This window comes from Tamandua tetradactyla, chromosome X (genome assembly GCF_023851605.1).
Source record: "Tamandua tetradactyla isolate mTamTet1 chromosome X, mTamTet1.pri, whole genome shotgun sequence".
In the NCBI taxonomy this organism is placed as follows: Eukaryota; Metazoa; Chordata; class Mammalia; order Pilosa; family Myrmecophagidae; genus Tamandua; species Tamandua tetradactyla.
Window position 1 is genome coordinate 918,599 of NC_135353.1, and position 54,537 is coordinate 973,135.

At 37.5% G+C, this 54,537-nt stretch overlaps 1 protein-coding gene across 1 annotated transcript; it reads right to left on the bottom strand.

Moving 5' to 3' along the window:
* Positions 1-5,265: 5,265 nt before the first annotated feature.
* LOC143671064 (uncharacterized) lies at positions 5,266-42,920 on the bottom strand. Its single transcript, XM_077146009.1, has 17 exons — positions 42,834-42,920; positions 41,400-41,853; positions 39,646-39,788; positions 37,764-37,839; positions 36,126-36,228; positions 35,880-35,973; positions 35,649-35,760; positions 34,638-34,744; positions 33,745-33,786; positions 29,819-29,898; positions 28,882-28,958; positions 17,812-17,895; positions 17,312-17,342; positions 13,138-13,264; positions 9,324-9,380; positions 8,483-8,581; positions 5,266-5,376 (listed from the first exon to the last, which is right to left on the bottom strand). The coding sequence occupies exons 1-17, from the start codon at positions 42,918-42,920 to the stop codon at positions 5,362-5,364; spliced, it is 1,788 nt and encodes a 595-aa protein (XP_077002124.1). The 3' UTR covers positions 5,266-5,361.
* Positions 42,921-54,537: the final 11,617 nt, after the last annotated feature.

A 54,537-nucleotide genomic window follows, 5' to 3' on the forward strand; every position in this document is an offset into this window, starting at 1 on the left:
AATAAAATAAAAAGACAACCTACAGGATGGGAGAAAACATTACAAACCATATGTTTTAGTTTTCTCAGGTGCTCAGGAAAATTCCATGCAATGGGTTGGCTTAAACAATGGGAAATTATTAGCTCATAGCTTTGAAGCTGAGAAAGCCCAAATCAAGGTGTTATCAAGGCGCTGCTTTTTCCCTATAGACTGGTCTTCTAGAGCAAGCTGCCAGTGATCCCTGGTAAGCTTCTGTGTCACATGGCAATGCACATACTGGCTTCTCCATTCTCTTCTGGGTTCCACTGAATTTCAGCTCTTGCTTCCCCTGACTATCTCTCTATTTGTCTGAATTTCATTCTTCTTATAGAGGACCCCATTAATAGGATTAAGATCCATCCTGATTAGAATGGGCCACATCTTAAACGAAGTAACCTCATCAAATGGTCCGACTTAAAATGTGTTCACACCCACAGGAATGGGTTAAGTTTAGAACATGTTTTTTTTCCTGGGGTATATACAGCTTCAAACCACCACACTCCACTTTCTGGACTCCAAAAAGACATGCTCTTTCTAAATGCAAAATATACTAATTCCGTCACAACATCCCAAAAGCCTTAACATTATTTCAGAAACAATGTGAAGTACAAAGTCTCATCACAATTGTTTATGGGTGTGGTCTGTCCTAGGGCAGAATTCCCCGTCTGTGGATCCCTGAAATCTAGAAAATAAGTTATTTGCTTCCAATATGCAATGGAGGGACAAGTGTAAGATAGATATTCCCATTCCAATAGGGAGAAATTGGAAAGAAAACAGGAGTCATGGGTCCCAAATAATTTCAAAACTCGGCAAGGTAGACTCAATTACATTTCAAGGTATGAGTTTTCTATAGATCAATGTTTTATCCTCTGGTCCTGATGAAGCAGTGGCCCCACCTTTCCAAGTGCTCATACAGCAGTCATGTGCTCCCTGAACAACTGAGTGAAGGCTCCACAATCTCCAAGAATCAGGATGGCATCCAGACTCTCCACGAATGTCAAGACACAGCCCCCCACCTCTCTGAGCATTGGGATGAATGCTAGGCTTTCTGCAAATGCTGGGCACAGGCCCCACCATATCTGAACATGGGGTGGCAGCACCCTCCCTGAACAACAGGGTGGAAGGCCTGCCCCCTCTCAGAGCCGGGACAGATGGCTTGTTCCCTCCAAATGCACAGGTGAACTGGCCCTTTCCACATACATAGTTGAGCCCACTCTCTTGACCCAAGACCTCTCTGGAGCAGGCCTAGGCTTCCATGGTTCTTCCCTTGAAGTCATTCTTCCTTCAGTTTATACCTTCTATGTCCCTTTACGTCTCTAAGTCCAGGCTGACAGTGGTTTAGCTCAATCAAATCTCATTAAAAAAAAAACTTCATTTTGCATGCAGCTCAAGGGGTCCAAACCATCAGACAATAGAACTTTCAACAGATCTTTCCTGGGTAACTGTATTACCAATCCTGGCTTCTAATGAAATAGATGACTAGATCAGTGTTCAGTTAAAACCTCACATGGAGCCCTATTCTCCAGGAGAAAGCCATCCTACAGATAATGTTGCATTCACAACCACCCTTCCTTGAAAGTATCATGTGGACACTTTCTCCCCTATTCTCCAGGGACTCATTTTTCATTAGCTCAGAAAGGTCACTGATAAGAGGTGCTTCTAGTCTAGTCTCAGAGTTCACCATCTGGACAGGTTCAGTGTTGGTTAGCTGATGGCTGGGGGTAAGTGGCCGTACTGAGTCAAGCACACAGCACACAGTCATGAAGAAACGACTCAGGAGACAACCCTCAAAGGTGAATGGAAGGCATCTGCTTTATTGAGGAAGTGCACAGGCTTATATAGGCTGAGAGCATGCAGGGACACATGTCGGACTGGGATTGGTCACCGTTGTTGCTAGGATGGAGGGCAGATTTACGTGTCGGGCTGGGATTGGTCACCATTGTTGCTAGGGTGGAGGGCAGATTTAAGGTTAGCGCTTTTGGTGCGAGGTTTAGCACTCTTGGCGCGAGCCACTGCTAGTTCCGGGAAGAAAGCCGGTCGCAGGCTAGGCCATTTTGTGTTGCCCTGCATCAACCACAGTAGCCATGTTGGCAAGAAATTATGACATCTCCATCACTCAGAACTTTCAAAACCATCAATTTCTGGTTTCTTTGTGCATAAGAGTTCAGTTTTCAGCTTATCTTTTCCCTCCTATATTTTGTAATAAGCTGCAAAAAAAAAAAAATAAGCTGTACTTTCCACAGTTAGCTTGGAAATTGCCTCAGCTAAAATATCCAAGTTCATCAGTTTCAAGTTCTGCCTTCCATCCAAGATCAGAACTCAATTTTGCCGAGTTCTCTGCCACTTTAAAACAAGGATCACCTTTCTGCTAGTTTCCAATAACACATTAATCATTTCTTTCTAAGGCATCACTGGAAGTACCTTTAATGTCCGTATTTCTACCAAAATTTTGTTCATGATGAATTATGTATTCTCTAAGATGATACAACTTTCTCTACAACTCTCACTCATTTCTGAGCTCTCACAATTCTTCTGGCATCTACCCATTATCCAATTCCAAAGCCATCTCCACATTTTTAATATATGCAGTAGCAGCACCTCACTGTCCTAGTACCAAAATCTATTTTAGTTTCCTTGGCTGCTCAGAGTAAAGACCATGCAATGGGTTGGCTGAAACAATGGGGATTTATTAGCTCATGGTTTTGAGGCTGAGAAAGTCCAAATCAAGGTGTCAACACGGGTATGCTTCATCCAAAAGACTGGTGTTCTGGGGCTGGCTGTTGATCCTGGTCTCCTTTGTCACATGGCAATGCACATTGCAGCCTCTCCTGGCCTCTCTCTTCAATTCCAGGTTCTTGCTTCCCCTGGCTTCCTATCTGTCTGAATTTCATCCTGCTTATAAAGGCCTATAGTGATAGGATTAAGACCCATCCTGTTTGAGGTGGACTACACCTTAACTGAAGTAACCTAATCAAAAGTTCCTGTTTGTAATGGGTTCACACCCAGAAGAATGGATTAAGTTTAAGAACATGTCTTTCTGGGGTACATACAGCTCCAAACTACCATACCATATATCTGATAAGAGTTGAATATCCAGAAAATGTAAAGAATGTTTACAATGCAACAAGAAAAAAAAGTAATGACAAAGTGGACAAAGGACTTGAATAGACATTTCTCCAAAGACGATCTACAAATGGACAATAAACACATTTGCTCAGAATCATTAGCCATTAGGGAAATGCAAATTAAAACTACAATGAGATACCACTTCACACCCATAAGGATGGATATTATTTTTTTTAAAAAAATGAAAACAAGTGTTGGAGAGGATGTAGAGAAATTCGAACAATAGTGTATTGTTGCTGGAAATGTGAAATGGTGTAGCCATCGTGGAAAGCAATATGACATTTCTTCAAAAAGTTAAATATTGAATTACTATTTTACCCATCAATCCCACTTAGGTATTTACTCAGAGAGTGAAAACAAGGTCACTGATACTGATACTTGCACACAAATTCATAGCAGTATTATTCATGATAGCTAAAAGCTGGAAACAACTCAAGTGTCCATCAACAAATGAATGGATAGACAAAGTGTGAAAATATAGTAAAAATACACAATGGAATGCTGTTTGACCATAAGAAAAAATTAAATTATGAAACATGCTGCAATATGGAAGAACCCTGAAAACATCATGCTTAACGAAATAAGAACAACATACACAGGCAAAAATTGTATGATACCATTTATAAGAGATGACTAGAGATAGCAAATGTGCAGATAGAAAACAGATTAGAAGTTACTGGGGGGGGATGGAGGGGGGAGGAGAAGTATTTGTTCATAAAAATAATATATACATATATACATAGTTCATTATGTTTAAGAAATGGAAACCACAGCAAAAACAGTCAAACTATTCAGATTGAATATGCTAGAAAATGTGAGGCATGCACACATACTTAAATATGACTATTACACTAAAATAATCTTGAACATGTAGAAGCCTGAGTTACATATCTTTATCTCGACTCCACATGATACTTTCAAGGAAGGGTGGTTGTGAATGCAACATTATCTGTAGGATGGCTTTCCGCTCTTCCTTTCTTTTTCTTCTAATTTTATGGAATCTGTGCTAAACAGATATTTCTCTTTCCTTGGACCAGTTATAATCAGTACTAACTTTGTGCACTTTGCTTAATAGACTTATACTTTCCATTTCATTATTTTTACTCTCCCATGGAATGTTCTCTATGTATGATGTTCTCAAAGTCAAAGGTAACAACAGCACATGTACCATTTAGATCAAATTTTGCCACATGGAAATCTGATTTCAATTAAATATGAAAAAAGTTTATTTGTGGAAAATAAATGTTTTTAATTTAGGTGTCAGCATTCCTGAATTATAAACAGAGATGGCTGGTAAATATCTGTTCTGTAATCACTCAGCAACTCTACAGATATGTCTGCAGTAATAGCTTCTATCTTCAGACTTATCTATCATAATCTAAGTTAATATTTGTGTTAATATTTTTACTATTAAATTGTTCTAATATGTAGAACAAATAGTGCTTGAATTTAAAGAACAGCTTATAATGCATATTTTTAAATAGCTTCTATAAATCCAGACATTTTCATGCATTTTCCCAGATTCTTCTTGCACACACACTGTGCATTTCTTTAAACAAAATCCATCTTCACATGATGTGTTGCAGGCTCCAAGAACCCTGAAATCCAAGATTTTAAAGGATAGGCTTTGGACTACTTGAGATAAACTTGGTAGTGTCTAATTTAAAGAGAATAGCATGGGAAGCAATGCATGATGGTTGAAAAATAGAAATATAAACAACAGTTTATCACCAGCATATCCCTACTAAATGAACTTTTAAAAGATGGACATCAGGAAGAGGGAAATTATCTCAATGCAAGAGGTAATCATGAAAAAAGAATTTGTAAATACGTAGATAAATCTAAACAAAACCTGCTACTATAAATATTAATACTTAAGTTTTATAGAAAGGGGACAGAACTAAGATATTAGACCACCATAGTATTCAAGTTCGGTGTGGTGCCCTCGGAGTTAAAGTGTTCTGAGGTTCTTGGGTCATTTGGGGGGGGTTAAGATATTAACTTGAGTTTTTTATAATTTTGCAGGGCAGAATCTCAAGGATAACTATTGAAACAATAAAAATAGAGTTTATAACCTCCAAAACAATGAACTGAAGAATCTCAAGAGTATTGAATTTCAAAGTGAATGTTTATTATACTTGGAAGATATGAATGATTCAGTTCAGGCTGTAGAGAGCTTTTTTTTTTTCATCTCTGACTCATTTTGCTTTGGCAACTCTACATGGACTGCATCTGTGTGAGAGAAAGATAGATAAATCCTTAATCATTTGTATGTATTTTTCTTTATCATTATCAAATAAATTACTAAAATTTTTATGCAAAACTTTCAATTTTATTGAGACTTGTTTTATGGCCTAACGTTTAGTCCGTGCGCATTTGGTAAGGATGTGTATTGTGTTGTTGTTGGGTTGAGTGTTGTATAGCTGTCTGTTGATCTAGTTGGTTTATAGTGCTCAAACCTTCTTTTTCCTAGCTAATCTTCTGCCGAGTTGTTCTATTATTTAAAGTGAAGTATTCAAGTCTCCAACTATTATTGTTGATTGTTTCTCCCTCCATTTCTGTCAGGTTTTGCTTCATGCATTTTGGGGCTCCATTGTTATTTACATATATATATATATATATGTGTGTGTGTGTGTGTGTGTGTGTGTGTGTGTGTGTGTGTTTTAGATATTTTCCTGAAGAACTGACCCTTTTATTATAGAATGACCGCCTTTATCTCCAGTGTCATTTTTGTTTTAAAGGCTGTCTGTTATTAATACAGAAAACTCCAGCTCTTTTGTTGTTGCTATTGTATGTATCCATCCTTTTACTTTCAACCTCTTTATGTCTTTGAATATAGTGTCTCCAAAGATGGTTTATATTTGGGTCATGGTTTTTTTTTTTTGTATGCTGTATGGTGGGGGTCAAATTTCATTCTTTTTCCACGTGACTATCCTGTTATTGCAGCACCATTTGTTGAATTATTTAAGGGGGTAGGGGAAGTGCACAGGCTGGGAATCAAACCTGGGTTCCTGCATGGCAGGTGAGAATTCTGCCGCTGAACTACCCTTGCACCCCTGGATCATGGTTTTTATCCCGTCTTACAATCTCTGCTTTTGATTGGATTGTTCAATTTGTTCACATTTAATGTTATTATTGATAACGTTAGTATTGATATAGTTGGATTTTCACTTGCCATTTTGTTTTTGTTTTCTATATGTGTTATACATTTTTTGTTCCTATTTCTACATTACTTCCTTCTTTTGTGTTAAATAGGTATTTTCTAGTGCAATATTTTCATTCCCTTATTGTTTCTTTTACTCTTTATTTTGATTTATTGTCTTAGTGGTTGCCCTGAGGATTACAATTAACATCTTAATTTATAATAATCTAGTTTGGATTAATACCAACCTAATTCCAATTGTATAAAACATTTTTGCTCCTATATACCCCTTCCCCCCACTTTGTGTTTATTGTCACAAATTATATCTTAATACATGTGTGCTCATCAACATAGCTTTAAAATTATTGTTTTATGCTATTTTCTTTTAAATTAGGAGAGAAAAGAGTTAAGTGAAGTCTTACAAGAAAAGGAGGGAGCAGCAAGGTAAAATGAAGTGTCTGTTCTTTTTAAAATAAGATAAATACATGCACATAGTAAATATAAATAAACAGAATCAAATACCACAAGAATGTAAAAAGTGAAATGTAAACGTCTGCCCCACCCAGCACTTCCCAAGAGATAACTATTATTAATATTTTTGTCACAACTTTAAATTTGATATGCAAATAACTCAAATAGAAAATTTTAAAAACATGAACTTTGTATACGTTTCCAAGTAAAGGGCAAGAAATCATGCAGAAATTACTGTTGTTCTAACAAAGGGAATAATTAAGGGTGCAAAGTTCCAGAGGGAGAGGTTGGGAATAACTGCCTTGATCAGGAGGAGAAATGCCTATTTCTCTGTTACCTCAGGGAGGAGCATACAGATGCAGAAGCAGACACTTGGAACTAGAGTTAGGGAATATGAGGCTCTCTGATATATTTTCATGTTCACAACCTCCACCCCACTTGCTATCACTAGATAATTTTGCCCCTCAATTGATCCCATTTTCCTCTCTAACTATTCCATTATTCTCCCTTTCTTCTAAGTCAGCATTATTTTAGTATTTGTTCTATATTAGTTGTCTTCATTCCTTACTACCCATTCACACCTCAACCTACTCTTTTCTCTCTTGATTCCCCCTGGTGGCTCCGTGTCAATCTCTTTTATGATAGCCTTTTATAATTTTAGCATTCTGTCTTTGGTCATCTTTTCTCATTATATTTTAGCAATTTCAACTACTCCCGTGGCTTAAATTACCAATTATATATCCATGACTCAAACACTATCTCTGGATCCAGATTTCTAAGTTCTAGACCCAGATAGCCACTGCCTACTGACTATCTCTACAAGAACTCTTTCACAGGTCCCTTAACTTTATAAACTGAACTCATCTCTTCTCTGAAAAGTGGATCATTTTCTTACATTTCCTTTCTTAGTAAATGACCCCATTATGCTCCCAGCTAGAAACCCTTGAATCATCCTTGACTCCTTCTTCTGCATCCCTATTAATCCTACCAATTTTACTGCTAACTTCCTAACTCCAATCTGTCACCTTCTTTCCATCCCAATGACCATTACTTTAGGTCTGGTATTCATCATCTAGATGGACTATTTTAACTATACCCCAGTTGGCGAACCTCCATATTCTTCCCACCCTGCCTCTAATTCTTTCTCAAAAAAGCAACTACTTAAAATCCTTCATGAGTTTCCCCAAGTTCTACAGAATAAATCTTGGCTTATCTCTTATACCTCTTCCCTTTGGATCCCATCCCTCAAACCGTGTGTTCTAGCCAAAGTGAACTATCTTCATTTCCCTAAATGTATCATGCTCTGTCTTGTCTCTGGGCTTTCCACATGGGGCTGCCCCTTCTGTCTGGAACAGCCTTTCCCCACTCCTTTAATTCGGATATCTTTTTTTAAATGTTAGCATTCAATTTAGGTATCACTTCTCTGAGAAGTTGTCCCTAAAACCTCCAGGCTGGTTTATCTGCCTCTCCAACACTGATTACAGTTGAGTTTGTTGAAGGAATGAATGAATAAAAGAATTACTGAATAAGTAGTCCAGTTAAGGTTAAATAACATAAGTTTGTATGGGACCAAGACTGCACAGATCTGTGGCTTTTTACAATACTGAAAAATGTAAGAATTCATTTTTTCTACTATAAGAGCTGAAAAGTGCATAAACGATGCACGTATTGTAAAAGTTCATTCTAACACTGGCTCTGCCTCCAGCAACAACAGCTCAAGTATACCTGATGTCCTGCGGATGGAGTAGAAGGATCATTAGGTCCAGTAGTAGAGTCTGACTGGTTATTAACCATCGGTTGTGGTGCACCCATTGGAGTTGGAACCTATGAATTTGAATGCAAAAGAAAACGGGAAGTGAGAACTTAATTAGTATTTAATTGCTTTCCTAATACAATAATACCAAATAGGCCCTTTAGAGAAATATTACATTTAATGAATGTCAACTAAAAGTAATACTAAATGCCAAATAAAAGAAAAAAGAGAAAAACAGATCTTCAAGAGATCTGCTAGGGACAAAGTGTGAAGAGGGAAAGACAAAAAATAGTTCCTGAAAAGCACGGGGTGAGTTAATCAAAAAGTAAGGCATAGAAAGGACTCTAGGAGAAAGAGAACTCCTATATATTTATTAAAGCCAATAATCCTCAAGGGAAGGAAGGGAAATCTGCAACCAAGGGACACTCTAAATATATAATAGTATGTATTCATCTTTGATGAAATAACTCAGTACAAGTGTGTAATTTGATAATGCCATTTAATGATTAAGTGTGAAGTTACAGGTAGGAATTTTCTGGGTGAAAGGAGTGAGGAATAGGCAGGCACACCAGGTCAAGGGGGTGGGTGGAGCTAGACAGGCATTCTTAGCCATCTCTCTAGTTTGTATCATCTTTCCAGTGATCTAACGAGCTTAGATTTTAAAATATATTCAAAAGGTGCAAGGAAAGGGCAAGGATGGATTATTATCCTCTATTTGACATTTCTATATCATTTTTTTCCTGTTACTGCAAACCATGCGGGATTTGAACCATTATTTCCCACTCTTAATGTCTTAAGAGGAGCTCATCTTACCATTCTGTTCATAGGCATTTGCTGCGAACTCACTGGATAGTCCACTGGAGGTGGTACCTTGAAAAAAAGTGTCATTATATAATACATTTTCTACTAATATTTAATAAGAAATATTACAAGGCACATAAAAATTCCTGTATATATGTGAAAAAATTCATAGGACACTATTTATATCCAGGACACTGATCTTCCTTTGAATATGGAAGATTTAGGTTTAAGGGCTTCAAGGACTTCCAATTATTGATATACTATTTTGGAAGCCAAACAAGAGTTCACAGTAGTTCAAATTCCCTGAGTAGTGGGGACCTGCTTAGACAACATTTTACACCTGAGAGAAATGGCAACTTAGCTAAGAAAAAGCTATGACTCTTTTTTATATTGAGTAAATAAAATAACACTAACAGACAGACAGAATGAAACAAAAATTTCAACCACAATGTCATGACCTCCAATAAATAAAATCATCTTCCTTTCTCAGTATTCAATTCCAGTCTTTGGTTATGACATATTTCAGATATGTGAGATAATGTAGAAAATGAATATAATTTGTCTTTCATCACAGCAGATGAAAAGCAAAGTAATATATTTAGTGCAATCAGCATATCATCAAATTGTTCCTGACTCTCAACCCAGATGTAGTCCACTTGCCCATACCAGTCATCACTTTAATCTCTGACTTAGCATTTTTGTCCTTTACTAGGTGAGAGACAGTGGTCTCTGACCTTGGACGTGCCCAGAATGCTAGTGATCAGTCAGAATGACTTGAATAAAGAAGCAATCATCTCAGGATTAGTATCTATTCTGGCTGCTGGTACCTATGCTTACTACCAGACACTTGCCATTTAGTGCAAACACCTCCAAAAATCAGAGTTAGTGCCCAAAAGAAAGCCAGAAGCATCAACATCACTTGGAGCCCTTAGAAGACTATGGAAAGTGAATAGTAGCAGGCAGATCATGGAAGAATGCCAGGATTCTAAGTATCACTGAAGCAGTAGCGAGTTTACCATTTTTTTTCTCCTCTACTATCTGCCCCCTAGCTTGAATTCAAAGCAGCCTGAAATCTGTAAGTGAGGAATATCATGCAGATGAGTGAAAAAGTGAACTCCTGAAGTACACAGAGAGTATCCCAGTGTTTTTCTTCTCTCCTCCTCCTCCATTATCTCACACACACCAAGCTCCAGACAACCCTGAAGCAGTGGCTATGAGGGTAGCAAAAGCAGCCAACAAGGGAAAACTGTAAGAGTTAAATATCTGAGAGAGGAACTTTCCTCTCCATTAGTTGGAGTTGTGGTTTTAAGAGGGCAGGATAAACAGTTCTTAAAATTATTACTCTCTCTCTGTCTCCTCTCACCACCTGGGACCTGAACTTGATGCAATCACAGATGTTTCTGGCCAGAGGACAGAGAATTGGAACCTCTTGAAACCAGAAAATGCCAGAGAGAGAGAGAGAGAAGAGAGGGGGACATTCAGGAAAGCTATTTATGAATTCCCAACCTGTGCAATATGTGGGTTACTGTAGTCTCAGAAGAAGAAGAGAAAGGATGCAGTGCTGAACAAATATTTGAAAACATAATGGTGGAAAACTTCCCAAGTTTCGCCTTTTTTTTTTTTTTTTGCATGGGCGGGCACCGGGAATCTAACCCAGGTCTCAGGCATGGCATGCAAGAAGCCTGCCACTGAACCACCATGGCCCCGGGTTAAAACTTTTGGATGAATCCCAACGGAACTCAAAGCCATGCCAAATACATCATAATCAAATTTCTGAAAATGAAAGGCAAAGAAAATGTCTTGAAAGCAGTCCTAGATAAATGATGCAATACCTATAGGGAAACAATGACTCAAACGACTGGGGTTTTTCATGGGAAGTCATGGAGGCCAGAATGAGGTGGCATACTTTTCAAGTGTTGAGAGACAAGAACGCTTAATCCCAAATTAGAAAATTTGCTTCAGGTACAAAGGTAAAATAAAGGCAATTTCAAATGAAGGAAAAATAAGAGAATTTGTAATCAGATTTGCTAATGCCAAAACTGCTAATGTAAGTTATTTTCAGAGGGAAACTCAGAATATCAGGAATAAAGGAAGAACAACAGAAATGCTAAATATCTGGGTAAATATAATATAGCCTACTCTACTCTTGAATTCTATGAAACATGTTTGATAGCAAAATGTGAAAGACTGTCTGATGGGGTTTTTCAATGCATGCATATGAAATTTATAGCCTCCCTATAGCCTTTCTAGCTTCTTAGTCTTTTGTGTCCTCCACTTCCTAAGCATCCAATTTCCTCAAATTCCCTCTGTTCTCAAATCTGTTGCAGCAGCACAGCCATACCTTTCCTCATGATGTTTCAAAACTACTTCTTTCTTCTTCTGAAATCCTATCAAATTCTCATTTCTAAAGTGCATTTCAACAGGATATTAGGAAAATAAAGTCCATATATACTCAACAGTTAAAACACAGTTTGTTGTATCAGTGGATCAAAGAAGTTTTTAAAAACTCATAGAAAAATGGCACCAGTCTACAACCCATTCTTTTAAATCCTTGGGGCCAGATGTGTTTTGAAATTCAGAATGTTCTGTATTTTAGAAAGACAATTTAGAAACTATACATAAAAGATACTATAAAACAAAAAGATACTATACTATATAAGACCTCAGGAGGACTGGAACAGACTACTATATTCAAACACATTAATACTTCTGCAGCAAAATACAAATATGATTATGCATGAATATTTGAACTTAGTGGGATAAATAACAACTACAGTCTCTTTGGAGTTCAGGTAATGTTTTACAGCCAAACATGTAATGGAAATATAACCAAAAAAAAAAAAACAAAACCCTGTTTTCCAGAGCTTTTTGGATTTTGGGATTTTAAAATTGCAGATTAATTAGTTGGGGACCTATATTTTAACTTTCAATCTATTAGCAAGACCTATCATATTTATCTGCAGATCTCTCAAAACTCTCCATTTCCACTGCCAGCACTCTAGACCAGGTTACTCTAGATGTTCTGCTGGGACAACTTCGATAGATTTCTCACTTCCTCATTTCCTGTCTTATTTACCTACTAGCCATCTTCTACACTCTACCAGACTAATGTTTCAAAAGTGAAAATATGATTATGTTATAGCATTGGCTCCCTATTGCCTATAGCAGAATACCAAACACCTATACGTGTTCCTGCAAAGAGATGGTCTTTTTTAACCCTTCTTGCTGCATCTACCTCATACACTATGCCACAATCATTTTAAACTACTTACGACTCCCTGAATACCCCACAGAGTTTCCCATCATTGCTTACACTCTTCCCTGCTTGGAATGCCCTTGCCCCATTTATCAACCAGTGATAGTCAATTCACCTCATATCCTTTTATGTCAGGTTCAGTTCCTTTATGAAATTAACCAATACATTCTTTATTCCATCTTATCACTTCTAATATTTAATGCCTTTATTTGATGACATGCCTGTCTTTACAGATCCTTGGGAGCAGAGCTTAGTTCCTATTTAATTCTGTATCTTTATCATTCAGCACAGTGCCTGATACATAATAGGTGTTCAATAAATGTGGAGCAAAATGGTGGAAGTGTAGATTCTGTGGTGGGAATAGAACTATAGGTCTATAGAAGTCCTAAATTCGAATTCTCACATTTTAATGTATGAAAAACTTAGTGTAATGTGTTACTACAAATGTTAGTGCAACACACTAAAAATGATGAAAAAGAAAAGTTTTTGCTCTAACTACTTCCTTAATACAAGTATCTATGTTATGTGTATAAATTAAAAACTAAATGAATAATACAGTACAAATGTTACCATGCAGGGAACAGGAGGAATTGAATTGGGATTCCAGATGGCTGATGTGCAGGTGCAGTTATTCAACTGCCAGTTCATTCCATTAGTAATTTCCATCTCTGAGGGTTGAATCCACTTCATGCTACATCTAAAATGGGATTTGTAAATCAACCAATTTTTGGTAGAATGAGAAATCTACCATTTAAACATCTAGTCAGCTATGGCCTTTGTGGCACTGTTTATACTTATGAACAGGTAAGAGATAATAGGTAGGCATCACAAAACAACGCTAGAAAAAAGACCATTGATATTTCTGATATGGGATTAAGTTATTATCACTACCAAATTAAATGTTTCAGTTTAGTTTTTCAACATTTTTATGTGAAATATAATATATATATATATATATATATAAGCAATAAATTTCGAAGTACATCATAACAAGTAGTTGCAGAACAGATTTCAGAGTTTGATATGGATTACAATTCTACCATTGTAGGTTTTTATTTCTAGCTGCTCTAAGGTACTGGAGACTAAAAGATACCACTTTAATGATTCAGCAATCATATTCCTTTGTTAAACCCGACCTTCTCTGTATAACTCCACCATCAGCTTTGCTCTTTCTCCCTCTCTTTAGGGGTATTTGAGCTATGCCCATTCTAACTTTTTCATGTTGAAAAGGGCTGTCAATAATATGGGACAGAGGGATGGAAGTGGTCAATGTTCTTGGAGAGGCTGGCCTCTCTTGGTTTCAGGACTTATCAGGTCCAGAAGCCCATCTGGAGGTTCTAGGTTTCTGGAAAGTAAACTTAGTGTATGCAACTTTGGTTGGATCTCGGACAGAGCCCTGGGTGTTCTTTACGGTTAATAGGAATGATATCCATTGGGGTTTGGCAAACTGTGGGAATTAGCAATATCTAGCTGAAGCATACATAAGAGTAGCCTCCAGAATAGCCTCTCAACTGTATTTGAACTCTCTTAACCACTGATACCATATTGTGTTACATTTCTTTCCCCCCTTTTGGTTAGGAAGGTGTTTTTGAGCCCATGGTGCCAGGGCCAGGCTCATTTCTGAAAGTCCTGTCCCATGTTGCCGGAAAACCTTCACCCCCAGGTGTCATGTCCCACAAAGAGGGGAGGGCAATGATTTCACTTGCAGAGTTGGGCTTAGACAGAGAGAGGCCACATCTGAGCAACAAAAGAGATCCTCTGGAAGCAACCCTTAGGCATAACTATAGGTAGGCTTAGCTTCTCTGCTACATAAACGAGCTTCACAAGAGCAAGCGTCAAGATCAAGGGCTTGGCCTATTGATTTGGGTGTTCCTAATCAGGGGTTTCCCCAGTGGTAAAGTTTAGCAATTACATATTTTTTCTCTAGTCATTCAAGGGACTTTGCCAATACTTTTTAATTATCTGCCCAACATACTCTGGGATGTGTCTGTGTTTTACATTAAGCTATACAGAATTACAGTTCTCATTCCCATTCTGAGCTCTGGCTGTTTGGGTTGTTTAAATGAGTTATCCAGGCAGGTTAAGTCAGATTATGTGCTACAGAAAATTTAGGGACAAAATAAACCTCTCTTCCTTTGATTTCATACAGTAGATGAAGTTCTAAAATATAGACAATACCATCCTTTACCCTGCATTCTGATATACCTTAGTCCTTAGATAATCTCAACTTTAAACTCCCCACTTTCAAAGTAAGAGAATGCATACAAACAATTCAGCAGAAGTTTTCCATAAATAAAGTAACTTGAATGAATACATTTTTTTCTCAACTATTTTAATAGTTTATTAAGGAAAAAAAGAACTAGTACACCCCATGGTGGTGGGTAAGAGTATGCAGATTTGTCAAAAGGGCACTTGGGTAAGAGGCAGAAATCTCGAATTCTGAGCCCCACCAGCTGTGTATTAGTTGTACAACCTTGATTAAGTAACAACCTCATTCCTTATTTGTAAAATGTGGATGCACACTGCTTCAGTTATTTCATAGAATTAGGGTTATGAAGAGAATAAATAATGCTAGAGAACACCCTCTAAGAGCTTACTAAGCAAAGGTGCATGATAGGTAAATTTTCTGAGATTTAAGGGATCTGAAAATGTCTGTTTCTCTCTGGCACTTGGTTGGGAGTTTGTTTAAGTAGTGAATTCTAGATTGCAAATAATTTTCACCAAGAATTTTTAACAGGATGATGTACTTCTAGCTTTCAGTGTTATTGTTTAGAGGTCCAATGCTACAATTATTCCAGATCCACTGTTTTTGCTTTTGTTTTCCTCAATTCTTGACATTTTCACCTTCTCTAATGAAACCTCTACAATACTAGAATGTTTTCAAAGTTCAGTTCTGGACCTACGATTATTCTCTTTATTTTTAAACTAGATGAGTTCATTAGATTTTATGATTTCCTGAGTAATATGTCTACCCGCCTCTTGGATGTCTAATACATATATCAAACATAGCATATTAAAAAGGAACTCTTGATTCAATTTACCTACTCAGGCTATTTATTCTCCAATCTTTCCCATCTCAATTCATCCCCCAATCTTTCACCATCCATGTAGTAACTCAAGCCAAAAACCTAAGCATCATCCTTTGCTCCTTCTTTCCCCCTTACCTCTAACAGCAAGTGCTATTAACACTAACTCCAAAACACATCCCATATCCATCCACCTCTCACTGCTACCATCCCAGATGGGGTGTTCCATGTGGCATACTCCGAGAGAAAAAAAGCAGTACATACAAGTAGTAGATTCTTAAAAATATATTCCTAGATTTTATTTGTAAAGATTTTATTTAGAATTCTAACATCTATAATGAATGAATCAGATTGACCTACAGTTTCCCTTCTTTGTTCTATCTTCATCAGGCTTTGACATTAAAGTTATGTCATGTCCTATACTGAATTGGAGATCTTCCTTTTATTTCTATGGCCTGGAATTACGACTACCTATCCTTTAAGGGTTACATAAAACACTTTTCTTTTCAGATTTTCAGACATGTCATTGCCAGACAATTGCACAGTGATTTCATCTAAGTCATCTTAATCTCTCCTATATCAGTGTTTATATCAACACTCTTATTCCTAATTCTTTATATGTTTTTGCATTCTCTCTTTTCTGCTTAATCAAAGAAGTTTATTTTATTGGACTTTATGAGGGAACAACTTCTGGATTTATTTGAAATTTTATTAATTTAAGCTTTTATCTTTAAAAACTTTATCTTCCTTATATCTCTTGGATTATTTTGTTATATTCTGTCTATTTTCTTAAAACAAAAGCTAAATTCTTTATAAAAATTATTTCTTTTCTTTATCAATGATGTCATTTAAGGCTTACACATCTTCTCTTGAGTTTAGCTTTCACAGTACCCTATTGGCTTTGGTATGAAGTTCTCTTTTCTCATCACTTTTAAATAGTTAATAACTTTTCCTTTTGCACTCCTCTTTGGCAAAAGGATTATTAATTTGGGGGAACTAGGACAAATGTACAACACGATTATAAGGAGTTAATAAGAGGGATATATGGGAAAATGTACCTATTGCAAATTATGGGCTACAGTTAACAGTAATACTTTAATACTTTGCTCAACAGTAACAAATGTACCAGACCAATACTATGGGTCAATAATATGGGGCAATAAGGAGTATAGGAGTATTAGGGTTTGCTTTTTTATTTTTACTTCTATTTGCCTGTTATATGTTTTGGCTGAAATTTAATGGTTAACTCACTGATGTATCATAACATTGGTTATTTTATGACGTTCAGGAGTTCCAACTTGTAGTTCTATGGTCTTTGCTTAATAAAAATACAATGTAAACATTTCTCATTTAACATAGTCTATTTCATTACGTAAGAAAAGAACCAAGAATACAAAGAACTGTGAGGAATGCCAATATTTAATACATGCTCAGAAAAATACTAAACCATAAGGGATAATTAGAGGAGAACCATGTAATACAGTATAATTTAACCAACAACTTTACCTAGAAAAGTTGAAATAATATATAACAATTCAATTTTTGTTAAGTTGAATTAAGCCACTTCAATTAAGTAAAACAATCCACATATTACAGTTTCATAATAAATGATTCCTATATCTAATTTCAAAACAATTATTTTCTAGTTGTTCCTCTTATGAGGCCTTTCCTCTAACATGTATTTATTGACTGTTTTATTTTAAATAATAAAAACTTACTTGTTGACTGGGTTTTCTCCAAAGTTAAGATCTGTTTCATAAAACAAACACAAATGTCACATTATTTTTATATAAATGCATTTTCTTAAAATTCTTGTGAAAAACCTTGTTCTGATGCTCCTTTTATCTACAGTATGGACAGATGAGTAAAAAATATAGATTAAAAATAAACAATAAGGGGAACAAATGTAAAAATAAATTGGGTAGAGGGAAATACTACTGGTCAATGAGAGGGAGGGGTAAGGGGTATGGTATGTATGAATTTTTTCTTTTTTCTTTTTATTTCTTTTTCTGGACTGATGTAAATGTTCTGAGAAATGATCATGGTGATGAATATACAACTATGTGATGATATTGTGAGCCACTGACTGCACATCAAGTATGAAATGCTCATATGTTACATATGTTCATGTTGTATGTTGACTGGTTTTATTAATAAAATTTTTTTAAAATTCAAGTGAAAATATATTTAAAATATGTATTTAAATATAGATGCTTACCTTGTACATAATTAACAAGTGAGCCATCCAGGTTATTTGCTATGATTGTTCCACCTTGCTGTCCAGCTCCAACATGTTTGTGAGCTTATGAAGGGATTGTTGGTTGTAATATATCATGAGGAGAAAATAATCTGAAAATGTGAGGCAGAATGAGATGAAACTCTGAACCAAATTTATATCAATATAGTAATGACATATATGTATCTTTCCATTAGAAACTAACAAGACCTCAAGTTATTAGATGAATGAACATAAATAAAGTCATTTCAATTATCCACTATTTTTTTTTTTTTTGGCATGGGCAGGCTCCAGGAATCGAACCCAGGTCTCTGGCATGGCAGGCAAGAATTCTGCCATGGAGTCACTGTCGCACTGTACCAATTATCCATTAAATTTTAATTGACTACTTATCATGTGCCAGATACTACTACACTAGAGACCAAAGATACAGAAGTGAGCAGAAAAGATAAAAATCCCTGCCTTCATGGTGTTCAAATGAAACCAATGAATAGATGTGCAGATATACGATTCTGGAGTTCAGGAGGAATGGTTATAGCTGGTAATAATAATTTTGCAATACTCACCATGTGAAATGTACTTAAAGATGAAAAAATGATTAAGTATGGACAAAGAAGAGAAAAACTACCAACCAAGAATTCTATACTGGGCAAAACTGTCCTTCAATAATGAAGAGTTTAAAATATTTTCAGACAAACAGATCCTGAGTTTGTGAATGGGAGACCTGCTCTACAAGAAATACTGAAGGGAGCACTAGAGGCAGATAGGAAAAGACAGGAGAGAGAGGTCTGGAGAAGAGTGTACAAAGGAAGACTCAGTAAAGGTGCGGAATAAAGTCATGACACATGCAACAATGTGGATGAAACTTAAGGATATTATGCTGAGTGAAATTAGCCAGAACGAAAAAGACAAATACTGTATGGTCTCACTAATATGAAATAGCATTAATGAGTGAACTTTGAGAGTTGAAGTTAAGAACACAGGTTACCAGGAGACAGAAAGAGGGTAGAGATTGGGAATTTGATGTTGAAGGACTTCAGAATGTTCAACAGGATTGACTGCAAAGATCCAGAAATGGACAGCATAATACTGTGTGATGGTAGCACAATATTGTAACTACACTGAATAATGCTGAGTGCGAACATGGTGAACGAGGAGGGCTGGAGGCATGTATGACACCAGAAGGAAAGATAGAGGATAAAGACTGGGACTGTAAAACTTAGTGAAACCTAGAGTGGACAATGACGGTGATTAGATGTACAAATATAAGGACGTTTTTATATGAGGGAGAACAAATGAATACCAATAGTGCAAAGTGTTGAAAATGGGATGGTATATGGAAAAAAATACAATCAATGCAAACTAGGGTCTATAGCTATCAGTTACATTGTAATATACTTCTATTAAATGTTATCAAAGGCAATATACCAAAGCCAAATATATCAAAGGGGATATAAAGAAGGGGTATGGGATTTTGGGGGTGGTGTTGTTTCTACTTTTTATTTTATTTTCTTCATTTTTTTTTCCTCCTCTTCTTCATGGAAGAAATGGAAATGTCCTCATATAGATTGTGGTGGTAAATGCTTAACTATGTGATTATACGTGGAACCAGTGATTTTTTTTTACTTAGGATTAATTGTATGGTGTGTAAATAAAACTTTAAAAATAAACAGAAAGATACAAGTGCTGGAGAAAGTGTAGAGAGATGTACCTATTCACTGTTGGTAGGGAAGCAGAATGGTGCAGCCGCTCTGGAGGGGAATGTGGTGGCTCCATAGGAGGTTACGTACAGGACTGCCATATGATCCTGCAACCCCCTTATTAAGTATATATTAGGAAGAACTGAAAGCAGGGACACAATGCACATTTGCACATTGGTGTTTATGGTGGCAGTGTTCTCGATTTGCAATGGATGGAGGTGACCTAAGGGTACATCAACTGATGAACAGAAGGGAAACTGTGGTGTATACATACAATGGAATATTGCAGGGCTGCAAGAAGAAATGAAGTTGTGAGTCATGCAACCAGGTGAATGAACTTGAAAACAGTTTGTTGAGTGAAATAAGCTAGAAATGAAAAGACAAATATTATTATGCCTCACTAATGCGGACTAACTACAATGTGCAAACTGAGAATTGAATTAAAGAGCACAGATTATCAAGGGAAGGCTTACTGTAAAGGTTCCTAGACTGTAAGCTCTTAGAGTAGTCACATCTCTTCCTGAATTGTAAAGGTTATTTCTGAATGCTGAGATGCTGAGTTCTTTACGTATAACCTGGTCATTCCCTGGAACTTCAGGTATCTGTGTGACACCTGAGATTCAGAGCAGGAGTTCTGCAGCTATGAAAGTCAGCAGTACCCCATACAACAACTGTTAAAGACACTGAAAAAAGTGATCAGACTTCAATTAAAGACATAAATGAAGCTGATCTGTTTAGGACTAAGGTAAATCAGAATGCAGGGTAAAGGATTATACTCAGTATATTTTAAAACTTCAATTTCTGTGTGAAACTAAAGGAAGAGATGTTTATTTGATGCAAAATTTATATTTTCTGTAACACATTATTTAATTTAACTGGTATGGCCAGTTTATTCGAACACCATAATCACATGGAGTCTTGAAATTGTAAAGAAATACATGAGGGTGAAATAAAAAGTACTAAAGCAAGGACCACTTTAGCTGCTTTTGAAACTTGAGTGTGAGGCCAGTGAAAACATGCCGGGGTAAGACAATATACTAGTTTAACTCCTATATCAGTTATTGGAGTTAAGTTGAGGTTTTTGTTGTTGCTGTTGTTGTTTTGCTGCCAGCACCTCTTATTTTTCCTAGAATCTAGATATAATAACTTTATTTACTAAATTATTGATATAGACATAATACACAAAAGTTTTCTATTTGCAACCCATAGCCTTTATTACAGACGTTTTTCTTAGGAGGCTTATAGACATTGCAAATTACCCTCTGCTTTTCCATACTAACCAAGGTTGCAACCAACAAACCAGTGTATTTGTACTTCAAACAGCTTACGTCATGATCCCTCCCCTTAGAGGTCAAAACAGAACAATTTTTTTGTCCTAACCAACTTTACCCCAAACTATCAAATTGCAGCAGATGAAACACCAGAAATAGGGTAAGAGTCTTCTGCCTAAGCAATTCAAGGTTGATCTTTCAAAAGAAGACACAGGTTTCTTATTAAACTTTGTTTTTCATTCGTTTTGTTTTTGTGACCCACCATGTGCTCTATCCATGAGCACTTGAAACAAATGCATATCCTACTGTTTTAGGGTGCAGTGTTCCGTATATGTCTTTAAGATCTAGTTCATTCATCATATTATTCACATTCTCTGCTTCCTTATTAATGCTGTTTCTAGGCATTCTATCTGTTGATAAGAGTGGTGTTGATGTCTCGCACTAGTATTGTAGATGTGTCTATTTCTCCCTTCAGTTTTGTGTTTGCCTCATGTATTTTGGGGCACCATGGTTAAGTGCATAAGAACTTATGGTTATTTCTTCTTGGTGGATTGCCCCTTTTATTTATATATAGTGTCATTCTTTGTCTCTAGTATCAGACTTGCATTTAATGTCCAATTGTGTGATTAGTATAGCTACCTCAGCACTTTTAGGTTACTGTTTACATGAAATGTGTTTTTCTAACTTCTCACTTTTTTAACTTTTTTATTGTATAATATAACACTTATACAAAGCAAGGAAAGAAAAAAGCAATAGTTTTCAAAGCACTCTTCAACAAGTAATTAGAGGACAGATTCCAGAGTTTGTCATGGGCTACCACACAATTCTCTCAGATTTTTCCTTTTACTTGCTCCAGAACACTGGAAGCTAGAAGGAATAAAAACTTTTTTTCTAGCATCACAATCTAGTTTTAAAATTTTTTGTGAAAAATTGCATATATACAAAAAAGCAATAAATTTCAAAGCACAGCACAACAATTAGTTGTAGAACAGATTTCAGAGTTTGGTATGGATTACAATTCTACCATTCTAGGTTTTTACTTCTAGCTGCTCTAAGGTACTGGAGACTAAAAGATACCACTTTAATGATTCAGCAATCATGTTAAACCCAACCTTCTCTGTATAACTCCACCATCACCTTTGATCTTTCTCCCTCTCTTTAGGGGTATTTGGGCTATGCAACCTTTTCATGTTGGAAGGGGCTGTCGATAATATGTGACAGGGGGATGGAACTAGTTGATGTTCTGGAAAGGCTCGGTGCCCTGCATTTCAGGACCTATCTGGTCCAGGGATCTATCTGGAGGTTGTAGGTTTCAGGAAAGTTCTGAGCCAGTTCTTCCACAAATGAGTCAGACCTGGATGGCAGGTATATTGGGTAATGTTTGTTTAGCTTTCTGAGCTTTCAGGAAAGAATTGGTGATCTTGCCAGCTCCAGCAGCCTTCTTATCCACTGCCTTGATGACACCCACAGCAACTGTCTGTCTCATATCATGAACAGAAAAACGACCCAGAGGAGGAGAGTGAGAGAAGCTCTCAACATACGTGGGCTTGCCAGGAACCATGTTGTCATAGTTAGGTTCAGGTGTCAACTTAGCCAGGTGAAGGTGCTTAGTTCTGTTGCTATGGACATGAGCCAATGGCACGTGAACCTCATCTGTTGCTAATGACATCTGCAGTCGGCTAGGAGGTGTGCTTGCTGCAATGAATGATGTTTGACTTAATTGGCTGGTGCTTAAATGAGAGACTCAACGTAGCACAGCCCAAGCAGCTCATCATACCTCATCTCGGCACTTGCAGCTCAGCCCAGACCTTTAGAGATGCAGAAAGGAATCACCACGGGGAAAGTTGTTGGAACCCAGAGGCCTGGAAGGAAGACCAACAGAGATTGCCCTGAGCCTTCCCGTGTAAGAGAGAACCTCAGCTGAAAGTTAGCTGCCTTTTCTCTGAAGAACTAATGAAATAAATCCCCTTTTATTAAAAGTCAATGCATCTCTAGTGTGTTGCATTCCAGCAGCTAGCAAACTAGAACACACATCAACGATGGCAGCATCACCAGATTTCAGGAATTCGGGGCAAGCTTCCAGCTTCTTGCCAGAAAGGCGATCAGTCTTCTCCTTCAGCTCAACAAACTTGCAAGCAATGTGAGCTGTGTGACAATCAAGCACAGGTGCATGGCCAACCGTGATTTGGCCTGGGTGGTTCAGGATCATCACACGAGCAGTGACACCAGCTGCTTCCATTGGTGGGTCCTTTTTGCTGTCACCAGCCACACTGCCATGACAAATCTTTTACAGACACGTTCTCAACATTGAAGCCCATATTGTCCCCAGGAAGAGCTTCACTCAAAGCTTCATTGTGCATTTCAACAGACTTGGCTTCAGCTGTCATGGTGACTGGAGCAAAGGTGACCACCATGCCTGATTCAAAGACACCATTCTCCGCAGCACACAGGCACAGTGCCAATACCACCACCAAACTGTAGACATCCTGAAGAGGCAGACACAAGGGTTTGTCAGCTGGATTAGTAGGTGGCAGGATGCAATCCAGAACTTCAAGCAGCATGGTTCCACTGGCATTGCCATTCTTACAAGTGACTTTCCTTGAACCAGGGCATACTGGCACTTGGCTCTGGCATGTTGTCACCAGAAATTGGCACAAATGCGACTGTGTCAGGCTTGTAGCCAATTTTCTTAATGTAGGTGCTGACTTCCTTAAGGATTTCCTCATATCTCTTCTGACTGCAAGGTGGTTCAGTGGAATCCATTTTGTTTACACCAACTATTAGTTGTCTCACACCCAGTGTGTAAGCCAGAAGGGCATACTTGTGGGTCCACCCATTCTTAGATATACCAGCTTCAAATTCACCAACACCAGCAGCAACAAGCAGGAGAGCACTGTCAGCCTTGGATGTGCCTGTACTCATGCTTTAATAAAGTCTCTGTGTCCTGGGGCATCAGCGATGGTCACATAACACTTGCTGGTCTCACATTTCCACAGAGAGATATCAATGGTGATGCCACACTCACGTTCAGATTTTAGTTCATCCAAGACCCACGCACACTTGAAGGACCCCTTTCCCATCTCAGCAGCTTTCTTCTCAAATTCTTCAATGGTTCTTTTGTTGATTTCACCACATTTGTCAATTAGATAGATCACCAGGCATTGGCAGACTTGCCGGAATCTACATGTCCAATATTGGCAATGTTGACATGAGTCTTTTCCTTTCCCATTTTGGCTTAAGATATAGTGATGGTTTTCATGACACCTGTGTTCTGGCAGCAAGCCCACTGCAAAAAAGCTAAACTGAGGTATTTTAACAAGCAACATAAAACAGCTTGAATTAGGATTTTTCAGAGAGTAATTTGGCCATTGGCTATACTGAGATACAAACCCATTTTTAGCTTTGGTTGGCCACCCTGTTTCCAAGAAAGGCCTCTACAGAGTGAAAGTTGGCTAAACTTTGCAAAGTAATTTTTGTTGTAAAAAAGGCATAACTTCACAGAAAGTTCGAGTTATACTACCCAAAAGAAGTGTTTGTTTTTTTTTCTTTTCCTCTAATCCTTTAGAGATTGTTAACCTGATGCACCAGCCTTCCCAAATACTTGGGTCCTTCTTATATCCACAGAACAACACCCACAATCAGGAATTAGCATTGCTTCATTTCTGCTGTCTACTACCCTGATTCACTTATGTATCCTCAATTGATTCCCGCCCCCCCCCCCAATTCACTGGAGAACTGAGGAAGAATCAGCGAAAAAGACTGTCACAGACTGATTTGGTAAAATGGAAAAATTTGGGAAGGCAAAAACCTGTTTGACATGGAGTCGAGAAAGATGATATTAAAAAGAATGAACAGAGACAATTCTTTTGGGTTTGGCTGTAAGGGAAGGAGAGAAAGGGAACAATAGGTTCAGAGAGAAGTAAGCTCAAGAAAAGATTTAGTTTGTCTTTCAGAAAGGATAAATAACCACAAGTTTGTATGCTGATAGAAACGATTCGCAGAGAAGATCTGTCCAATGTTTTTTAAAACAAGTTTATCTTGACTAGGGCATAATAAGGAAATCTTCTAATTTAAAATACAGTATTCTTTATTATTTTTATTCTGCATGATCTGAAAAGCTTAGCTAAATAATATGTTTGTTTTTCCTCAGTGTATGTGTCTTAACCTTTGTATGAGCCTTTTCCTTCTTCCTGGAACTTTTCTCTTCCTGCCTTTGTACCTGCCTCCAAGGCTCTCCCTATACCAGTCCCCTTTTTCATTATTACTGATCATTATTATCACTATCTGAATATCTCTGCTGAATGTCTGTCTCCCTGGCTCTCACTGCTGTATCTTTAATGCCCAGACAGTACCAGAGGCACTCAATAAGTCAATCAATATTTGCTGGATGAAGAAACAAAATATAGTATCACAAAGAAATACATAAAATATATATTCAAAAACCATTTTCAGCAATATTTCTGAACATAATGACCTAAACACAAAATCTAATAGCTAACATTTATAGTAACTAGTCAACTACAATGAATTTTAACTGATTTTAAATAAAATATCATTTTCACCATAAGTTTTCAACATTCCAGGGTATTTACACCCAATACATTTATTTTTCAATGATTATTAGAGAGCTAAAATAGAATTTTTCCAAAAATTCACTCTTACGTGTATTTCTAATAAGACAATATTATATAATCAAGTTTCAAAATATCTTAGACTTTCGTAAAATGGCATTAATTCAACTGAATCTCCAAATAAATAATTTAAGAGTCTACTGTATTCCAATTCTAGGAGCTGGAACGCAAATGATCAAAAACAAATTCTCTGCTTCTTAGTGCTTACAAAAGGAGAAGTACAGGATGCTATGCAAATATATCAAAGAACTTTAACTTAATCTAGGGAATCAAGAAACACTCCTCTGTGCTAGTTAAACTGAGACTTGTGGATTGGGGCTGGGGAAGGAAGACAAAGAGTATTCCAGACTGGAGTATTAGAAAGATCTTGGGGAATGTTCTGAGTAAGTGAAACAACACTAGTATGCCAGAGTTGGCAAAAGTGATACAAAATAAGGCTTTGGGTTTTTATTTTCAGATGATGGGTAGTTACTGTAAGGTTTTGATCAAGGGAATTCCAGATTATATTTGAATTTCAAAGACAATTACTTCAGTTGTAATATGGATATTGGATTATAGATGGACAAGAATGGATGGGCCAAGTCAGAGAAGTGTGGGATGAACATAAGGGAAAGGAGAGATAAAGAGGTGTAAATTTTCAGTAAGAAAGAAGAGCAGAAGTAGCAGAACAAAAATAGCAGTAGATATTGTTGACCGGAGTCTGTTCTAAGAACTCTATGCATATAAACTTATTTAATCCTGACAAAAACCTTTATGAGGATAAGGAAGCTGAGGCATAGAGAAGTTTAAGTGATCTGTCCCAAGTCACACTATGCATGAGTTGTAGAGTAAAATCTGAACCCAAGCATTCTAGCTCCATGGTCAGCACCATTTTTTTTAAATTTTTAAATAAAAAAAAATACATATGACAAGAAACACAAACATTCTTACCATATGATCATGCCGTTCTACATATATAATCAGCAATTCACAATATCATCACATAGTTGCATATTCATCATCATGATCTTTTCTTAGAACATTTGCATCAATTCAGAAAAAGAAATAAAAAGAAAACAGAAAAAAATTCATACATACCATACCCCGCTCCCCCTTATTGATCACCAGCATTTCAATCTAAATTTGTTTTAACATTTGTTCCCCCTATTATTCATCTTCATTCCATATGTTTTACTCATCTGTTGATAAGGTAGATGAAAGGAACATCAGACACAAGGTTTTCACAATCACAGTCACATTGTGAATGCTGTATCATTATACAATCATCTTCAAGAAACATGGCCACTGGTACACAGCTCTACATTTTAAGGCATTTCCCTTCAGCCTCTCCATTACATCTTGGATAACAAGGTGATATCTATTTAATGCATAAGAATAACCTCCAGGATAATGTCTAGACTCTGTTTGGAATCTCTCAGCCACTGACACTTGGTCTCATTTCTCTCTTCCCCCTTTTGGTTGAGAAGGTTTTCTCAATCCCTTGATGCTGAGTCTCAGTTCATTCTAGGATTTCTGTCCCACGTTGCCAGGAAGGTCCACACCCCTGGGAGTCATGTCCCACGTAGACAGGGGGAGGGTGGTGAGTTTGCTTGTTGTGTTGGCTGGAGAGAGAGGCCGCATCTGAGCAACAAACGAGGTTCTCTTGGGGGTGACTCTTAGGCCTAATTTTAAGTAGGCTTGACATATCCTTTGTGGGGTTAAGTTTCATATGAACAAACCCCAAGATTGGGGGCTCAGCCTATTCCTTTGGTTGTCTGCACTGCTTGTGAGAACATCAAGAATTCAACTTGGGGAAGTTGAATTTTCCCCCTTTCTCATCATTCCCCAAAGGGGACTTTGCAAATGCTTTTTTATTCACTGTTCAAATCACTCTGGGATTTATTGGGGCATCACTCTGGCCAAACCAACAAAATCCCATGCCCTATTCAAGGTTCCATGTACTTATGGTGTTCAATTAAGCTGTCTACATAAGTTATATTAGGAAATGCACTAGTCAAAATATAAATTTTGTACCAAATAAACATTTTTTGCTTTAGTCTCACACATAAGTTAAATGTGGTCATCATTCTTAAGCATAGTGACTTAGGAGAAAAAGTGATTTTAGCTAGCCACAAGATTTTTCAATAGAATTGGTTCAAACAAAGTGGATGCAAATCAGACTTGCTCTGCAGCTTGTCTCCTAATCACTACACTTAACTGTCAGGTAAGCACTAATGAGTCCCAAATCTCAAGGGCTCAGAATAATGACAACAGTTATTCTTTTGGAAAAGAAGCGAATGTATAGTTTATACTATGCATCTCATTTTACTCAAAGGACTTCTATTTGTCATAATTTTGGCCAAACTCACCCGTTGAGAATGCAGAAGGTATGTCCATTAAAAAAATACATAGAAAAGAAAAAGAAAAAATATATATATTTAAAATAAATGCAGTTAATTCTTTAAGTTAAATTCAGAACAAATTTAAAGACATGTACATATAAACCTTATGATAATACAGCTCATTATTACATGGATTTGTGTATAGAGTACAGAATTAAATAACATCATTGAACCCATTAAAAAAAGAACGTGGTCACCCGTGAGCATTTGTGGCTGATAAAGGTTTACTAGCCAGCTCTCTAGGAAAAAAATCAAAAGAGGCCTGGTTTGTGGTGTTTAGCCAATTCTATTGTGTCAGTGCTCTCACCATAGCCAATTTCAAGCTACAATCTAGCCAGCTCACAAAATTCCTGAAAATTTAATAATTGGGTCTTGTAAACTGGTATGGGCTCTAGCACACTACTAAGCCATGAGGTAAACTAACCTTAAGGAATTACAAAGGACTTCCACCTTATGCATTACAAGGTATCACACTGTAGGTATGTGCATAGGTGTGTATGTATGTATGTCTGTATGTATGGGGAATGAATTTCTTTGTAAAACCTATATTTTAAAAGATAATAATTTTCAGGTACAAAATTCAAAAGTTTCAAAATGGTATGAAGTTTAAACTCCCAACTATCCTTGTCCATGAAGCACCAAGTTCTTGATGGCAGATCATTTTACTCATTTTTTTATATACCCTTCCAGAAGTAATTTACAGGAAATGATAGATACATTTTTTCTTTTCTTTATTTTTTTAAAAAAACTATGGCAGTAGAATCTCATACTTTTTTCTACCTTGTTCGTTTTCATTTTAACATTACATTCCGGCAATTGCTCCATTTCAGTACATAAAAACCAGCCCCTCATTGATAATCATTTTGCTATGACAACATTGCACTGGACAACCTCATTCACACATCATTTCACAACTGTGAACAGATATGCTGGACAAATTCCTAGAAATGAAATTGCTGGTCAAAGATTCTGCTTCAGGAAGTGGCAGCAGACATAGAAGGTGGTTAAGCAGCAGCAGAATTCTGTCCTCAATTATTACTGACATAAGCGTGTAACTGAGTCATATTACCTGAAAGCCAAGATCTGCTTGCTGAAGCTTTCACAACTGCAGTATGTGGGATGGAAGGAATCCACGCATGCTGGATACTTAGGAGATAGCAAGAAAGATGAGGCAGACCAGAGAATACATAGAATCACATCTATCCTATACAGCTGAAGCTACACCTCTCTAATTCCTCCATCCATCTAGCTACCCATCCATATGACTATATGCTAACTATATACTTACTTGTGATATTATTAAAAAATGGTCAGTGGACTTGTCTAATAGAGGGTGATAACACGATTCAACTACAATCAACATGACTTTTAAAATGGAATGAATGAACAGTGCATGACTCTTGTACAAATTTTGAATCCAGAAAAACACAAAAAGAAAATTGAAATCACCCATTGTTATTCTACTCAGAAATAGGCAAGGCAACATGAACATTTTGATTGTATATCCATTATTCAATTTGTATGTATATGCATACCCTTAGGACATGTATGTGTGTGTAGTGTGTGTGTGTGTGTGTGTATGTATACACGAGACAGAGAGATGGAATATTATTATGCAAAGTTTTCTGAATGAACAGCCTTCCATGCCATGAAATAATATTCTACAACAGTTATTCTCCACTAGCAGAGTCCCTAGGGGAAGAAATGAAATTCTTCAGAGGGAGATAGTCCCATCATCGACCTGTGACCTTGAGAATCACTAAGTATAATAAAAAAATGTTTCTTTGGGAACTATAGTTCCTTATGAAGAGTATGAAATCTCACAAAAGTTGAAAAACTCTGTTCCATATCATCATGGAAATAGTATGATTTGGAATACTAAATAGTATTCCATTATATGCAAACTCCATAATTTATTTGGTCAATCTCTTATTATTGAACATTTCGGATGAGGGAAAGTATTTAGAATGAAACAAAATTAACTTACAAAACATTTATTAGCTTACCTGTAAGGAGGTAAAAAGTCATTTTTCTCTTCTAAAGAAGCTAAATGCTGTTTAAGTGCTTCGAGTAAACCGTGGGGTGCCTAAAATAAAATTATTATGAAAGGCTTACTTTCTGATAGCTTTTAGTAAATTCATCTCCTAAATTAAAAAGGGATTTTAAAGAAAAAATCAAGATATCTCTGTAGCAAATATTGGCAGTTTGACCATTAAAGTCAAATAACTGCTACACGCAAATTTATTATTTAAAGTAGCATCTTGGTATTAAACCAGATTTTCAAGCTATGCATTTAGATGCATTTTAAAGGTAACAAAAAGAAAAGCCTCTTAAAATAATCAAAGGAATGCTATAATAATTATCCCCTGAGGAGAAGACTTTGGGCTTGAAATCGTTCATGATTTGTGATTCCTTCAAGAGTCACCACAGGGTGGACCACGGTGGCTCAGCAGGCAAGAACACTTACCTGCCATGCCATAGGACCCGGGTTCGATTCCCGGTGCCTGCCCATGTAAAATAAATAAATAAATAAAAAGAGAGTCACCAGAACACTGGATACATTAAAGTAAAACATTAAGCCTAGAGGAGAAGAGAAGCCAGGGGAGACAGACATAGAGATAAAGAAAAAGAGGGCAGAGAATCTCATTCATATTAACAAATTTGTAATACCAGACACATAAAGACAAACCCAAGTGCCCTCTGTTGCAGAGGTTACAACAAGGGAGAATGGCAGTGAATTATTTAAAATTTTTATCTTATAAACTAGAAACACTACAATATTCCATGGTTTGGAAAATGCAGTGATTTAAGTTCCATGTCTCACATAAAGCTGATTTATTCACCCATAATGGATTCCAGGGATAAATATTTATTTTTTAAGTTAAAAAGCAAATGATGTATTGCTATATGGCATTGTCAACATACTTTGGCTCAGCTTATGAATGCCTGACTGTATAAAGAAAATGAATACAGCACTGATCCCTCCATGGTAAAGTCACAAAAGGTATGAGATGTTCTTGTGGGCTAGAGAAGGAAATGATTATGAGGGAATATTCTCAGGATGACTTACTATGACTTGGAAAAAAAAGGAAATATTCATGATTCTGAAACTAGTTTGACTTCAAAAATGAAGCATGAGGTTTCACTTGAATAGGTTTAAAAAGTCAAACCATAGCTAAGCTAACTTCAGAGATACAATAGGAATCACAACATCCTAGGAATTCCAGCTACAGCATCCCTGATAATGCCATATCCTGAACACTCACAGGGAGCTCTGAAGCAGCCCAGTACATGGGTAGATTGCTGTTATATCAAAGCAAAGTCTATCTCCCAGTTCTGCCAAATTAGAACAAAACAGAAAATACCCATTTCCTCTTCTAAAAATACTTTGCCAATATTCTCAAATGCATTGTCTTTTTGTGCTTACTTAACAGGACACTAACCCTGGCTTAATCCAACTGACGGTCTCCTCGCTCATGCCAGAGAGAGCACCTGGCGAAAAGCACACAACTGTGGAGAATGGCATCTCTACAAACACAGGTCAAAAATCGAAAACAGGTTCATCATGGTGCTCCACAAACCTTCCACACTGACATGTACATTTGCCTTTTGCAGCCTCCATAACAGCTATTGAAAACTTCAACTTGTCTTGGATGTGTGATTACCCTGACATAATCAGATGATCACTACTGATGATCATGGAGGAAAAAGAAGCCCTGAAATAAGAATGCTCTCAACTTTCAAGTTATAAGCACTCTGACGTGGCGTTGCCTGCCAGGGGCAGCCTCACAAGACAATCATCCATTCCCAAAAGAAGTTTTGCTTTTTCTTCAAAGGCTCTAGTGGGAGGCCAAGAAGGAAGATGCAGTATGAAAACAGCAAAATGGTACATTGATAACCTACAGGGGTATTTAATTTCATAAAACTTAAAAAAGCAGACAATACTTTCTTTCTTTTTTTTTTTTGCAATTTTGTCACATGACAATGTGTTCATCATCGTGATCGTTTTTTAGAGCATTTCCATCGCTCCGGAAGGGGAAATAAAAGGAGAAAGGAGGGAACTCGTACATGCCATGACCGTTGTCCCTCCCTCACTTTGAGCACTGGTGTTTCCATCCAATATTTTCTTTTTAGTGTGCATAAAAAGTTATAAAGTCACTCAAGAAAGCACAGAAGTTTTCAGTATTTCAACCAGGTTGATTGGAAACAGTCTTTTTTTTTTGTCTGATTTGCTTTCAGACAACTATCAATCATCTGTGAAAACACTGCTGCACTGCCGCCCCTCTCACATTGCCCTGCATTTCACTCCATCCTGGGTTTCTAGGACCCTGGAGGCAGTAAGTCCCAGGAGGGGTTTCACACACTGAAGGTTATGACAAATCACTTTCTGTACTAGGTAACTGCCAGAGGGCAGTGCACTGATAAGGGAGCTCTGCTGGAAAGAAGAGTTGATTTATGGTGGAGTGAACGAAGATTCATGTGGAAGTTTACCAAGACCTTTGCCTTCGCAGCCTTTCCCACAGCCATTTCTGACCCCAGGGTCCCGGAGAGCAGAGCTGAGGTAAGGAGGAGGGAGAAAGCCTCATGCCACTGTTTCCTGAGAGCTCTGGGCCACAGACATCTGAGGACAAGGGGCCAAGTGCAAGTCAGTAAAAGTGCATTTGTGCCTACACAGCTGAGCTGTGGTTCTCAGGGAGGACCTTCCCTTCCCACCCTACTACCTTCCTCAGGGAAGTGCGGTCAATGTAGAGAGGTTTGTGTACAGGTATCTTTTTGTATTCATCTGTACATGAAGGAACATTTGTGCCATGTGTACTTGAGAAGACAAACCTCCCTTCTATGCCACCAAGCCTAACAACATACTGACATCTGCAACTGCCCCTCCTCCTTTTCTCCTCTGCCCTCCGAGCTGAGGCCACTGTTTCCATTTGTTTTCTGGATTCAATTTCTGCTAATTCCCCAGGGACCACACTCAGTCTATTATCCTCTCTTTTTCTCCTCCATCTTCACCTCCTCTCTCCTCACAGGCTTCTTCCCATACATATCATGGCCACCTGATTCAGGTACGGTTCTGTGTTCCAGGTGTGTTATCTCAGCTAATCAAACGTTCATTCCTCAAATCCCAACCCATGAAAGTTCTGAATCTCCAAATTCCCAGGAAACCTCAGAGCCTCAATAAGTATCCGCCCCCCCTTGGTGGAGATAACACAGAGACTTCTACCCCACAAGCTATGGGTCCCCTTAGGCATCTACAACCAGGTCACAGCACAGCACAGGTAGGGAAAAGCCTCTGATGACGTTATGGTAATTGGATCAGATGAGCAGGAAGTGCCAATAGGGTGGCAACCATGCAGATACATGGGCTTCAATGTTGCAAGATGAACCTTGCAAGAAAAAAGATTCAGGAGCCTTCCACATTAGTAAAATTTTTAGGGTTCCAAGCTCACTGCCACACCAGGACATCTCAGCCAAAATAGAAGACACATTGCCTCTCTCACCATGAAAAAGGAAATTTAATGCTTGGTAAGCCTCTTTGGTTTCTCGAGGCAGTGTCTCTCCTACTAGGGAATAATTTTCTGGTCCCTATCCCATGTAATATTAAAGCCTGCCACCTTAGATTGGGTCTCACAGCAAGAAAGGGCTCTGTAGCAGGTTTGGACTGGGACAACAGCAGGGCTGGAGGGCACAAGTAGGCCACATGAGCATTTGTCAGATCCCCATAACAATAGGGCAAAGCCTCTTTTGTAAGACCAACAACTACAGATTTGTTCAGAATATACAAGTATATGGATATACAGAAATGTTACTCATGGGGAATTGAAAATACATATGTAAGTACATGATGAAGGATGGAGTCTGAGATGATGTTTAATATAAATACAAAAACATACAGACAAAAAGGTCATTTAAGTATATAAGGGGATACACTGACCTGAGTAAGATATGGAATATCACTCTGATCAATTCCAACTTGCTGAATTCATATAAAAAGGGGGAGAAAAGTACATATTACTGCAGGGAATGGCACAAAGAAAAGTAACTGTGAGGCCAATGTGTACATGAAGGAGAAAATACTATCAAGACCAGAAATGCCTTCCTGGGCCAGTAAATCTAGATCAAGGAAAACATTTCAGGCTAAAGTATGTCTTGTACACTTAAGTACAAACTTCTACATGTCATAACAAGAAGCCTCTAAAAGCAAAGACATGCTAGATATTGAGTGTTCACTGTTTCGGAAAGACCTAAGCTGCATTTGAGATGTCATGTAAATGTGTTCTAATTTTCAAGTTGTCAGAAGTCAGCCATTGTTCATATGGTTCTCCTGTATGTGACAGGTCTTTTTTTCTCTTTCTGCTTCATCTGTTTTCAGCAGTTTGACTATTGCTTGCCAAGGTGTGGTTCTCTTTATTTTCATTCAGTTTAGGTTCCTCTGAGAGTCAGTAGAGAAAGTGCCCCAACATAAAGCATCAGTGCAAATGTGGGGCTCACTTGCCACGTTTACCTGTTCGCAGTGATCACAGACCTGCTGTAGCTATTGCCCAATGCCTGAAATCACCTATCTCATATACATTATCCTTACGGCTACAAGCAGAAGGTCCTGTAACATTAGTTTCAAACATAAACTCATTGGGTAGTGTATTTAAAATACCTAATTTTATTTTTTATTTAACTGTTTGCTAAGTATTTAAAGCTACTACCAATTTCTGTGTGTTCATGTGATGGCGGTGTGTATGTGTGTGTGTGTGTGGGGGAGTTATATCTACACCTGACACTAGTCATGTAGAAAGCAGAAGAAAGGGCTTGGATAGAAATGGGTTTCTGTACCTCTGCAACTTTCAGGAATTCTGCCAATTTGGTCATTCTTCCTAGGAACTTGATGTAAATATCCAAACTTTCTTTGCATTGATTCTTCCTCATGTCAAAATACTTGTCTAAAAATAAAAAAGTTACAATGCTATAAATATAATTATTTATATATCATGAAGGAATCATATCAGCAATTTCAGAGTTTCATTCCATTCTCATGATTTTATTTTAAGCTGCTTCTGGATATGATTTTCCCTTGTTTGAAACAATTATAAACAGTTTTATCCAATTATTTTTCCATCTTAGCAAGAAATAACACTGCTCAGTCTCTATAATCAACAAATTTTTATGGAGTAACTACCGCATGCCAAACAATACTGCTAGGAGCATATATGGAATTTAATAAACAGCATGGATACTTTAGATTTAATTTCTACAACTTCTGATCTAGTTATTTTTTTACTAACGTCAACCTCTGAAGATCTGTGAGGGAAGAGGTTGTGTTTCCTACTCTTATAACCCATAAATGTACCAGATACTTCTTTAGTAAGAAAAAAAGCTCTCAAATTCCCTATCAATAAAGTTTGAAGAACCTGTCCCATGAAATGAGTCATTATTAGGGTCAAATGATGACAGAAACTTCCTGAAAGGCCAAAGAGATATAGCTTTATGTATTCAAAACATTACTTACGTTACATAGGCTTTGCATTTATAGGAAAGTCAGAACTATATTCTGACATTGGTGGAAGTGGGCCTTAATGTTTAAGGAATAAATATGGCAACCCACGTTGATTCCCTGGTAAATCTCCCAGAAATATCCATTAGTACATATAAAAGAAGTGTAAAATTCTGTGGTTAAAAAAGCAAGTATAACATCTCGTTCTTTTGAAATATACATTACCCTGCCAGGCTCTTCTATTTTGAATGTAAGACAAATATGAGTCTAAATGGAAAGATTAAAGATTTTTGACATATAAATTCTTTCTGCCACTTTATTTTTAAAAAAGAAATGTTTCTTCTTTGGCTTACCTAGCAGATTAAGGATCCCCTCATTATAGGCTGCAAACAGCCGAAGACAATCTTTAAAGAGAAGCATGAAAGCAGCATGTATTATGCCGTTAGTTAGCTCATCAGGATTTGCCTGAAAATTAAATGAAACAGTAATTAATTACCCCCTCAGCTCAGAAAAATACTTTCTGCCACCTATAATTAAACAATACAATTCACCAGTATTTGTAAAAGGGTTTAGAAAGCTCTTACATTAAAATTAAGAAGAGCATCAAACTGGGTCTGGATAACTGGGAGTGTGTTGAGCAGCTCTTTTGTACTCAGGGTCCTCATCATGCCGTCCACCCTGTCCAAGAGAAAAGAGCTTCACAGTATTGATGACTTTGATCAACCCTGGGATAGCGGCATCTTGAAACAGGTGGACTTTGGACAAAGTACATATCAAACCACATGTATAGTTGAGTATTTCCTGCTTACAAGCTAGTGATATTTACTGACCCTCTCTTGGCTTTGGTGACATCAGATGTGATCAGTCTATAAGCAAGCGACTTCTCATTCAAGTACCTGCTATATCGTCTGATAAAGGTTGACATCGCATAACCTAAAAAAGAGATATTGTGATTATCTCCAATTTAACTGCTATTGACTCTACAGCATGGCAAAGTGCAAAGACTTATCACTTATCACTTCCATATACCTCAACAGTATCTTTGAAGTGTAGAAACTAAAACGGCCTTTATTAATCCTCTAGTCCAAAACTCCCTAAGCTTTCTGTTAAAGATTATTTTCTATTTCCTCAAGGTCTTGATATCATCCCGTGGTGGTGTTGTTGAAGATGACAAACCTGAACAGAGGATATACTTGATCTTTATCAGCTCTCTTTCACATTTATACAGAAACTACTGGAAATCTGTACTATTCTCTTTAAACTCTCTATCCCATTGTTGCCATCTGCCCCCTACCTCCCCACCACTCAGCAAACAAACTTGCCTCCTACTTCTAGAGAAAATGGAGCAAGGCAATGGCAGAAACTCAACTTCTTACTACTCAACCTCCAAATGTACCGATTCGTTGGTTCAATTTATTTATCCATTAATTCATTCAACAAATAAATATTGAGCATTGTCTTAAGTGATGGAGGTTCAACAGTGAACAAAACAGACAACAATCCCTACCGTCAGGGAGCTTACATTCCAGTATGGATTGACAGATAATTAAGAAAAAAAAAAAGGAAGATGCAGAGAAGTTAAAAGTGCAAAGAATAAAACTCGGGCAGAGAATGGGGACAGGACATGCTGCGATTTTTGGTAGTCTGGACAAGGAAGGCCTCGTTGAATAGAGACCCGGAGGTGGGAGGGGGACGCAGTGGATAGCTGGGGAAAAGAATTCCAGGAAGGGGGGCAACAAGTGCTAAGGCCTTTGGGCAGGGACATGCCTGGCAGATCTGAGGAGCAGCAGGGAGTCCAGAGTGGCAAAGTAACTACATCCTAAGGCTCGTTAGACGCCTCTCTTCCTCTGTGCTCCCCAAATACCCATTGTATAAGTCCCCATGGCTATCATTATGCCATATGCAACTTGCTTCTTATTTGCTGTCTCAATCAGACACAGACTTGTCTCATTAACTGCTCTGTCTCTAGCAGCCATTCCGTTATTCTTAGTAAGCAATCAGATATTTTATATAAATGAATTTAGGGATTATTTGCCTTCGTAATATGTACAATGTGCTATACCCTTCATAATGTAAAACTGATTTTTCAAATTTTTTTATTAGAGAAGTTGTGGGTTACAGAACAATCACGCATAAAATACAGGATGCCCATATACCATCCCACCAATACTCACATTGGTATGGAAATTTTGTTACAGTTGATAACACATTTTTTTGTAATTCTATTTTTTAACAGTAGTTATATTTATTATAATTGATGAAAAATTATTAAAGTAGTATTATAATTATTGTCCATAGTTTATGTAGGGGTATTTTTCCCCATATTCCTAACCCATCTACTCACACACTGGATAAAGGGGATAGCAGTTACAATCACATGTATAGAAAGAATTTTTAAACCAAGCTTGTTTTTCTAAACTTACCCCTCCTTACCATATAGAAATATTTCCATCTTAGAATCATCTTACCTTCTATGACACTTTTATCTAGGAAGTTGTGTAAAGTGAACAAAGAGTTTCTAGATGCAAGATGTTCGATAAAACGCTGTTAAACAAATGTGCCAAATTCTAAAATTAGTTTTTGTTCATAAATAAAGTTCATTAATGATTTTGTCATTATGGAATGCATATTTAACACAATTGTATCACATGGCTTCTATTTCAGGAACATTTATTAAGTTGAGCATTGTCATATCCAGGGACTGGCAGCGCTGTCAACTCTCTTCTGTTTATAGACCCCTCAAATAAGCATGAGGATGAACATAAAAGTTTATAAGCTTATGTGAATACATACTCTGCCTGCCCCCCTACCCCAGACTCTGTATTTGGTCATTTCTCCAGCCCCAGTTTCTGATTTTAAGAAATTTAAAATTGTGGAATAATGCAAAATATAATATGATACACTTGTTACCCTATATTCAGAAATGACAACTGTTAAATTTTTAACATGTTTGCTTCAAGTCTGTTTTAAAATAAGAGGGATAAAGCATTTCCTTCTTTTTCTACTGAGGAGTAACTGGTACCATAATTTTAATGTATCTTTCCAGTCTATTTTCTTTATAACTGCACATATATTTGTTCTTTGGAAAATTAAGAAGTTTATAATTGAAAAAAATTACATAAATGGCATTGCACACTAAATGTCATTTTGCAAGTTGCTTTCTTTATTAGCATTGCTTTTGAGATCTAGACGCTATGGAGAGGATAAACTGCAGCAAGTACTAATTGATGTCATCCACCATGTATGCAAAGTTCCATTTCCTCAAGGTATTCCCAACTATTGATACTCTCAGACATTTGAAATTTCGTAAATGTGAGCATGGTCTCAGACTGTTATCAGCTATTGTATCTTCTTTTTCTGAGAGTTCTTTGTTCATTTATTTTGGTCATTATTCTATTGTATTATCTTTTTCTTACTGTTTATGTATTTTGAACATTAACTTTTTGTCTGTAATATATGTTATAAATTCTTTTCTCCAACTTTATGGTGTCTTCCCTACCTGAATGTCATATGGATATTTTTCTACAGTTTTTTAAAACTAATTAAAATAATAGTTTTTCACATTTAAATATTTCATCCATGTTGAATTTATTTTTTGTGTATGGGATAAAAATTTCATTCTATTTTTTCTATGGGGATACAATTTGTGCCAACACATTTTCAGTTCTATACTTTACCCTTATTTTAGTGCTGCCAAACTCCCATATAAAGATGTTTTGTTTCTGTGCTTTCTATTATGTTCCATTTATGTTTATGTTCTATTTTGCCCATATCATACTGTATAAATACTGTTGCTTTTTACTAGGTTTCAAAATCTAGGTAATTTTTAATCCCTAATTTTTTAATGCAAAGCTTACAGAAACAAAATGTGGATTTAAACTAGAAAAAAATTAGTAGTTTAATGTTATATAGTATTTCATTTGTTCTGTAATATATTAAAAGTGTGTATATGATGGTGAAGGAAACAGGTAATGGTGTTTTATACATGGGTGTCCAGTTTCTCCTGGAAAAGCAAAGCAGTTACGCAGTGATACACCTTTGAGAGCTTTTTGTTGTTATTGTTCTACATCATCTAATGAACTGAGAGAATTATGCACTCTATTATCCAGTGACTCTATTTACCAGGGATTAATAGGGTATACTTCAACGAATACTTATTTTAAAGATGTATTCATTAACAAAATCAGGAAAAAAGTTTTCTAATATATATTGCTATTTATTTCACTTATTTGTTACTAATGAAAGTACAAGTTAGTTGAGCCCAGGACAAATAACGAAAATTTTGTAATTGAGTCCGTTTTTTTCTACAAGGAAGGAAATGACTACCATTTGACTATGTGCCATGCTCACCTCATTTCCATGCACCATGAGGTGATGCACAGTAACCAGAGCTTTGAACACCACCACCCAGCTGCTGCTCCCAGTCTTCTCCGACAGAACGTCAGCCAGATGCTCAACGCTCATATTTGTTTCATTTACGTACTGTATTAGATCTAAATTAGAGACAGTGAAGAGCATTAAAATACAGACTGAGAAATAATATCCCTAACCAACACTGACAATCTTAAGTTAAATACAATGACAATAAAATCTTAGAGCAATGACAAAGGGAATAATCCAAAATGCTTTCTTCATTACATTTATTACAATTTGCAAAGATATCTGTTACATGAATATTTAATTCCTGTCTACCCTATTATTCTTTATAGTCAAAGAGAACAAAGACAATGTCCAGTTTGCTCACCAAAGTCTCCCCATGACCCAGCACAGTAGCTGGCACATAGCCGAGTACTGTGAATACTTCTTATATGAATGAATGGGACTCGAGAAGATAAGCAAAGTGAAAGTTCACTCAAGAGCTTTCTTTGAAGTGCCACCCTGCCTCTGACCGTTCTCTATCTGCATCTTTTAATCCCTTATTGTCTCCTCTTCTTGAGTCCACTATCCTGAAGTCTCGTACTTGGTTTATTGCAATGGTTTCCTAATTTCCTGCCCCAGGGTTACAGATGTTCAAGTCACTTCAAACATCCCCTCTAAAGGCAAATTTAATAATTTCATTTTTCCATTCAAGAACATACAGTGATTCTGTACTTCTGTCAGTTCAAAACTCTTGTTGCTTCAAAATTGTCTCTAAATTATCATTACAAAACTGGTTTGTCGGTAGTGCTTACTTATTCATCAGCATCTTCACTTGCATACTCCCATGATATGTACTGAGGAGAATAATATTTCTTTAACACATAAAACGTATTCATATTGCTTTTTAAATTTAGTAATGTGTTAGTTGCTATAACACAGTCACATTATCATTATGATAGGAAATAAGATGTCATAAGTCAAATACAGACTAAATCAATAAATAGTTTATGCAAAATACCAAACTAAGGATGTACTCAAAAGAACGAGTCAGCTTGGAAGGTTTCCGTGTATACTGTCAACAACATATATTAATGTTTGATTATTAAATCACTATTCACTGTGGATTTAAACAATGGGGATAGGGTTAACTTGAGAATTTCTGTCTTTGTGTAACAGATCATTTCAAGAATCAAAACTCTTGAGTGGGCCACGGTGGCTCAGCAGGCAAGAATGCTCGCCTGCCACGCAGAGGACCGGGGTTCGATTCCCGGTACCTGCCCATGTTGAAAAAAAAAAAAAAAGAATCAAAACTCTTCGTAGAAACACATAGAGGGGCACAAAAATGTTGCCATGGACACTCTAAGCTTATTCCTAGAATTTAGATTAGGATACCTACAGGTAGTCTACTCCATAGGCTTTTCCTCCCTGTATTTTAGAAGACCCACTGCATTTCGTGATTTGTAAGGGGGTTGGGGTGGAGGTGGAAGATGAGACCCTTCTGAGAGGCGTGGGCTCTCATTCCCCCATTCCTTCTGTCCTAACGAAGCCTAAAGGGCACACATTCGAATACCATCTCACGTAAGTATCGGCACTATAAAAGGCTAGTGGTTCCCTTCTAGCTCCAAGAAAGTTTAATCGCTCCCTCCTTCAAGGCAGGGAAGGGGATGGGGTGCTGTCATTAAAGGTCTCCCCTCAATCAGACTGCTCTCGCAACGTGGACTGCCAGTGCTTGGCCTCCCACTTACCAGCCAGGTGTTTGGGCTCGGGCTCGGTGGGCTCGTCGGTGGTCGCCCCGAGGGCAGCCTTCGACGCCGACGACCCCATGCGCACCTGTCCCGGGCCGCCAGCCACGAGGCGGGCGGTGCCTGGGCTCGTCTCCTTCCAGTGGGCGGACTTAGCAGGGGTCGGGCAGCCCCGGCGATGGATGCCAAGGTGGCAGAAGAAAGGCCTGGCACTGCAGCAGGACCTCACCAGGTTACCGTCCCTTTGCGAGGGCTGACGCAGACCTGCAGCATTATGAGGTGGGATTTGAGCCCATGAGGTCGGTACGTTCTGCAGGAAGTGCTGGAAAAGATGGCCACGGGGCCTGGGCAGTGGGGGTGGGCAAGAGGCGCTTGGGCTCGGTGGGTAGGACGGGGCTTGGGGTTGGCATCTAAAGATGTACTTTGCGTAGTAGACGCTCAGTGACAAAACAAACAACTGTTAAATAGATTATAAGAAAGGGGTAATGTCTTGGGGACTCCAGCTGGAAGGTCTGGAGACCTTCAGATCTTGGAAAGTTATGGATGTGGTCCTCTGATACTACTTTGAAAACTATTGGTTTTGTTAGGGACCCTTTGTTCACAGTTAAGGAGGTCATAGCCCAATTGAAGTCATTCCCTCCTGCCTTTACCCAGCATCAGATCCACAAGTCCATACAGTTCTTTATAGTATGGTTTTATTAACTTTTTAATAGCTGTACAATCTGTAGGGATGTTCCCTCTCTCACTCCTGATATCGACAATGTGTGTCTTTTGTTTTTTTCTAACGTCTGGTAGAGAGTTACCAATTTTATTGATCTCCGAGAACCAGCTTTCGGTTTAATTGATCTATTTCTATTTTCTGTTTCATTGATTTTTGCTGTCATTTTTATCATTTCTTTCCCTCTACTTGGTTTGGATATATCTTGCTCTTTATTTTCTCATTTAAGTGAAGTATTACATTATTGATATGAAAGGTTTCTTATTTTCCAAAGTATGCATTTAGAATTAAGTACTGCTTTAGTAGCATACCATAAATTCCAATATATTATGTTTTCATTTTCACTCATTTCAAATACTTTCTGATTTCTCTTTAGGTTTCTTCCTTGACATACAGAATACTTAAAAGTGTATTGTTTAATTTCCCAATATGGGGGAATTTTCCAGGTATAGTGTTGATGTTGGTTTCCACTTTCATTTGTTATTTTCAGAAACATATGTTTTATGATTTCAGTCTTTGAAAATTTGCCAAGATTTGTTTTATGGCCCAGAACATTATTTATCTATGTAAACGTTCTGTGCTCACTGGAAAAATAAACATTCTCCTGTTCTTGGGTGCAGTGTCCCAATCAATTATATATTATGCTTCTTGAAATTGCATCTTAGGTTACTAAGACTTCCCTTACTTTTTATATCCTTTTTTTTTTTTCTATGCTTTACTTTGAAGAGTTTCTTTTGCTGCATCTTAAAGTTCACTGGTCTATTCTTCCGCAGACTCTGATCTGCTATCAATACTCTCCAGGACATATTGCATTTCTAATTGGTAATTTAAATCTCCACCAGTTCCGTTTGGTTCTTTTTTATATCTTTCATTTTATCCTCATTATATTCACGTCCTTTAAACCCTTGAACATTTTAATGTAGTTATAATACTTATTTTAAATGCTTGCCTGCTACTTCCATTGTCTTTGGCATTTCTGGCTCTATTCACACATTTTTCTCTGTGTATGAATCACAATTTTCTACTGCTTCCTAACTCTATTAATTTCTGATTGGATGCCAGGTATTGTTAACTTTATCTTTTTGAGTACTGTTTTTTTGTGTGTTCTTTTTAAAAATGTTGAAATTTTTTTGATACATATATTACTTTCACATAAATTTTATCCTTTCATGACTGTTAATTTATACCTTACATATCATACAATTAACCCATTTAGTGTACAACTAAATTGTTTTTCTATATTCACAGTTATGGAACCATCACCCAGATCAATTTACAAATTTTACACCACCTTAAACAAAAATCTTATTACTCCTTTCCCATTTTCCCTTAAACCTTCCAGCTTAGAAAACCACGAATTTACTTTTTGCTTCTGTATATTTCCTGTATGGAAATTTCATACAAATGGAATCTTTTGATATGTTGACTTACTGTCTGGCTTCTTTCACTTTGCATAATATTTTCAAAGTGCAACCATATTGTAGGATGTATCCTTAATACCTTCTTTCTTATGGTGCAGTGATACTCCAGTATATGAATATACGACGTTTTGTTTATCTATTCATCTTTTAATGGACATTCAGGCTGTTTCCACCCTTTGGCTATTGTGAATAATGCTGTTATGAGCATTGGTGTTCAAATATCTATTTGAGTCCCTACTTTCTACTCTTTTGGGTATATAAGAGTGCAATTGCTGGGTTGTGTGATTGTTTTATGTTTCACTTTTTGAGGAACAGCCAAAATGTTTTGCACAGAGGCTGCACCATTTTGCACTCCCACCAGCAATGTATGAGTTTCTAATTTCTCCATATCCTTGTCAATACTAGCTATTTTCCATTTATTTGATAATAGCTATTCTTGTGAAACTGCAGTGATACCTCATTGTGGTTTTTATTTAAATTTCCCTAATGACTAACAATGGTGAGCATCTTTCAGTGTGCTTGTTGGTTGTTTGTATATCATCTTTGGAAAATGCCCATACATTCAAGTCCTTTGTTGATTTTAAAAAAATCGCATATCTTTTTATTATTGTCTTATAATTCTGTATAAATTCTGGATACTATACCCTTATCAGATAAATAGCTTTCAAATATATTTTTACATGTTGCAGGTTTTCTTTTCACTCTCTTGATTATGTCTTTTGATGCACGCACATTTTTTATTTTGATGGAGTACCAATTTATCTAATTTTTGTTTGTTGCTTGTGATTTTGGTATCAAATTTAAGAAAAAATTGCCCAATCCAGGGTCATATAGATTTACCCATATTTTCAACTAAATGATTTAGATTTATAGCTTTGGTTCCTACATTTAGGTTTTTAATCCATTTTGGGTTATATTTTACATAGGGTATAAGGTAATGGTCCAATGTCTATCTTTTGCATGTAGACACCAGTTATCCCAGCGCCATTTGTTAACACAACTATTCTTTCACTGTTGAATGGTTTTAGCATGCTGTTGAAAATCAATTGATGATAGACATATGGGTTAATTTCTGGACACACAGTTCTATTCCATTGATCTATATATCTATGCTTATGTAAATACCACATTGTCTTGACTACTGTAGCATCATAGAAAGTTTTAAAACCAGAAAATAAGAAGCCTACATTGTTCTTCTCTTTCAAGATTGGTTTGCCATTCAGGGTCCCTCATATTTCCATATAAATTTTAAAATCAGCTTGCCACTTTATAAAAAAAAAAGGCAGCTGGAATTTTGATAAGACTTGCATTGAATCGATATAGATCACTTTGAGGAATATTGCCCTCTTAACAATTTGCCATCCAATCCATGAACCTAGGATATATTTCCATTTATTTATGTCTTATTTAATTTCTTTCATCAAGGTTTTATAGTTTTCAGTGTATAAGGCTTGTATTTCTTTGGCTAAAGTTATTTCTAAGCATCTTATTTTTTGACATTATTGTAAATCAATTTTTTAACTTAAATCTTAGTTGGCTCATTGTTAGTGTATAGAAATACAACTGATTTTTGTATACTGATCTTATATCCTGCAATTTTGTTGAGCTCCAATAGTTTTCTGTGTGTGTGTGTGTATAGATTTTTTTTAGTTGTCTTATATATAGGACCACGTCTTTTACAAATAGAAATGTTTTTGCATTGTTCTTTCCAATATGATTGGACTTATTTCTTTTTCATCCCTAACTGCCCTAGCAGAACCGCCAGTTCAATGTTGACGAGAAGTGGTGAGAGTGGAAATTCTTGTCTTAGTACTAGTCTTAGGCAAAAAGCATTCAGACTTTCACCATTAAAGATGATGTTTAAATTCAGAGGATTGTGGGAAAATAGCAGAGAAGGACGCTCCAGAAATTAATCTCTCCATCAGAACAACTATTAAACAGGCAATAACAGTCTGAATCAACTATTTCAAAACTCCAGAGTCTAGGAGAACACTGTTCAGCATCCAGGGAATTATACAACGCAAACAGGGAACCCTAACTTACACTATGGATTTTAATAGTACAATTATAAAAATATGCTATCTTCAATTGTAACGAGTGTTCCACACTAATGCAAGGTGTTGGTGGGGGGATGGTATGTGGGAATCTTGTATTTGTATGCATGATTGTTCTGAAACTCCACAACTTCTCTAATAAAACATTTTAGAAAAAATAGAATCGAGAAAGTAAAAATGTGGTTTATTGGACAGGTCAATGAAACTGAAAAACCTTAGCTAGACTGATGAAGAATAAAAGAGAGTACACAAATGTCTAAATTAATAAATTAAAATGGGGACATTACTACTGATCCCACTGAAATAAAAGAAATCTTAGGATATGTGGCCGTACAGTTTGTACCCCCACAAATTACATAACTTAAATGAAATGGATAAATTCCTCAAGAAAATATAGAAGATCACAACAACCAATAACTAATAAACAGATTGAATTAGTAATGAAGAACATCCTAGAAAAGAAAAGCCCAAGACCAGATGGCTTCCCAGGGAAATTTTACTGTGCAATCAAAGAAGAGTTAACACCAGCATCCCTTAGGAATATAAATGCCAAAACCCTCAACAAAATACTAGTACACAGAATTAAAAGAATTATACACCATAATAAAGTGAGGTTTATCCTGGGTATTCAATAGTGGTTCAACGTAAGAAAACTACTGTAATGCACCACATTAATAAAATGAATGAAGAAAACCACATGATCATCTCAATTGACGTAGAAAACGCATTTGACAAAATTTAACACCTACTTGGAAAATTAGAAATAACAGGAAACTTCCTCAGCATGATAAGGGCACATATGAAAAACCCACAGCCAATACTATACTTAATTGTGAAATACTGAAAGCTTTCTCTCTAAAATTAGGAATAATAATAATAATAATAGGATGCCTACTGTCACCACTTTTTAAAAAAACATTTCTTGTCGTGAAATATGACTACCTGACATTTCCCTTGTTTCTGGTAAATGTTTTGGTATATGACGTGTGTGGCTCGTAAGAGCTCATTGCACAGTTAAAACTATTGTTTAAACAAATGATGCTGCTCTCTGCATTTGGGTTCCTGATTTCTGTGGAGATTCCAGGTGAACACAGGCTCATTAACATCCGTTTGGGCTGAGAACCTTGGGGATTTGTGGTTGAATTTTTGAGCATGGGATGCAGAAGCCTTTCTGGATTTGGATGTGACTGAGAACAAGGACAGTGCATAGAAAGAAAGGTAGTCACCTTGGGGGATTTTTCCATCTTGCAGTAGAATGTTAATATAAATTCTCTGCAGCCTGCCTCTATTCAGTGGGCAGTTTATTTCAAAGGGTTACTTGCCTCATCTCAGATCTTTAGTGAATTTTCATGTGTAATTGTTATGTATTTATTCTACCATGGGAACAGAGAACACCTGTTTAGTGTTACACTTTAGACTAATGCCTATTTTGTTAATGCAACTGTGCCACAAATTCTCCTTTAACTAAAAATTTTCTGACTTTAAATTATAATTTATTTTTGACTACAGAATAAATAAATGTAATGAAAAAAATAATTAACCATAGACCTGAAGGCCTATTTTTGAATTCTCAAATAGATTCCATTGGTAAATATGTTTATCTTTTATGCCACTACCATGCTGTTTTGACCTCTGTGGCTTTATAATATGCTCTAAAGTCAGGCAGCATAAAACCACCCACTTCATTCTTCCTTTTCAAGATGTTTTTGAGTATTCAAGGCCCTTTTTGCATCCACATAAATTTTATGATTAGTTTTTCCATTTCAGTAAAGTGTAAGCTGTTGTTGGAATTTTGAATTGATATTGCATTGAATCTTCAGATCAATTTGGGCAGAATTGACATCTTAACAACATTTAGCCTCCTAATCCATGAACGTGGAATGCCTTTCCTTTTGTTTAGGTATTCTTTGATTTCTTATAGCAATATTTTGTAGTTTCCTGTGTACAGGTCCTTTATGTCCTTGGTTAAGTTTATTGGTAGATATTTTATTATTCTAGTTGCTACTGTGAATGGAAATTTTATCTCAGTTACATCCTCGAACAGCTCATTATGACTGTAGAGAAATGCTACTGATCTGTGCATGTTGATATAGTGTCCTGCCACTTTGCTGAACTCATTCCTTCGCTCCAGTAGCTTTATTGTAGTTTATTTGGGGAATTCTGAATACGGGATCATGTCATCTGCAAATCGTATAAGTTTTACTTCTTCCTTTCCAATTTGGTTGGCTTTTTATTTCTTTTTCTTACCTAATTGCTCTAGCTAAAACTTGTAGCACGATGTTGAATAACAGTAGTGACAGTGGACATACTTGTCTTGTAGCAGATCTTAGAGGGAAAGCTTTCAATCTCTCACGATTGAGTACAATGTTAGGTGTGGGATTTTCATATATGTACTTTGTTATGTTGAGGAAATCTCCTTCTATACCTGTCTTTCTAACTGTTTTTAAGAAAGGATGCTGTATTTTGTCAAACGCCTTTCCATCATCAATCAAAATCATCATGTGGCTTTTCCCTTTTGATTTGTTACTATATTGTATTTAATTGATATTCTTTGTGTTGAACCACCCTTGCATACTTGGGATAAAACCCATTTGGTCATGGTGTATAATTCTTTTGATGTGCTCTTGGATTCAATTTGTAAGTATTTAATGAGGAAATTTTGCATATATATTCATTAGAGAAATTTGTCTGTAGTTTTCTTGTAGTATCTCTATCAGGCTTTGTTATTACAGTGATGTTGGCCTCATAGTATGAGTTAGGTAATATTCCTTCTTCCTAAGTTTATCTTAATTCTTCTTGGAATATTTCATAAAATTCACATGTGAAGCCTCCTGGTCCTGTGCTATTCCTTTTTTAAATGCAATTATATTGAGATATAGTCACATACCACATATCATCTGAAGTGTATATTCAGTGGTTCACAGTATCATCCTATAGTGCATTCATGATCACAATGGATTTTTGAACATTTTCATTGCTCTGTAAACAATAAAAATAAGAATAAAATTTAAAAGAAACGTAAAAAGAACACCCCAAACATCCCATATCCTCTATCCCCCTATTATTTATTTAATTTTTGTCTTTATTTTCTTACTCATCTTCCCATACAATGGACAAAAGGAGTGTCAGTCACAAGGTTTTCACAATCACACACTCACACCTTAAAAGCTCTATACTTTTCTACAGTCATCTTCAAGAATCAAGGCTACTGGATTACAGTTCAACAGTTTCAGGTACTTCCCTCTAGCCATTGTAATACACCATAAACTAAAAACGAATATCTGTATAATGCATAAGAATAACCTCCAGGATAACCTCTCGACTCTGTTTGAAATCTCTCAGTCACTGAAACTTTATTTTGTCCATTTCTCTCTTCCCCCTTTTGGTCAAGAAGGCTTTCTCAATCCCATGAGGCCAAGTCCTGGTTCATCCCGGGAGTCATGTTCCATGTTGCCAGGGAGATTTATACCCCTGAGAGTCAGGTCCCAGGTAGTGGGGAGATTGGTGAGTTTACCTGTGCAATTGGCTTACAGAAAGAGGCCACATCTGAGCAAGAAAAGAGGTTTTATGGGGGTGACTCTTAGGCATAATTATAAGTAGTCTTAGCTTCTCTATTGTAGGAATAAATTTCAAAAGGGCAAGCCCCAAGATCAAGGGCTTGGCCTATTAAATTCGTAGTCCCCAGTGCTTTAACTATTAGGTCTTCCCCAGGTGGGGAAGTTTAATATTTCCACATTATTCCCCAGTCCCTCAAGAGGACTTGGCAAATATATTTTAATCTTCTGCCTAGATTACTCTGAGATATATCAGGGCATCACACTAACCTGTACAAACCAATAAGATTTCACTCTGTATTCAAGGTTCCTTGTTATTATGTTGTTTGAATAATCTGACCATACAAGTTAAATTAGATAATGTGCTACAGAAAATATAAATTTGGCAACAAATAAACATCTCTTCCTCTGGTCTCACACACAAGTTGATTTTTAAAAATACAACCAGTATCATCCTTTACCCCTTTAGTCTAATTTACCATTGTCCTAACCAGATCAGCTTCATTCCTATCTCACTGAATTCTGATCCCTTTTTTAATTTTTTAAAAAGTTGCTGTATGGGGTAATACTGACTTTCAGAGCTGCAGAACTCTAACTCTGAGTCTCAGGTGTCACACAGATACCAAAATTCCAGGGAACGACCAGGTTACACACAAAAAAACCAGCATCCCAGAATTTAAAAATAATCATTACAATTCAGGAATAGATGTGACTGCTATAAGAGTTTACAATCTAGGAACCTTCACAATAAGGCTTATTAAACTTTCTTTACTCCTTAATCATTGATTGCCCAATGTCTGCCTCTGTTCTATCCCCTGATAACCTATGCTCTTGAATTCAATTCTCAGTCTGCTTATTATAGTTAGTTCATATTAGTGAGGCCTTATAATATTTGTCCTTTTGTTTTTGGCATACATCACTCCACACAGTGTCCTCTAGGTTCACAACCTCATTCCTCATTCCTTCTTGCAGCCACTCAGTATTCCATTGTATATATATATATATATATATATTACAGTTCACCCTCTCTGGCTCTGGTCCTGTGAAACTCAAAATAAGTTATTTGCTGCTAGTATACAAAGGAGTAACAGTCATAGGATGCATGTTCCCATTTCCATAGGGAGAAATTGGAAGGCACACAATGGCCACTAGACTCAAACAGTTCTGTAAGTCTGTAGGGCAAATTCCATTAGATTTCAAATTCTGAGAGTCATTTATCATCAGGGCTTGATAGAGCAGCAGTTTCACGCTTTCCAAGGGCCTAGGCAGCAGGCCCGTTCTCTTCAGATATTGGGATGATAGTTGCAAAATTGGGGTACATTGAGGCGACCAGCTTTCTTTTGGCTCCACTCTCTCTGAGCATTGAGGCTGAACCCTGGCTCTCTGCCATCTCTGGGGCACACACTCAACCCTTCCAGAGCAATAGGGCGATCAAAAGGCTTATCCCAGTCCCAGTTTATTTGCTCCATCTCTCTGAGGCCTGGGGTACCAAAACTCTTCCTGAACAAAAATGTCCACCCTCTGATTATGGGGCAAACACCATTCCCACATAGATGGCTGGGTCTGCTCTCCTTGCCCGAGATTACTTGGTTTTCAGACCTTAGCTTCCATGGATCTGCCTGTGAAGTATTTTTTCCTTCAGTCTGTCTCTTTTCTGTCCCTATTACTCCAGACTGGCAGTGGTTCCATTCATACAGATCTCAGAAGAAATTTGTTGGTTTTCCATGATCATAGCCATCAGACAATAGGATTTCCACAGATCTTTTCTGGATAATGCCATCTTCAGTCCTGGCTTGTCCTGTAATGGCTGACTGCTTCCATGTTTGGTTAAATTCTCATGTGGGGCACTAACCTGCACAGTCTCACTTTGTGGAAGCCTAGAATTTTTCAGACCATCAATTTCTGGTTTCTTTGTACCTAAGAGTTCGGTTCTCAGCTTATCTCTTTCCTGTTGTATTTTACTATAAAAATGCAGCCAGGCTACCTTTCCAACATTTAGTTTGGAAATCTCTTCAGCTTAGTGTCCCGGACTATCATTTTCAAGTTCTGCCTCCCATCCAACAACCGTAGTCAATTTTGCCAAATTCTCTGCCACTTTAAAACAAGGATCACCTTACTTCTAGATTGTAATAACACATGCATCATTTCTGTCTAAGGTCTTATGAGAAGTTTCTTTATAGTCCACATCTCTACCCACAGTCTCTTCAAAGCGTTCTAGGCTTTTTCTATCAAACTTCTCACAACCCTTCCAGACTCTTCCCCTTACCCATTTAAAAAGATCAATTTGGGGAGAATTGACATCTTAACTATATTTAGCCTTCATATCCATGAGCAGGGAATGTCTTTCCACCTATTTAGAACTCCTTTGATTTCTTTTAGCAATTTTAAAAGACTGAAAATATTTCCCCTAAGATCAAGTACAAGACAAGGACGCCCACTGTCACCACTATTATTCAACATTGTGCTAGAAGTTCTAGCTAGAGCAATCAGGCAGGACAAAGAAATATAAGGCAGGGCACGGGGTGGAGCACTCAGTCCAGTGATTTGTTTCAGGGCAGGTATGGTCACAGGATGGGGATATTACACTGATGCTTGTGAATGTGGGCACCCAGCGGCCAGGGAGGATGTAGCTGTACGGGTGCTCCAGTCTGAAGGGTGTAAACCTGGTGTGCGCTGGTCTAAGGCACAGGGCCCTTTGTGCACATGAGTAGAGCTGTGGCAGCAGGTCGGTGTTGTGTCTTCATGGATTGGGGACAAATGTAACCCAGCTGTGCCGGTCAGCACTTTCTCAGAGCTAGAAAGTGAAGCAGAGAGCTGTGCGCATGTGCGGTACTAGGACTGCCATAAAGTGTGGTTCCTAGAGCTGAATGACGTGATTGGAGGCCCCTGAGCATGCATGGGTCTGGGAGTGCCCTAAACAGATGCGCAGAGGTCAGGGAAGGCAGCGTAAGGCTGTGCGACACTATGGGGGGGCAGGGGTAGCCTGGGTATGGAGGTTAGTACCCACAACCTTTATGTACTGGCAACAGCCTACAGGGAACAGGGAGGGGGAGGTAGTGCTCGGGAGGGGTCAGGAGAGATGGGCTGGGCTGCACTTGGGGTGGGGGGCAGGTACTGCACTGGGGGCTGGTGGGCTGGTGGCGTCTGGTCCGCAGGGAATGGGAGCGGGTGAGGGGGTTCAGGTGCGTGGGGTGTGGCGTGAGTCACCGGTTATGGGGCTGCGCTGGTGAGGGTAGCGCCCAAGGAACACGGCCTGGCTTACTTCCTAGTCCCAGCTCCCGTCTGTGTGCTCCTGTGGGCTCTGTGCCTCCGTGCCAGGCTCCAGCTTTCTGCCTCTCAGTTCCTCACCTCTGCGACCAGGGCTGCCGCTTGTGGTGCAGAAGGCTCTCCCAGGCCAGCCGCACTCCCAAATCACCACCTCAGTCACCCTCCTGACCCTTCTCTAACTTTTCTGTGGAGTAGGGCTAAGCTGAAGTTTATCTAGTCAGCCGTCTTCCCGGAAGTTCTCAATTTCTTTTGGTTGTTGTTTATATGATATATCTTTTCTGATATGCCTCCTATGCCTTATGGTTGGATCATATTTTTTTTTCCAATCTGACAATCTTTGCCCTTTGTTTGGGTTGTTTAATCCCTTTGCATTTAATGTTTCTATTGATATGTTTGTATTTGTCTACCTTTTTACTTTCTGTTTCTATGTGTGTCATGTCTTTTTTGTTCTTCTATTCCTCCTTTAAAGCTTTCTTTTGCATTAAATGAATGATTTCTAATCTGGCATTTAACTTCTTTAATGATTTTTCATGATATTTTGAATGTTTTTTAATGGTTGCTCTATTAGTCATAAACATTTTCACTTATTTGAAGTCAGAGTTTCTTTTCTTAAAGCCGCTGAGATCAGGGTAAAGGTGGGAGAGTTGAGTGTAAGTAATGTGAAGCTGCTTGTACCAGTAAGCACAACTTTGCACTTAACTTTGGTTTTAAGTGCCCATTTGTTCAGCTTAATGACAGCTTTGGCACAAAGTAAGTGGCTGATTTCAATCTTACTTCCTGCTACTAACCTCCAGATGTATAGCAACAGGTAGCATATGCTATCAGAGCCCAGGGAGTCCTCTCATATCCTGTAACCATGCAATCCCTGAACGGGTAAGACAGTGGTGGATCATTACTTTCTCACTCTCACCCGAAACTGTGCTACCAGATCTTGAGTTTTTCCTATCCTCTAACCTGATCCAGGCAGTCTCTTAGTGGGAAGAAACTACAACCACCCCTCTCCTCCAACACTATGCTGTGGAATCCTAATCTAGCCTGCGTAGACCTGTTTGTTTTTTCAAAGGGCATTTTAAAATGTTGGTAAAATTTTACCAACTCTATATTGTCAAGCACTGGGCTAAGACCAGGATTGACAGAAATGGCTAGTAAAGTAACAAGCCCTTTTTAGATCCAGACAGTTTATTACTTTCATAGATAGCAAAAGGATCAGAAGCCAAAGATGCCAGCCCCCCTTTCCTTGTCCACTCACCAAAAAGGACTGTGCATAAACAACAGAGGCTGGATGACTGCAATGCAAGTTGGGGTATACCCTGTTGCTGAGGATGTCATTCTAGACTGCAGCTAAGTGTTTTTATATTCTTCAAGTGTACCTTGATGGAGCATAGAGCCATATACCTCATAAGAATCTGGGAGTTGATGAGAAACTCTTGACAGTCTCCCAGGGGAGATAGGTAGGTGGGTGGGGAATGGCCTTCTAGTGGCTCCTTGCAGGCCTCCCATTCTTGTGCATAAACAGGAGTATCTCAACATGCTCTGTCAAGATTCAGATTAGCTGTGGTTCAAACCTCACCTGTATTGTGTATGTGGATACATAAATAGCATAAGGACACCATGGGGGAGCCATTACCCCACCCACATAACCATCCAAATCAGGGAATAAACATTCATACTGTATTACAGTCCAATCTACAGACACTATTCAGATACGGTAACTATCCAAACAGCATCTCATTTTCCTTTCTGGTCCAGAAAACAATACAGAAACACATGTTGTGTTAGTTGTCATGTCTTAAATCTCCTTCATTCTGGGGATGCTCCTTGGCCTTTCCTTATCTTTCATGTCCTTGACAGTTAAACCTCCACCCCAAATTAGCCTTAACATGCATTGATGATTCCCACCCAAATCAGCTAATATGATTAACCATAGTATGATTTTCTAATTTCATCATTTGTTCTTTTACTAGTTGGCTTTCTATTTAAAAGTAATAGCTTTCTTTTATCTCCTGTGCCAGTGTGAAACTATTTCCAGGGTATACCCCAGAAAAACCATGTTTTAATTGTGAGCTAATCTTGTGGGTCCAGACCTATTGTTTAGGGTAGAAACTAATTGTTTCCATGGAAATTGAC

Coding starts and splice junctions, on each gene's coding strand:
- LOC143671064 (XM_077146009.1), bottom strand. CDS start 42,920: ATGTCCTGGAGAGTATTGATAGCAGATCAGAGTCTGCGGAAGAATAGA. Junction 36,229..37,763: donor AGATAAAAGTGTCATAGAAG/GTAAGATGATTC, acceptor TCTCTTTTTTAG/GTTATGCGATGTCAACCTTT. Junction 33,787..34,637: donor AATTCCTGAAAGTTGCAGAG/GTACAGAAACCC, acceptor ATATGAATTCAG/CAAGTTGGAATTGATCAGAG.